At 34.6% G+C, this 72,089-nt stretch overlaps 3 protein-coding genes, 1 long non-coding RNA gene and 1 other non-coding gene across 8 annotated transcripts; 2 read left to right on the top strand and 3 right to left on the bottom strand.

Moving 5' to 3' along the window:
* Positions 1-49,921: 49,921 nt before the first annotated feature.
* LOC139868994 (uncharacterized) lies at positions 49,922-53,153 on the bottom strand. Its single transcript, XM_071857327.1, has 7 exons — positions 52,529-53,153; positions 52,225-52,413; positions 51,702-51,793; positions 51,337-51,396; positions 51,158-51,227; positions 50,489-50,692; positions 49,922-50,326 (listed from the first exon to the last, which is right to left on the bottom strand). The coding sequence occupies exons 1-7, from the start codon at positions 53,072-53,074 to the stop codon at positions 49,922-49,924; spliced, it is 1,566 nt and encodes a 521-aa protein (XP_071713428.1). The 5' UTR covers positions 53,075-53,153.
* A 9,343-nt stretch (positions 53,154-62,496) lies between these two features.
* On the top strand, positions 62,497-63,873 carry LOC139865722 (uncharacterized). The gene is made up of 2 exons (XM_071853801.1): positions 62,497-62,784; positions 63,379-63,873. The coding sequence occupies exons 1-2, from the start codon at positions 62,679-62,681 to the stop codon at positions 63,726-63,728; spliced, it is 456 nt and encodes a 151-aa protein (XP_071709902.1). The 5' UTR covers positions 62,497-62,678; the 3' UTR covers positions 63,729-63,873.
* LOC139865721 (uncharacterized) lies at positions 63,217-68,877 on the bottom strand. Of its 4 annotated transcripts, XM_071853799.1 has the most exons (11): positions 66,295-66,395; positions 66,057-66,211; positions 65,911-65,975; positions 65,442-65,592; positions 65,059-65,164; positions 64,835-64,970; positions 64,682-64,746; positions 64,413-64,577; positions 64,163-64,235; positions 63,998-64,056; positions 63,218-63,655 (listed from the first exon to the last, which is right to left on the bottom strand). In XM_071853799.1, the coding sequence occupies exons 3-10, from the start codon at positions 65,951-65,953 to the stop codon at positions 64,016-64,018; spliced, it is 780 nt and encodes a 259-aa protein (XP_071709900.1). In that variant the 5' UTR covers positions 65,954-65,975; positions 66,057-66,211; positions 66,295-66,395; the 3' UTR covers positions 63,218-63,655; positions 63,998-64,015. The 4 variants fall into 4 exon arrangements, with proteins under 4 accessions (XP_071709899.1, XP_071709900.1, XP_071709898.1 ...); XM_071853798.1 differs by lacking the exon at positions 65,911-65,975 and having other exon boundaries at positions 63,217-63,720; XM_071853797.1 differs by lacking the exon at positions 65,911-65,975.
* On the top strand, positions 63,245-63,345 carry LOC139869664 (U6 spliceosomal RNA). Its single transcript, XR_011766248.1, has one exon. It is a non-coding gene; the product is annotated as a U6 spliceosomal RNA (small nuclear RNA).
* A 163-nt stretch (positions 68,878-69,040) lies between the features above and the next one.
* Positions 69,041-70,522, bottom strand: LOC139865723 (uncharacterized). The gene is made up of 3 exons (XR_011765082.1): positions 70,180-70,522; positions 69,230-69,280; positions 69,041-69,125 (listed from the first exon to the last, which is right to left on the bottom strand). It is a non-coding gene; the product is annotated as an uncharacterized lncRNA (long non-coding RNA).
* Between the last annotated feature and the right edge of the window lie 1,567 nt (positions 70,523-72,089).

Genomic DNA, 72,089 nt, shown 5'->3' with positions numbered 1-72,089 from the left:
ATGATGATGCTCCTGAGCCTCCAGTATCGGCTTTATGCAAAACACATTAAAAACAAAATTTGTGCATCCAAATATGCATTAGTGTTAGCAAAATAACAACTTAAAACAATCACTATAACATGTTAAATCAAAATTAAACTTATACACATTTTCACAATTTTTCACAATTCTACACTTTTCAAATAAGCATATATGAAAATGTATACAAAATTCATAAGCATTTAACTCAAATAACATGTCAAAATAGTCATTACTAATAATTAAACAAGTCTCAAATGGCAAATATATCAAATTAATCAAGTTCATGAATTTTGGACTTAAAAAGTCCACTTTAATCTCTAAAAATCATGTTTAGGATCAATGTTTGGATCATTTAACTATCTAAACATGTTACACTACTCAATTTAGCAATAATTCATGACAAAAATCGGCCATAACTTATTTATATCAAAAAGTCCCAAATTGCTCAAGAACACAAACCCTAGATTTCTAAAAATTTTGAAGTTTTTGGCTTCAAATCATGTTAAATAGCATCAATCTAGGTTATACATGCATAAAATACTAACAATTTAACACTAATTATACTAGAAATTAACAAAATTGCATTAGGTAAAAAATTGAAATTTATCACAAAAACTAGCAAATTTATGAGTTTAGGGGTGTAATTTTTACCATTTTGCTGAAGAATGAGAATCTAGGCATGATTAGAGCAAGAAAAATGATGAATTACGGTGAAAAAGGGCGAATTTTAGAGAGGATTTTGGGGTTGGTTCGTGTAAATGTGTGTGTTTGTGTTGAAGAACAGACTCGCTGTCTGTTTTGATCTAGCCAGAAATTTGCCTCCATGCGATCGCATGGAGGTATAGGGTGATTCCCATGCGATCGCATGGGTACCCGGCTACAGTGTTTTGCCCTTTTTTTTTTAAATAAAACCTTATACTTTATAAAACTTATAATTAATTAAATTTTAAAAATTTGTTTTCCTTTAGGAGCGAGGGTGTTTCGGATCGATGTCCTAGTCTGTCCCTTGACAAAATTTTTAAAATTTATCAAATCAAAGCGCGGTTTTTAAAGTAAAGATTTTTGGGTTTTTTAATGTTTTTGCCTTACTTTAATTCAATAAGATTAAAAATAATGATAATAAAAGTTCTCGTCCCTCCCTCGGGTAAAGCAATTTCGGTTCAACGACCTAGTCTTCAACTCACGACGAATTTTAAAAAACATATTTTTAACTTAGCGAAATAAAGTAAACTTTTGTTTTTAAATTCACACCAAACTTAAATTTAAAATGCATAAAATTAAAAATTCACACCAAACTTAATTAAAAATTTATATTATAAATTCACACCAAACTTATATTATATTTTTGTTTTTATACATACAAACTTATATTAAAAAGATTAATTTTTCAAATATTTACAATTTTAAATATATTAATTTTAAAAAGTTTACAATATTATTTTAATTTTTATATATTAATTTTAAAACATGGTAAAAATAAAATTAAAAATCTTTTTGACTTTTATCCCACTTTAATCAATCAAATATTATCAAAAATATACGCCCCTCTTTTCGGTAAAGTAATTTCGGTTCCATGACCTAATTTAACTCATGACGAATTTTTGAAATATTTTGGGTTGATTGATTAAAGATATTTATACCTTAAGAATAAACGTTAAATTTCGCAGTGATGTAATAAATTTTTGAATGATATCAATAATTTCGGTCGCCAAACCTAATTTTATTCAATACCAATTTAATACTTTATAGCGAACAAATTAGCGTTTATTATCAAAAGGTTACAAATAAAAATAAAAAATAAAAACTGTACAGACTTACCTGTGAGATAGTATTCTTAGTTATATGATCTATCCCATTCATAAGATAGTCGGTTTAATTGGTTTTCCATAGCTACATAGGCGTAACCTCGAGCATTCAGTGTTTTTTCTTCTAAACATATGAACGGTCCATCTCTGCATAAAGTAACAAATTCGGTGTTTGAATAGGTTTGATTATTTGAACATTTACCTCCATGTGACCATTTTCCGCATTTGTGACATCTTTCTAGGTGTCGTTCTCTTCTTTTCGCTGCGGATTTTGATTTTCCTTTACCAAATTGTAACTTATTATCTTCGCATCTGGATTCTTTTCTTACTCCGTCCAATCTTTCTCTGATTACTGATACTATTTCACTCGGAAGTGTGTCATTATTACGTTTAGTGATCAAAGCGTGTAGCATTAGACCATGGTTTAGTTCACAGGCAGTCTTCATTTCGTAAAAACCTAAAAAAAATAAAAATTCAGAATGGAGGGAGAAGACTAGTTCATTAGGGTCTGCTAGGGAAAGACCATTCAGGTTCCATTTTCGAGAACTACACGAAAATAGAAATTCTAACTCTAACAAAAATACATATTATCCTTTAAACACTTGATTCTCCCCACACGTAGTTAGCTGTGGTATCGAAATTGTGATTAACTTCGTTGTCAACTTCCATCGGACTATCTATGTAATGTTTAACTCTGTGACCATTAACTTTAAATTCAATCCCATTTGAATTTATTAACTCTACTGTTCCATATGGGAAAACTCTTTTGACTATGAATGGTCCAGACCATCTTGATTTCAATTTTCCAAGAAATAGCTTGAATCGTGAATTGAAAAGAAGAACTCTGTCTCCTTCTTTGAATTCTTTTGAACTTCTGATTCTTTTATCATGCCACTTCTTCGTTCTTTCCTTATATATCAACGAATTTTCGCATGCTTCATGTCTTAATTCTTCTAATTCATTTAGTTAACTTAACCGTAGATGTCCAGCTTCATGTAAATCAAGATTACATGTCTTCAAAGCCCAAAATGCTTTGTGTTCAATTTCTACTGGAAGATGACATGCTTTTCCATAAACGAGTCTAAAAGGTGTGGTTCCAATTAGAGTTTTGTAGGCTGTTCTAAAAGCCCAGAGTGCATCCTCCAATTTAATGGACCATTTCTTCGGATTTGATCCTACGGTTTTTTCTAGAATACGTTTTAAAGCTCGGTTGGTATTTTCAACTTGTCCACTTGTTTGTGGATGATATGCGGTGGAGATTTTATGAGTTACTCCATATCTTTTGAGAACTTTCTCAAGTTGATTATTACAGAAATGAGTACCCCGATCACTTATTAAAGCTTTCGGTGTTCCAAACCTTGCAAAAAGACGTTTTAAAAAGTTGACTACAACTCGTGCATCGTTAGTTGGAAGAGCTTGTGCTTCCGCCCATTTAGATACATAATCAATGGCTACGAGAATATAGAGATTATTATGAGATTTTGGAAATGGACCCATAAAGTCAATACCCCAAATGTCAAATACTTCACATACTTGAATGACATTTTGTGGCATTTCATCACGTTGACTTATTTTTCCGGCTCTTTGACATGCATCACAGGATTTGCAAAGAATGTGTGCGTCTTTGTAAATTGTAGGCCAATAGAATCCAGCATCATAAACTTTTCTTGCTGTTAGTTGAGGCCCATAATGCCCTCCTGTTGGTCCTGTGTGACAATGGTTTAAAATTTTACTAGATTCATCTCCGAATACACATCGGCGTATTATTTCATCTGGACAACTTTTAAACAGATGTGGATCTTCCCAGAAATAGTGGTTTATATCACTGAAGAATTTCTTTCGTTTTTGGTACGATAATCCTTTTTCAAGGAATCCACATACTAAATAGTTTGCATAGTTTGCAAACCATGGAATTTCATTATAATCTATCTTCAATAGATATTCATCAGGAAAGTTGTCGTGTATGGCCGATTCATTTAGAACTTCTAATTCAAGATTTTCAAGACGAGAAAGATGATCAGCGGCGAGATTTTCTGCTCCTCTTTTATCTCGGATTTCAATATCGAACTCTTGTAAGAGTAAGATCCAACAGATTAATCTTGGTTTGGCATCTTGTTTCGAAAATAGGTTTCTAAGAGCAGAATGGTCGGTATAGACCACCGTTTTTGCTAGAACGAGATATGAACGAAATTTGTCAACAGCAAAGACAATAGCAAGGAGTTCTTTTTCAGTAGTTGTGTAATTCGTTTGTGCTCCTTGTAATGTCTTACTAGCATAATATATAGGTTGAAATCGTTTTTCAATCCTTTGTCTTAAAACGGCTCCCATTGCAAAATCACTTGCATCGCACATTAGTTCAAATGGTAAATTCCAATTTGGTGTTATCATGATCGGCGCATTAGTGAGTTTCTCTTTAAGAATATTAAAAGATTTGATGCATTCATCTGAAAAGATGAATGGAGCATCTTTTTCTAGGAGTTTATTCATAGGAGTGGCAATTTTAGAAAAATCTTTTATGAAACGTCGGTAAAAATCGGCATGCCCTAGAAAACTCCTAACTCCTCTAACATTGGTGGGATGTGGAAGTTTAGCAATTACATCTACTTTAGCTCTATCCACTTCAATTCCTTCTTTTGAAATTTTATGTCCAAGAACGATGCCTTCTTTAACCATGAAATGACATTTCTCCCAATTAAGAACTAGATTTGATTGTTCGCATCTAATCAGCATTCGTTCAAGATTAGCTAGACATGTTTCAAAAGTATCACCGAAGACTGAAAAGTCATCCATGAAAACTTCCATGCATTCTTCTATCATGTCGTGAAAAATCGCCATCATGCACCTTTGAAAGGTTGCAGGGGCGTTGCAAAGTCCAAATGGCATGCGTTTGTAAGCAAAAGTACCATAAGAGCACGTGAATGTGGTTTCCTCTTGGTCTTCGGGTGCTATTGGAATTTGAAAATATCCGGAAAATCCATCAAGAAAACAATAGTAACTGTTTCCGGCTAATCTTTCCAACATTTGATCAATAAAAGGTAAGGGAAAGTGATCTTTTCTGGTGGCGTCATTTAATTTTCTATAATCAATACACACACGCCATCCTGTTACAGTCCTAGTAGGAATAAGCTCATTTTTTTCATTTGTAATGACAATCATGCCACCCTTCTTAGGCACGCATTGAACTGGGCTTACCCATGGACTATTAGAAATTGGATAAATTAAACCTGCATCTAGCAGTTTAATTATTTCTTTTTAACAACATCTTGCATATTCGGATTTAGTCTTCGTTGGCGTTGCACATACGTTTTATGACCTTCTTCCATAAGGATTTTATGTGTGCAATACGAAGGACTTATTCCTTTTATATCATGAATCTTCCATGCAATGGCTGGTTTATGAGCTTTCAACACAGAAATGAGTTGTGATTTCTCATTTTCAGTAAGAGAAGACGATATTATTACAGGTAATTCAGATTCACCATGTAAATAAGCGTATTCCAAATGGTTTGGAAGTGGCTTTAACTCTAATTTCGGAGGTTCTTCTATCGATAATTTATATCGATATCTGTCTTCTTCTTTTAGCATTTGAATTTCTTCTGTTGTTGGTTCATATCCATTAGCTATTAGTGTAGCTAACATTTCAGCTTCATCAATTGGTTCAGTTCCTTCTCCTAAAGAACATTCTCCTGTTCCTTGTAATTCTGGAAATTCTTCTAATAATTCTGCATGTGAATCTATAGTTTGAATATAATAACATGTATCATCTGCAGATTGCGGTTGTTGCATTGCTCTATCAACTGAAAAGGTAACACTCTCATCCTCTATACTTAGGGTCAATTTCTTACCGAACACGTTAATCATTGCTTTAGCCGTGTTTAAGAATGGTCTTCCTAATATGAGAGGAACTTGAGAATCTTCTTCCATGTCCAGAACAACAAAATCTACTGGAAATACTAAAGTACCTACTTTAACTAGCATGTTCTCCATTATCCCTCTAGGATATTTTATTGATCTATCGGCTAGTTGTATACTTATTCTTGTTAGTTTCAATTCTCCAAGGTCTAGTTTAGCGTATAATGAATACGGCATTAAATTTATACTAGCACCTAAGTCTGCCAATGGTTCTATTGAACTAAGACTACCCAGAAAACATGGAATTGTGAAACTTCCTGGATCAGATAGTTTTTCTGGTATCTTATTCAACAGCACTGCTGAACAATTAGCATTCATAGTAATGGCCGAGAGTTCTTCCATTTTCTTTCTATCTGAGATTAGATCTTTCAAGAATTTAGCATATCTAGGCATTCCTGAAATCACATCAATGAAAGGAAGATTTACATTTATCTGTTTAAACATATCCAAGAATTTGGATTGCTCGGCTTCAAGTTTCTCTTTCTTCATTTTACTCGGGTAAGGAAGTGGTGGTTGGTATGGTTTAACATAAGGTTTATCCTTAGCTGTGTTATCTTTATTAACCTTTTCAACTACCGGTTCTTTTTCCTTATCTTGATCAGGTTGTGGCTCTTGTGGAGTAGGAATAGCTTCATCAGAAGTTACAGGTATTTCAGATGGTTTAAGTGTTGTACCACTTCTTGTGGTAATGGCTTTAGCTGTTTCATTCTGGGGGTTAGCATTTGTATCACTAGGTAAACTTCCCGATTTTCTTTCACCTATTAACCTTGCTAGGTTACTTACTTCTTGTTCCAAGTTTTGAATAGAAGCTTGTTGATTTCTAAATGCTTGAGCATTTTGTTCATTAGTTTATTTTTGAGATGTGAAAAACTGCGTTTGAGTTTCAACTAGCTTCGTCATCATATCTTCTAAATTCGGCTTTTTATCATCGGTTTGTGGTGGTTTGTTTTGAAAATTAGGTCTTTGCTGATTGTAAGTATTATTGGATACTTGTTGATTGCTAGGACCTTGTTGGTTGTTGTATGGAATATTTCGATTATAATTCTGGTTTTGATTGTAGATCGGTCTTGGCGGTTGATAATTATTCTGATAATTATTTCCAGGCCTTTGGTTTAGATATGAAACATTCTCTCTTTGTTCCACTGTTAATTCAATACTGAGACAATCTTTTGTCAAATGTGGTCCTCCACACTGCTCACAACTAATTCGTATTGAGTGGATATCTTTAGTCATCTTTTCCATTCGTCTCTCGACAGCATCTATCTTTGCGGAAATGGAATCTAAGTCATGGCTAGAATCGGCTCTAGCTGCTTTAGATGATCTAACGATATCTTTTTCTTGGTGCCACTCATGTGAGTGGGAAGCAGTGTTATCAATAATTTTGTAAACATCAGTTTCGGTTTTCTTCATAATAGAACCACCAGCTGCTATATCGATGTCTTTCCTTGTAGTGATGTCGCATCCTTGGTAGAATATTTGTACTATTTGACAGGTGTCTAAACCATGTTGCGGACATCCTCTTAATAACTTTCCAAATCTTGTCCACGCCTCATATAGAGTTTCATTCGGCTTCTGTGTGAACGTAACAATTTCTCCTTGAAGTCTTACGGCTTTAGATGCCGGAAAGAATTGTTTAAGAAAATTTTCAACTAAAACGTCCCATGTATCAATTGCCCCTTCAGGTAACGATTCCAACCAATCTTTGGCTTCTCCCTTTAAAGTCCAGGTAAATAACATGAGATATATCTGTTCATCCTCCACTTCTCGGGTTTTAAATAGTGTGCAGATCCTATTAAAGGTACGAAGATGTTCATTTGGATCTTCCTTCGGTGCACCACTAAATTGGCATTGATTAGTCACCATGTGTAGAATTTGTCCTTTGATTTCATAATCTGGCGCATTAATGTCAGGATGAGTAATTGCGTGACCTTGGCCAGTGCGTTTAGCTCTCATTCGGTCTGCCATACTTAAAGGTTCCAGATTCTCCATAATTGAATTTGTTGAATCAGAATCACTAGAGGATTCTGATTTAATGGTTCGTTCCTCAACAATCTCTGTTTGAATGATTGGTGGTTCCGGAGGAAAATTTAATGGTTCAGGATCTATGAATCGTCCCTGAATATTCTCCGGATTCTCAATTGTGAGGTTGGGTTCAAAAAATGGATTATCGGAAATTTGAATTGGAGTACTTGGTCGACTGGATGACGATTCTAAAGAAAAATCAACGGCGATAATATTAGCTAGATGTCTTGATCGAGTTACAGGTGGTGAACGTACAAAAGGTGGTGAACGTCTTGCTCGGTGCATTCACTGAATATCCTATTAGTTTTTTAAAAGGAAAGAAAAATTATATAAGTTATCCAATTAATAGACTTTTCTGATTTTGCTCACGTTTCGAATAGCCAAAAGATGCAGCAGAGGGGCAGGATTCATTTGGTCTCAATATAATTGAGGACTGTTTGGCTCCAATAACCCGGTCCACGTACAAATCCAACTATTACTACGAACCAGAAAATTTTGATGTCTATCAATTTAACCACTTAAAATAAATTTTCGTAATTTTAAGAAGTATAGATAAGAAGTAGAAAAAAAAATCTATGTCCTAAAACTAGAATAGCGAGAAATAAGAAAGAAAAAGAGTGCGTCGAAAAAGGTCGAAAAAGAAAAGATCGAAAAAATAAAAGGCGTCGAAAAATAAGAAATAATAAAAAAAATGACTTATAGAACTTAAAAACACTCGACTAACCAAACCTTATTACTATCACTAACTTAAAATTATAATCGCAAATTGAGATTACTAATTGGAATGATAATTGATACATAGGTAAAAGGCGTCTAAAAATATTAAAGCTTACAAGTAAAACTATATCCCAAATGGCAATATCTTAAAAAGGAACTAAAACTTAAAAAGGCGTCACAAAATTCTAAAGCTACTAAATCTTAGTCTAAAAAAAAAGCACTTAAGGGATTTTACGGCAAAGCCAAAAAATTTAGAAATAAAAAAAACTATGGCAAAAACTATGTTTAAAAACTAAATACTAGCGAAAAATACAAATATTACACTAAAACAATTAAAAAGGGACAAAATATAAAAATATACTAAAAGTTGTAAAAAGTACAATTTTTTATAAAAATATTATTTTTATATTATTTATTTAATAAAACTATTAATTTTACAATTTAAATAAACTAATTTAACTAAATATAAAATAAATTAAAAACTAAAATTAAACTAAATAGTAAAATATTAAAACCTAATTAGGGTTTATTAAATAATAATAATAATAATACACCGTAATTAATGCAGTTAGGGTTTCCTGTTGGCGTGTCAGACACTCTCATACGATCGCATGAGTTTATGCCCTCGGGCTCATGCGATCGCATGAGCCAGGATTTTGGGCCAGGTTACGGGCTGCTACAGTAGCAGGCCCGAGAGTTTATTTTTTTTTTATTTTGCTGTGTTTATTTTTTCTGTTTTAAATATTTATATAATATATTTTTATAAATTAAATAAAACTTATATTTTTATAAAATAAATATAAAGAAACTTTTATAGAACTTAAATATTTAACAAACTCTTAAAAATATTTATATTTTTGTTTTTCTTTTTATATTTTCGAATATATTAAAACCTATTTTTACAAAAGCTTATTTTAATAAAAGTAAACTAAAAATAAAAATCTTTTTTTTTATTTAGCGTTGCGCTTCCGGCTTTTAAGCAAGAAAAATCCCCGGCAGCGGCGCCAAAAATACTTGATGTTAAAGCTAAGGGGTATAAAATACTATTAAATTTTACAAGGAAATACTATTAAATACGATACAATTTTACACAAGATATTTATTTATTTAGAGAATGGATATACTTAAACCTTGCTACAACACTTATAGGCAGTGTAACTAATCGTACAGTAGTGTAGTTTTTAGTAAGTCCGGTTCGTTCCACAGGGAAAATCTTTTAATCAAAGCTTAACGCTATATTAGTTTTATTTTATAAAAATACAAATATATATATAAGTAATATTATTATTATAAAGGGGGGTTTTTACCGTTTAATGACCGGTTTGTCGATTTTAAAACTTTAGTCGCAGTTAAAACAAAATGTAAAATATTAAATAAATAAAAGACTTAATTTAAAGAGTAAAGTAAATAACGATAATGAAATTGCGATAAATAAAAGTGATATAAAATGAACTTGCGATAATTAAAAAGTACGATAATTAAAAGTGCAATTAAATACAATAACAAAAAATAAAAGTGCGATAATTAGAAATTAAATATAAAATAAAAGAAATTAAATATGAAATAAAAGAATTATGCTTATTTAAACTTCCGTAATCATGATGTTTGACGTGTTGATTTCAGTTTTATGCCCATGGGTTAATTTTCCTTTGTCCTGGATTATTTAATATGTCCGTCTGGTTTTTGTCCATAACAGTCCATCAGTCATAAATATAAAGTGCGAGTGTCCTCGTCAAATTATCCTTATACCCGAAGTTAAATATTCCAACTAATTGGGGACTTAAACTGTAATAAGATTTTAATACTTTGTTTAATAATTACACCAGGATGTCGACTGAGTGTAACCCAAGGTTTTAATACTTTGTTATCAATTATGCCAAGTGTCCTTGTACATAATTTCACCCCTGTTTTAATAATTCCATAGACTATTAATCCATTCCCGTGTCCGGTTAAATGAACGATTATTCGTACATATAAATACCCCGCCCATCGTGTCCGATCTAGTGTATATGGTTATTTATAGGGACGTCCAATTGTAAATCTTTATATTAAAATTAACAAACTATCATTTAGTTAAACAAATATAAAGCCCATTAATAGCCCATAGTCTAATTTCCACAAGTGTCGTTCTTTTGTTCAAACCCCAATTATGGTACAAAGCCCAATTACCCAATTTTAGTAATTAGCCCAACATCATTATTACTTCGTTTTAAATAAGCATAATAATAACTTAGCTACGAGACATTAAATTAAAAAGGTTGAACATAACTTACAATGATTAAAAATAGCGTAGCGTTACACGGACAGAATTTCGACTTACACCCTTACAACATTCGCTAACACACCCTTATTATTATAAATTAAAATTAAAATTATAATATAAATATAAATATTATACGTTGAATGAGGAGAAGAAAAAGATGTGTTTTTGTGGTGCACCAAAGCTCGATTTTTATAGGCATGTGGGCTGGAACTGTGCACCATGCGATCGCATGGATTTATGCCTTCCAGGCCATGCGATCGCATGGCCAGCTGGGGAGACTCAAAAGTCTTTGTTTTTTTATGCCGACGGTTTTTAAATATAATATAATATATATATTAATTTTAAGAATTAATTATATATTATATTATATTCATGTGCATAGTTGACTTGAAATTTTTAGTCCGTTGCGTCGAGCGTTGAGAGTTGACTCTGGTCCCGGTTCCGGATTTTCGAACGTCCTTGCGTACAATTTAATATCTTGTACTTTGCGTTTTGAATCTTGTACTCTTGTAATTTCGAGACGTTTCTTATCAATAATTGGAACCTCTTTGATTGTAATTTGTTCTTTTGAGCTTTTTGGTCGTTTGCGTCTTTAATTCGTCGAATCTGTCTTTTGTCTTCACCTTTTATTATTTAAACGAATATCACTTGTAAATAGAACAATTGCAACTAAAAGCTTGTCTTTCTTGAGGAATAATGCTATGAAATATATGTTCGTTTTTAGCATTATCAACCACCTCCAAACACAGAAGAATTTGACTTCTTCAACCATGGCGCCGAGAACGTGTGTAAAATAAAAAAAATAGAGAACCCGTTTATACATGTTGTTGCGTCTAGTGAATCGGATGAAGCAAGTGACGAGGAAGATGAAGATGAAGAAGATGAAGAAAAACAAGATTTATTCTGGAATATGCCAACTCTACACAGTCAGCAAGATGAAGAAAACCCAGAATTTACGACCCCAATTCCAACCACGATCAGGTATCTGATTTGGTCAAAGTTCGTCAAATGTTTTCGAACAAGGAAGAATTCCTAAACCAGCTATTTACAAAATGCCTTGAAGAAAACTTTCAAATAAAGCCTGTAAAGTCGGACAAATCTCGGTACACCGCTAAATTTGTGTTGCCAAATTGTGAGTGAAAATGTAGTGCATACAAAATAAGACACACTGAAAACTTGATGGTTAAGAAGTTGCATGACGTACACACATGCTCACGCACACAAATTATGGGAAATAATAAACATGCTACTAAAAAGGTGTTGGGTAGTATTCTTATGGATTCGTTCAAGGCTGCTAATCAAGAGTATAAACCAAAAGATATATGTGATGATGTAGCCAATCGGTTTAGAGTGAGCATATCATATAATCAAGCATGGAGGGACAAGTGTCAAGCAATAGAGATGTTACGTGGCGGTAGTGATGACTCCTTTAGAATGCTTCCAATTTACCTTCATAACCTTAAGATCCACAACCCAGGGACCATCACCAATTTGGTTACCGACAAAGAAAATAAATTTGTGATGTGTTACATGTCCATTGGCGTAGTTGTAAGTAAATATATATTAGCAAAAACCAATTTTAATATGTACACCATACGCAAGGACGCAAGATACATCTTGCGCCTACAAGTACGCAAGGACGCAAGTCACACCTTGCGACTGGCAGTAAAGACGCAAGGACGCAAGCCTTCGCTTGCGCTTCGTAGGCGCAAGACAGAAGAGTGTGTCTTGCGCCTTGCGCCTGGTGTATAAGGCATCATGGATAATATTTGATTTACTGTGAAAATTTCATGCAGATTCGATCATTTGTGCAACATGTCCGCCCGATAATCATCGTCGATGCTGCACATTTAAAGGGTGGGTACCTGGGTACTAATTTAGTTGCTGTTGCGATGGATGGCGATAATGGAATTTTGCCATTGGCTTATGGAATTGGTGAAGGCGAGACAAACAGTGTTTGGTCATGGTTTTTTGGCAACCTAAGAGATCATTTAATGAGTTATGGTATGGTTGATCATATGTCAGAGATTACTTTTATTTCTGATCGTGCTGCTACAATAGCACACGGCATTGCAAATGTGTTTCCGGAAGCGTTTTACGCTCATTGCACACGTCATTTATTCATGAACATCAAAACTAAATCCAACAAGATGAAATTCTTCGAATGGCACTATTGGAAAATGGTTAAGGCTTACCGTGCGTCAAATTTTCAGGATCATCTTGATGTATTTCGAAGGAGATTGAAAGCGTCTTATAAAGTGCTATGTGAGGATGGTATCAATAGATGGTCCAGAAGTCAATCTACTCATATTAGGTATTCATACCTTACAAGCAACAGTGTAGAGTCTATTAACTCTCTATCAAGACATGCTCGTAAACTACCCGTTTGCATGTTGTTCGAATTTTTTCGTTGTTCAATACAGGATTGGTATTTCAAACATCGCAACAAATCAGTTAGTCTTACTTCACCGGTTACTCCATATGTTGAACGTAAACTAGCTAAGAGGATGGACAAATCAAGAAGATGGCGAGCATTTCCATCGACAAATGATCTAATAGAGGTACACGATGGACGAAAAAATGGATTGGTTAATCTACAAGATAAAACTTGTTCATGTGGTCAATGGCAATTATCAGGCATACCCTGCGGTCATGTGATTGCATCAGCACGACTCTTCGGAGTGGAGGATATTAGTTGTTATGTATCACATTGGTTCACCTCTCAAACATACATAAATACGTATTCCGAACACATTCTTCCTCTCCCCCATCGGTCTGAATGGTCGGATCCGGGACCCGGGATTTTGCAAATTGTACACCCCCCCGTTCTAAAGAAAAGACAACCTGGATGTCCTAAAGGTAAAAAACGCATTCCTTCCAAAGGTGAAGAAACTACAAAAAAGTAAGAACTTGTAGTCGTTGCAAAGAACCAGGTCATTCTCGATCAACATGCCCAGCTGCTTATGACCGAACAGGTGAATCAACTTCTCAATGGGCAAGAAACACAACCTCAAAGTCGAAAGAGACAATCGAACCATCTCAAGCTTATCAATCTCAGTTTTATCCAACGTACAATTTAGGTAGTAATTAGTTCCCGGAATACGTTTATTTTCAGGAACAATTTAAGGTGTGATTTCGTCCCTTGTTGTAATATTGTTTAATTTTGGACCTGTTTAATTTTTATTTTATGATGTGATTTCGTTTGTTACTTCATATGTTGTAATACTGAATGCACAAGCTATTGTTACAATAATAATCAAAAAGGTTGAGGTGCAAGTCACACCTTGCACCACCATAAAAACAGGCGCAAGGCCGCAAGATGGACCTTGCTCCTGGTACTAAACAGGACGCAAGGTCGCAAGAAGCACTTCTAACACGAGGCGCAAGGACGCAAGACGTATCTTGCGCCTGATGCTAAACACGAGGTGCAAGGTCGCAAGAAGCACCTTGCGCCCTCGACTATAATGAGACGCAAGGTCGCAAGGTCTAATTAATTACCTTTGCGCCTGCAAAAAACACAGTTTTGGACCTGTTCACAATTTACAACATTTACAGTTTTATCTACAACTTACATAATTAAATACAGTTTTCAAAATAAAACCTCATTTACCAACTTTTTCTTTCTCTTTCGGTGGGGGTTCCTGGGTATCAAAGCGTGCACGAAAGAAGGTCTTGGCCATTCTTAGTCTGTAGTCCTCTGCAACCTTTTTAGGATCTCTAATGTTTGGGATTTCATCCCACCCAAAGATCACCCTCTCCATATGGATGCAGACCCAAACACCACAGTCCCCATTACCACCTCTTTGCACTGGCACAACTGGTGCTGCCTCGGTCATGAACTCTATACTCTCCTTGTTTTCCAAGTATTCAACAATCCGGGAGTCTTGTTTTTGGTTAAAGTAATCAATTGCTCTTAAGTATACAGGCAATTGATCTCCCAGATCTTTGGTGAGCTGGGCAATTTCTTGATCAACATGACCGAGCAAACTATCGTACACCAATATCTTCTGCTCCTCCAAGTTCAACACAATGAGAATAAAGTGTGCAGCATCGTAAAAGTGAAGGGGGATCAAAATCTGCAAAATCATACACAATATTAGCTGAACTGAAGTAGGCGCAAGGACGCAAGACAACACCTTGCGCCTGAAGCAAGGACGCAAGGGCGCAAGAAAAACCTTACGACTAACCTTAAACACAGGCGCAAGGACGCAAGGAACACCTTGCGACCAACCTAAAACACAAGACGCAAGGACGCAAGGAACACCTTGCGCCGGGAGCAAGGACGCAAGGGCGCAAGAAACACATTGCAACCAACCTTAAACACAGGCACAAAGACGCAAGGACTACCTTGCGACCAGCCTAAAACACAAGACGCAAGGACACAAGGAACACCTTGCGCCTGAAATAAATGAGACGCAAGGTCGCAAGACTTAACCTTGCGCCTGTTCCAGAACATCTCAAATTTTAAAATTTAAAGGGGGAATTAAAACAAACCTTATCACAATAGGCCCAAGATGGATATAACTCATCACTACCATCCCCTGGTCCAATCAAATACATATAATCAGGTGGATTCTCCCCTGTGATTGCTACTTCTCCTCTTTTCTCCGCTTCTTTCCGTTTCTCTTCCTCCTTTTGTGTATCATCATAATAGGACTGAAACGCTGCAAGCCTAGAAAGGAAACCCAATGGCATCACAGTCCATCGAGAACTACAAGCAAACGAGTCGGTCGGGATAACAGGAGTGGAATACTGGCTTGCTCGGGGGAGACCCTCTGACGATATCTCAACATAGGTGTAGCCCATCCATCAATATGCTACAATTGTGATAAAATAAATACGTTAGACATTAACTGAAGATTTTCAAGAATGAAAACAAATAAGCAAGAAACTTACTAAGTTTTCCAAGTATCCGGAATATCCAAGACCAAGTAACCTGATCCAAAACTCAGGTGTGAGGTATAAGAATTGTTTGTTCTGAAAAATGAACATGCACCGCGTTTCTTACTTATTATCCACCATACTCTTCGGATCCTTTGAAGGCCCAACGTGCTTTCTACCATCTCTCCAAGCATTTGGTGGTGGTGGTAGTAGAGTTCCTTGATCATTCACTAGCTTGTCTACCATCGACCAAATTTCCTCGTCATTAACCCAATCCTTTTGCGACCTTTTACGCTTTTTCACAATCGGAGCAACAACAGCTTCTTCAACAATAGGGTGAGGTTCTTCTTTTTCTTGTTCTTAAGTATCTAGATTAACAACCTCCTCAGCCTCAGACACCCTCAGCCTTTTCACTTTCCGAGCAACATCATCTGACAGTTGTGATTTAAAGAAGTCAGTCAAGATGGCGCAAGGGCGCAAGATACACCTTGCGACATACACAAGGACGCAAGGTATGACCTTGCGCCACATATGTAAAAAAGGCGCAAGGTCGCAAGATATAACCTTGCGCCTGTTTGGCTAAAGAAGCGCAAGGACGCAAGGTATGACCTTGCGCCTATTTTTTTTTTTTTTTACAAATTCAGCCTGTTTACTTACAAAAATTAATAAAAAAACTGCAAGTATAAGGTAAAAAAACTGTAATTAAAGGCTTACCTTCTTGATTGGTTTTATGTATCCTGGTGTTGTGAAAGGGGAGCTTAGTACACGTGTTGGTCATCGATCTCTCATTCCACGTCTAATCCGTTGAGCTGATTTGTTGTTTTCATTGTCTGAGAAGGATCGACCAAGTAACTCCTCATCTTGATGTTGCTCTTTTTCTGATAATCATTTCTCTTGTTCAGATATACGTTTCTCGTGATCATTTATTTGTTTTCTACACTCTTGCAGCTCTTTTTCTTGCCTATCCATCCGTTTCACCAAAGAATTGTATAATTCCTTTGCATCAGTAGATAAGTTTGTTTGAGACTGAGATTGAGACTGTGATTGAGATTGAGAATGAGATTGAGACTGTTCTCCACCACCATGTTCCCAATCTTGCAGTTCATCTTCAACATGTTCTTCAACTTCCTCATCAACTTCCATCCCATCAAAGTATTGGCAACTTTTTATCCACCATTGACATCCACTCTCAACATCAGTGGGATGCAGAGTACGAAAAGGTCGTTTATTCTTCGGACAATCATCCTGTACAACAGCAACAAAAGTTAAAAACACAGGCGCAAGGACGCAAGGTGAACCTTGCGCCTTCTTTTTAACGAGGCGCAAGGACGTAAGGTGCACCTTGCGCCTCGTTACTGACGACGCAAAACTACTCTTGCGTTTGCCATAAGACGTAAGATGCAGGCGCAAGGGCGCAAGGATAAGTCTTGCGACACATAAATAAACACGCAAGCCTTAATCTTGCGTAGCATCAATAATACAGGCGCAATGTCGCAAGAATGGACCTTGCGCCTTGACTACGCAAGGACGCAAGATTGATCTTGCGCCCATCACAGAAGCCATTTTACCCTAATGTTTAATCTGTATTCTTCCAGCACCAACAAAACTTTTATATTATAAACAATACTTACCATAACGTTTAGTAGATGCAGGTAATCAGTCACTGAAAAAGACTCAGCCGATGAACGTTTTCAAAATAAGGCCCTCGGTACTCCATTTTTGTCTGTCTTGTGGGCAAAACTTTTAATGGTTCGTCGATATGCCTCAAGAATCCAAATCTACAAAATTAAATAAATAAGGACGCATAATAAAATAATATACTATTAAAATGTAGTAATATTATCCAAATCTACCAAACTTTTTTTTTTTACCTTAAATGACCACATAAAACCCGCAAAAGTATAACCCTTTCCGACCTCTAACTGACTTTCCCGAGCTTGAAATCCATCTTTAACTACGGGGTAAGTGGCATCCCAAATACGATTACCCCACGGGTAGTCATTCAATTTAGCAAAGTCTTCGACTAACCATTGGTATTTTTTGCTCACCACATGAATCCCTTGCTTACCCATAAATGCTCTCTCCACAATCAAAATAATGGCTAGTCGCACCACATCTTCATCACTAACCACAAAATCATCATCATTATATAAAAGCTTTTGGATATCGGTAATTGTAATGTTTGCATTATCTTTACGTTTTGGGAAACAACGTCGTCTAATCGGTGGTGTTTCTACATCATAACTTCTTGGAATGTAATGTGCCATGTCCGTGCGACGACTAAACCTAAACCCCGTGATGAGACAAAATTCCCGCCTACTAAATCTAATTTTGAAATTCGAACGGAAACTAAACCATATTTCCTCATCATCAGCTGGGTACTTTTCATCTATTCCTATCGGCCGCTCACTCTTTCTTTGGAGCATTGCATGTACAAGGCCCGGATCATTGCCCGTGTAAGAAAGATCTAGCCAAGGACCAAAACAAGTTCCCCTAAAATTTTTTTGTTGATTTTCAGTCATTAATGCCTTTAGTTGAGGTATAACATTCAACATATTCTTCATCGTCAACTTCGCCTCAACATATCCCAGAAACATACAGTTTTTCAGCAAAAAAGTACAGGCGCAAGGACGCAAGTAATACCTTGCGTCTGGTTTATCACACAGGCGCAAGAACGCAAGACGTGCCTTGCGCCAGCTACTTCGGACAAGCGCAAGGACGCAAGATGTTCCTTGCGCCTATACCAGATTCTAGTTTTATGCCCCTTAAACAATCGTGTTCCAGTTTTTATAATATGTTAGTTCTCAAAGACTCTAACTTTAACAAATCTTGCAACAGTTTAAGTGAGTTTTGCATCACCAAGCTCGTTGAAGCATTACATTGAACACTTGGTGTACAACAAAACTTATAAATCAATTTCGACATAATAAATGAGTAATCGAACGAGAATAGTTAAAAGGATACACTTACCTGTTCTTGTGACATCTTGATGGAGTTTTTTGTCGATTTTTTTTCTCTTCCTTTTTCTCAATACGCCAATCGTGGTGCTGATGGTGATGGTGATGGTGATGGTGGCGGAGAATATGTACTGATGGTGGTGGTGTTAGCGATGGTGGTGGTGATGTAGTGGTGATTCTCAGAAGAAGGGTCGCAAGGGTAGACGGGTCGCAAGGGGGTCGCAAGTGCAAGGTTCTTCGTAATCGTCGTCGGTCGCAAAGAGGTCACAAGATCTCAGTCTTTCGGGGTGTGTGTGTGTATGTGGTGTCTGTTTTCTTTATTTGACCTAATTTATTAACACAAGGACGCAAGGACGCAAGGATCAAGGACGCAAGGTCTCTTGCGCCTTGCGCGGGCAATATGTCAAATTTTTTTTTTTGTTCCAGCTCAGAAAGGGGTAAAAAAATGGGTAAATAGGTGATTGGCCCTTATTGACGTGTATCTTTTTCCTTTTTTTTCTTTTTCTTCTCATTTGCAAATATTGAAAATAAAATATGATTTCACAAAAATACATATTTTTATAAAGGATGCGAACAAAAAACATTATTTCTGAAATGCAAAAAACTACGAGTTTATGTTAAAAGCAATGTTTTTTCAATGCAACATAGTCCTGATTCATTCGTAAGGTTAAAATAGTTATTCAGACAGCTCATTAAGCACAAATAAGAAAACAACAATTTTTATTATCTTCTTACTGTAAATTGAAGCCTGTATGAAGAAGATACAATCAAAATGATAACAGCTCGCTAATTTTGTAATAATCAATGCTTCATATTATCTTCATCTATCAGGCATACTTTTTTTTTTATCAAAGTAATTAAATATCGAAAGTTGATTAAACCAATATAGCTAAGGATATATATATATACTCATATATTTTTAAAACAACTTAATTATATGATGTACCGATATCAACCCATAATAAACAAGTGATGGAAAATCGTGTGTACTTTTAACAATCCAGATTAACGCAGCGGATAATTAAAATAATAATCTTTTATTATTTTATGAACAAAAATTACAAGATTAAATAATCACTGATTTAGTAAAACATGCACACGATAAATCTATCTCAAGGATCCAGTTACACCATAATAATTGTCATGATATAAAATAATAAAAGAGGAGTAAATAATATACCTTTGCGAATTGTTTTCCACGTGAAGGTTGAAACGAACCGCCTTGTTGGAAGAGAAACCTATGACCAAACATATGATCATCTCTTTGGATAGTCCACTACACTTTCAAGCAACGTCAATGGATGCTAGTCCAAACTCAAGTAACAATTAATCAACCTTTGATTAATATAAAAAAAAAACAATAAATTTTATTCCGTATATCGTTTTTGTTTTTGTGGTGTGCGACAACAATTTCTCAACAAAAGGTTGGGATGTTATCTCCCTTTTTCGTGACTTGCTACTTCAAAACCAAAAGACAAAAAACATATGATATATGTACTCCATATATATACTTGATATCAACTTTGTGATACTGATTTCATAAAGAATCGAGAATTAAGATTTTGACTTTTGTTCTTGTATTTTTTTAGTCAACCGACTCATTCCTTCAAAAGAGATCGAAATCTATTTATTTATTTATTTATTTGTTTCACAATGTGTAAAACCAATGTCGGTAGAAAAAAACACGGTAATAATCTTTTCCATTTTTGTTTTCAACCTTGTCCACCAAGTTATTAAAAATATCATTTAATTATAATTAATTAATACATATGAATTAATTATTCATAATTAAAGTTTTTTTTAACTTATTTCGTTACTTGGATAATATATATACTATCATATATATATATATATATATATATATATTTTATTTGACATCTAGGTGTATATATGTGTGACCCCGAAGGCTCAAATGAATTTAGCCATATAGTTATATGTTGTACCTTGCACATTAATCCTACATACTCTCACTTGTGCATGGTACAACACCAACTAACTATATAAACAATGGATACCGTATAGCAACAGGTCATTGTCCCTAAATTCACGTGAGGGTAGTTTCTCAGAACTGTTTATTGTAAGTGTTAAATGTCATTTGTCCCTTTGTTTCAGATACTTTGGTTAAACTTGAGATATGGATCATCAGTCATTCTTGTTTGTTTAACAATTTAATTTCTCGATCTTAGAACTGAATTAGATCATCAGACTAATTAAGTATCATCTTAATTACATATGGGTGTGGCCACACAAATATCTTATTCATTCATCGAGGAGCTCAAAAGTATCTAACTCCAAACATTTTGGAGGAACAAATCCTATATTGCATACACGTGTCTGTCACAAGCTTTACATTATACCCAATAATGACCTTTATTACAGCCTTATTCAGGACATCGTTTAACCATATCAAAGTATAATGTTTCACACATCAAAACTGGAGTGCATCTCAAGTCTAAGGACATAAAGACATAATCACTAAAAGATTCACTACTGACAACGATCCATGTAGTGACATCTCGGATGGGTCATTCCAATATTCATCATCAATGAATACATATGAATTTTGGACTCTGCAAGTTAACTATTTATCATCAATAAATATAACCAAACATTCATATTAATCTTAATTCACGTTATTCCCATAACATGATCGATTATGGAGATTTTGAATAACCAACAATTACTCATGGATTAAACATGCTAATATAGAACACAGTATGTGATGACCCGGAAAATTTTGACTTATTTTGAACCAAATTCTCGATATGATTTAATGTTTCCGATACGATAAGCAAAGTCTGTAAAACTGAATCTCAAAATTTTTGAACTATTCAATTACCCATCGACCGTTCTCGATGATTCGCAAACAATTATATGTAAAAAGATACATATATACACTATAACTTGAAAGCGTAACAAAGTATTAATTGTATGATACTGTGCATAAAACTTATTGGTTTAAATATCTATTTGAATATATATGATAAGTTGGAATTGTAATTGTATGAATAACTTGTGATGTGTATTTAAAACGTGTTTATGAATATTAACTTGGTTATTAAACGTTTTGATTTAAAACAATATTATTAAATATACTTTGATAGATAACGAGACGATGCTTTATAGAAGTAAATGACCAAAACACTCGAATGTATAAGTTATATTTCGAGTGATATAGTTTATGGATAGTTAAGTCTATATTTTGACAAATGTACGAGTCACGAAAGGTAAAGTGCCAGTTTTCTCAGTATACGAAAGGACGTTCGAAAAACCGAAACCGGGGCATAAGTCGAGTGACGACGTACGACTTATCGGAACAAAAATTACAAGTCAACTAGACAAGAGAATATAATATATTATATAATTAATTAATTTAAATTATATATATTATATTTAATTATGTCGACAAGCAAAACAACAAAAAAATTGTGAGCTGGATTTTGGGGCCATGCGATCGCATGGGAAATAGGCATAAAACCCATGCGATCGCATGGGGTCAGATTTCAGGAAAGGTCTATAAATTGAATTCGTTTTTTTTGCTCGATTACACATATATCATCCATCTTACTCTGTATTTATTTATTTAATTATTATTATTATTATTATTATTATTATTATTATTATTATTATTATTATTATTATTATTATTATTATTATTAAGATTAATATTATTATTATTATTATTATTATTAGTATTATTATTAGTATTATTATTATACATAAAATACTACGACGAAGTCATGAGCGTGTCACTTTCAAAATGAGTTTTCAAGCGGGATAGAGCTAAGGAAATTATGGGTTATAGCTATGGAGGTTATGGGTAATGTACATGGGTATTATTGGCAAGTCAAACCTAGTGTTTATCATCTCTGTTGCGTCTACGTACTTCCCTGCAATATTGAATCATGATATTGATACGTGAGCATTCATATTTTATCTTTTATATATTAATTGTGTATCCATGTCTAGTGCTCGAGTATATATATTTATGCATGCTTGTATGCTAAATTTTGTCGTTAAACAGTTTATAATGAATCACGAATTAAATAAATATATTACTAGTAAAAGGTATATGATATACATGTTTTTGAAAAGCTGGCAAAAAATCAATAACTTTTCATTTAGAAATCGCGTAATTTCGATGAACGAATCAAAAGATATGATCAAGTGAATTATGATTGACGTTAATTAGAATTGATTTTGAATCTGTAATTAATATTTAAACAACTTGTTTGTAAGATTAATAAATTGGATTTTTGAATATTACCAACCGAGTAAATGAATTCTTATATAAGGTACGTCTTGTTTTGTTGAACTGTTGTCAAAATTGACTTTTTGAAACGACTTTGGATAACTTTTGTATGTCGATCTCGAGCATTAGGATTGTGATACACTATGACCTGACTTAGCTTGATAGACATTTATTGACCAACATATGTTCTCTAGGTTGAGATCTACGGTTATTTGATAATCCGAGTTTCGGTCACATTTTGGTGAACGACTTTATATGCTGCTAAGGTGAGTTTCATATGCTCCCTTTTTAATTGCTTTTGCAATCTATATTTTTGGGCTGAGAATACATGCACTTTATTTTAAACGCAATGGATACAAGTACATACTAAATTCTACACCGAGTTTGAACCAAAAATCCCTTAGCTTTGGTAACTAGTAACTGCCGGTTATAAGAACTGGTGGGCGCGAGTAGTTATATATGGATCCATAGGGCTTGACATCCCCGTCTGTTCCAGGTATAGAAACCCTAGCCTGAACTATAAAATAGACGTATGCTATTTGAGTTTAATATACGTTGGATTGCGTGTATTTTACATGTTGGTTGCATGTATGTTAAAACAGGGGTACTTATTATATAGACGTTAAAGCTTAGTTACCAAAGTGCTCAATCTTGTAGAATAATTTGATAAACATTTCTGGATGAAACAACTGAAATCTTGTGGTCCACCTTTATATACAGATTATGCAATACATTAAAACTATGAACTCATCAACCTTTGTGTTGACACTTGTTAGCATGTTTATTCTCAGGTTTCCTAGAAGTCTTCCGCTATTTGATTATATGTTAGACAAGCTATGTGCATGGAGTCTTACATGACATATTTTTCAAGGAAACGTTGCATTCACAAAATCATCACCATGTATCTATTTTGACTGCATTGTCAACATAATTATTATTGTAAACCATTATTTACAGTGATTGTCTATATGTAGAAATCATCAGATGTCGAAAACCTTGGATTTAAGTATTCATTTATGGTATACCTTTTTAAAAGAATGCAATGTTTATAAAACGTATCATATAGAGGTCAAATACCTCGCTATGAAATCGATGAATGACGTATTCGTCCATATGGATTTGGAGCGATCGTCACAGTTGGTATCAGAGAGTTAGTCCTAGCGAACCAGGTCTTGCATAAGTGTGTCTAACTGATAGTTGTTAAGATGCATTAGTAAGTCTGGACTTCGACCGTGTCTGCATGTTAAAAGTTTTACTTATTATTTATTGTCGGAAATTACATGCTTATCATTCTTAAAGTCTAGACACGTTTTCCTGCATTTATTGCATAAATAGTGTATAGACAAAAATTCATATCTTAGCGTATCTGTTACTGTAAACTTTTCCTGACACCTTCCGAAAATTTCTCCGTGATTTATGGAATTTGGTATTATATATACATATGTAAATTATGTATTGAAGAATACCAAACTAAATTCTATAATCTAATTCATATCAAAAATCATATCCCTAATTATACAAAATGGATCCCGTATCTAGTTCAAATTCCTTAAACTCCGACAGCTATTCCGATATGGATATTCACCTGAATTCCGAAGACAGTGTAACCGGAATGGATCAACCAATCAGCCATCACCTATTCTGGATGAATTGGGGATGGGTTCGTAGCCTGCTTAGTCATTGGAGACAAGAAGAAGGTGATCCCTTCCATCCACTACATTGCCCTCTTGGCGTAGAACCTGAAGCACTTACAGGTGAACCTATTCGAGACACCATTTTCTCTCTCATTTCCAGAGTATCTCATCACGATTATATATTATCTCAAATTCTAGATCTTATTCGTCCACTCGTCCGAACCGACAATCACCCCGGTGTAATAGAAGAAGTCAACGAGCTTCGCCCTCGGGTAGTGGCTTTGGAGAATGTGGTACAAAGGTTACAAGCACCAGCAGCAGCACCGACAGCAACACCAATAGTACCATCACCACCACCACCAACAACATCCACATCCCACACCTCAACATCACAATCTGTACCTCGAACATCAACGTCATACGCACCATAGATACCAAGGAATGCCAACAACAACAAACGATGAAGTATTGATTCATAACTTCATCGAAGAAATATTTTGCAGAGAATATGTAGTTTCTAAAAGTTTTAGAGATTATATATTCTAGTCCTAGTCGAAAATCAAATGAGATTAATATTATGTTAACTCATTAAATCCATGATTACATCTAAGGAAAATATATATGTAGGTATATTTTCATAAAGATTGTAATTAAGAAAATTCTTTTGTACAAACTGTTAATGGTGAGAATATTTTAACGGGTAGGTAATACCCGAGAGATATATAAATTCACAATTAATATGTTACATTCTTCGATTCTGATTCAACAAATCATCAACTATACTCACTACATTCACAACAATAAATATTCTTTTATAAAAATCAAAGCAACCATCCTCATCCAAATTTGATTATATATTTTGATTTTGAGAAATCAAAATCCAAGTCAAGATTTAACAAAAGACATCATTCTTAGATTCCTACATCTTTCGAAGCTATACTTTGACTTTAAAACTGTGCTAGAACATCATAGAACCCAGAAAAGTATTTGTATCATTCAAATTCCTAGAACATCATATGAATATTAACGATTACAATCTATGTTCAAATCCCTCAAAATTCCTGAAGACACTTCAAATAATGAATCATCGAGATGATGATCCAACCACATGTTACCGCAGTCTTGTACCTGAAAAACCCTCGAAATCAAAGTCATAGTTTAACACGTATCAGTGTCAGACCCTTTGGCATTTATTAGCTAAATAACTTTTCAATCCCTTTTCAAAATAGACAGTTTTGTCACCACTCCAGCAAAATCACCTTCAATAATTCATTCAAATAAGCCTTGTTATAACGATTACCCCTTCATCATTGTTATCGGGGAACCTTTCATATTCCACCACATTAGCAGTAAACTTATCAACAACTTCATTGATCATTAAGCCTCTTCGAAAAATCACGATAATTATTCATTGAAACTCTATCAAGTACCCATATACAACTTGTAACAACAACTGTCATACCAACTACTGGAAATTAGCAAATCAGTATTTTGAATTTCGTAGCAAATTTTCACCAACAGTTATATATATACATATAACTTTTATCTTCAAGACTTACAGACTTCGAATGTGAAGTTTCTGAAAAGCACCCTAAACTACGAACTAGTTCTCGAAATCTTAAAAAAATGCTGATGAAGCAGCAAAAACTGTAAACGACTTTAACAGTCGAAATTTTGATGATAAAGAGTAGTGTGTTGGAAAAGCACAGAAAAAGAGAAAATTTGGTACTGGAAAACAAATTGAGCAAACCATGAAGGAGGCTGTGGACAAATCACAAAGACTAAACCTGCCTTCAAAGAATCCAAATGATTCAGTGTCTGCTGAAGTCATTAACGAATACCTTGCTCCTGACTCTAAACTTTTACGAACAAAATCTTCTTCATCATCTTTCGATATTAGAAGTTCTAAGATATCCTCATATCTTTCATTATAAATATCTTCGATGTTTCTGAAGATATCTTCATTACTATTGTTATCCAAAATCATTTACTTCTTCGTGCTATCTGTGTAAAATTATAAAAGAAACTATTTTAGTTTTTAAATTCTGAAACCTTCGAGTTTAAAATATGAATGTTTCTGAAGTAGTGTTGGAAACTGAAGCATGAGTTAGTATAATATAATGACACTTGATCAACGTGATTATATTACAGTAAGTCATACTGAGTTTCTAATGGAACGTGATAAAGGTTCACAGATCACACCCTCATCATGAACCATGTTACATAACTCTTTCATTCTATATAATCTCTAAATATATCAAGAAAATATTTTCTTGATGATTCGGTCTTTTCCGGATATTCTGGTAATTTGACAAATCAAATCATGCTATTACCTTTCCTTTCTGCTTTGTATATTATGATCATTCAAAACTTCATACCTACGAATTCTGGACCATTATTCGCTTGACTTGAAGTCGGGAAGAGAAAACAAAAGCATGAAGCTCTGAAATATAATGGAAAATATAAAGCCCGATAACAACCCCGAAATTTACAAACCGTGTATATCGATGCGTATAGCAATATAAAGAAACGGGAGAATGAAAAACACTATAACCCCAAGGTAATAGTAGAAGAAAATAACTTCCTCTGGTGGCAGATGAAAAAGAAGAATGAAGGATACGGTAGCCAGGAAAATATCAATAATCAGAACTGGATTAAGCATTTTCACAATCTATTGGGATGTATGAAATAAAGAAGAAGATTATAGGAGTGGTTAAAATAAATGAAACGGAAGAGGTCAATTTATAGCGAAATATCAGACATAGCAATCGAGGCAGATTACGCATTTAATCAAAGGAAATCTTAATTTTCTTAAATTCCGAAGAATCAAATCTTATTTAGATTATGAAGATTTTCTATTCCTTAAATTTCGGAAATCAATCGTTACTACGTCATGAGTTAAAAAAAATCTCTATTCTCCATTTCACTCTATTACGATAACTTCCCTCATACGCTTCGAGTAATCGGATTATTTTATCCATATTATTCAACGGTGATAAAATTCTATTTATCAACTCATATTCGTCATGAAAACATTTTTATTGTTAGCCATGACGACCTCACTCAAATTTCGGGATGAAATTTCTTTAACGGGTAGGTACTGTGATGACCCGGAAAATTTCGACTTATTTTGAACCAAATTCTCGATATGCTTTAATGTTTCCGACACGATAAGCAAAGTCTGTAAAACTGAATCTCAAAATTTTTGAACTATTCAATTACCCATCGACCGTTCTCGATGATTCGCGAACAATTATATGTAAAAAGATAATATATACACTATAACTTGAAAGCGTAACAAAGTATTAATTGTATGATACTGTGCATAAAACTTATTGTTTTAAATATCTATTTGAATATATATGATAAGTTGGAATTGTAATTGTATGAATAACTTGCGATGTGTATTTAAAACGTGTTTATGAATATTAACTTGGTTATTAAACGTTTTGATTTAAAACAATATTATAAAATATACTTTGAAAGATAACGAGATGATTCTTTATAGAAGTAAATGACCAAAACACTCAAATGTATAAGTTATATTTCGAGTGATATAGTTTATGGATAGTTAAGTCTATATTTTGACAAATGTACGAGTCACGAAAGGTAAAGTGCCAGTTTTCTCAGTGTACGAAAGGACGTTCGAAAAATCGGAACCGGGACATAAGTATAGTGACGACGTACGACTTATCGGAACAAAAATTACAAGTCAACTAGACAAGAGAATATAATATATTATATAATTAATTAATTTAAATTATATATATTATATTTAATTATGTCGACAAGCAAAACAACAACAAAATTGTGAGCTGGATTTTGGGGCCATGCGATCGCATGGGAAATAGGCATAAAACCCATGCGATCGCATGAGGTCAGATTTCAGGAAAGGTCTATAAATTGAATTCGTTTTTTTGCTCGATTACACATATATCATCCATCTTACTATGTATTTATTTATTTAATTATTATTATTATTATTATTATTATTATTATTATTATTATTATTATTATTATTATTATTATTAAGATTAATATTATTATTATTATTAGTATTATTATTAGTATTATTATTATACATAAAATACTACGACGAAGTCATGAGCGTGTCACTTTCAAAATGAGTTTTCAAGCGGGATAAAGCTAAGGAAATTATGGGTTATAGCTATGGAGGTTATGGGTAATGTACGTGGGTATTATTGGCAAGTCAAACCTAGTGTTTATCATCTCTGTTGCGTCTACGTACTTCCCTGCAATATTGAATCACGATATTGATATGTGAGCATTCATATTTTATCTTTTATATATTAATTGTGTATCCATGTCTAGTGCTCGAGTATATATATTTATGCATGCTTGTATGCTAAATTTCGTCGTTAAACAGTTTATAATGAATCACGAATTAAATACATATATTACTAGTAAAAGGTATATGATATACATGTTTTTAGAAAGCTGGCGAAAAAACAATAACTTTTCATTTAGAAATAGCGTAATTTCGATGAACGAATCAAAAGATATGATCAAGTGAATTATGATTGACGTTAATTAGAATTGCTTTTGAATCTGTAATTAATATTTAAACAACTTGTTTGTAAGATTGATAAATTGGATTTTTGAATATTACCAACCGAGTAAATGAATTCTTATATAAGGTACGTCTTGTTTTGTTGAACTGTTGTCAAAATTGACTTTTTGAAACGACTTTGGATAACTTTTGTATGTCGATCTCGAGCATTAGGATTGTGATACACTATGACCTGACTTAGCTTGATAGACATTTATTGACCAACATATGTTCTCTAGGTTGAGATCTACGGTTATTTGATAATCCGAGTTTCGGTCACATTTTGGTGAATGACTTTATATGCTGCTAAGGTGAGTTTCATATGCTCCCTTTTTAATTGCTTTTGCAATCTATATTTTTGGGCTGAGAATACATGCACTTTATTTTAAACGCAATGGATACAAGTACATACTAAATTCTACACCGAGTTTGAACCAAAAATCCCTTAGCTTTGGTAACTAGTAACTGCCGGTTATAAGAACTGGTGGGCGCGAGTAGTTATATATGGATCCATAGGGCTTGACATCCCCGTCTGTTCCAGGTATAGAAACCCTAGCCTGAACTTTAAAACAGACGTATACTATTTGAGTTTAATATACGTTGGATTGCGTGTATTGTACATGTTGGTTGCATGTATGTTAAAACAGAGGTACTTATTATATAGAAGTTAAAGCTTAGTTACCAAAGTGCTCAATCTTGTAGAATAATTTGATAAACGTTTCTGGATGAAACAACTGAAATCTTGTTGTCCACCTTTATATACAGATTATGCGATACATTAAAACTATGAACTCGTCAAACTTTGTGTTGACACTTGTTAGCATGTTTATTCTCAGGTTTCCTAGAAGTCTTCCGCTGTTTGATTATATGTTAGACAAGCTATGTGCATGGAGTCTTACATGACATATTTTTCAAGGAAACGTTGCATTCACAAAATCATCACCATATATCTATTTTGACTGCATTGTCAACAGAATTATTATTGTAAACCATTATTTACGGTGATTGTCTATATGTAGAAATCATCAGATGTCGAAAACCTTGGATTTAAATATTCATTTATGGTATACCTTTTTTAAAAGAATGCAATGTTTATAAAACGTATCATATAGAGGTCAAATACCTCGCTATGAAATCGATGAATGACGTATTCGTTCATATGGATTTAGAGCGATCGTCACACAGTAATATCAATGAAAATGATCATACCAACTCTATATCAATTCATTAAGGTAAAACTGCTTAATGTTCCAAAATATCCAAATACTAAAATAAAAATGAAAAATATTAGTGGCTAACGAAGTCCAATATTACTAGCATGATCATCATGCTTGTTGTGCATCATGGGCTTCGTGAACGGGTCAACCACATTATCATTTGTATGAACCTTAAGAATACTAATCTCATTCTTCTTAATGACTACATGAATGTAGTCAAACTTTTGAAGAATATGTCGGATCTTTTTATGTACATGTGATTCTTTCGCACGTATGATAACATGCGAACTATCACAAACTATCACCGTACATTATGATTTAACGCTGAGAACTACTTCGAGTTCGTCAATAATCTTCCTAATCCTTTCAGCTTTCTGAGCATCTTCTCAGATAGCGATGTATTCTGCTTTTGTTGTAGATTGTTCAACAGTGCTTGACTTTGAGCTCTTCCAATCAACTGCCTCGCCCATCATGACAAAGACACAACCTGACTGGGATCAAGAATCATCTCGATCAATTTGGAAACTAGCTTATGTATAATATTTAATACTCAACTCTTTTAACAAATCGCCATAAACCAAGAACATATCATTAGTATTCTACAAATACTCAAGAATATTCTTAACATCAATCCAATGTTGTTCACATGAGTTCTGCTGACAATGATTCGCCAAACTCAAAGCTAACACAACATCGTGTCAAGTACATAACATGGCATACATTATGGATCCTATAGCCGAAGCATACGGGATACCTTTCATTCGTCTTATCTCATTCACGTGTGATAGGACTTTGAGTCTTGCTCAAGATTACACCCTTTTGCACGGGAAATGCTCCGCGCTTAGATTTCTGCATGCTAAATCTACGCAAGATTTTTTTAATGTATGTACTTTGACTCAAAACAATAAGCCTCTTTGATCTGTTTCTATAGATCCCGATTCCAAGAATATAAGTAGCTTCTCCAAGACCCTTCATGGAAAAACATTTTCCAAGCCAAGACTTGACATCTTGCAAAGTTGGAATGTCATTTCCAATAAGTAGTATGTCATCAACATACAAGATCAAGAAGACTACTTTACTCCCACTAGCTCTAATGTAAACACAGGGCTCATCTCCGTTTTGAGAAAAATCAAACTCTTTAATTTTCTCATCAAACTTGAGATTCCAGCTCCTAGATGCTTGCTTCAATCCATAAATGGATTTTAGAAGCTTGCATACTTTATTAGGATGCTTAGGATTCACAAACCCTTCCGGCTGAACCATATATACGTCCTCGCTTAGGTCGCCATTTAGGAAAGCGGTTTTGACATCCATTTGCCATATTTCATAATCATGAAAAGCAACTATGGCAATAAGTATCCTAATTGATTTAATGCTCGAGACTGGTGAAAACATTTCCTCATAATCAATTCCTTGAGTTTGAGTATAACCTTTTGCCACCAACCAAGCCTTAAAAGTGTTTACATTACCGTCTATGTCAGCCTTCTTCTTGAAGACCCATTTACACCCCATTGTCTTACAATTGAATGGAAGATCAATCAAGTCCCATACTTAATTATATTTCATGGACTGCATCTCTGCCTTCATAGCATCTCGCCATTTGCCAGATTCTGGATCTGATATGTATAGTGACCTGAACTTTTCCATGTTTATATATATTAATTGAGATTGATATTTACATGATTAAATGTTTCCAACATGTTAAGCAATCAAACTTGTTAAGACTTGATTAATTGAAATATGTTTCATATAGACAATTGACCACCCAAGTTGACCGGCGATTCACGAACGTTAAAACTTGTAAAAATGATATGACGATATATATATGGATATACATATGGTTAACATGAGATTATGATAAGTAAGTATCTCCATAAGTATATTAACAATGAGTTATATACATATAAACAAGACTACTAACTTAAGGATTTCGAAACGAAACATATATGTAACGATTATCGTTGTAACGATATTTAAATGTATATATATCATATTAAGATATATTAATATATCATAATATCATGAAAATATAATAATTTAACATCTCATTAGATATAATAAACAATGGGTTAACAACATTAATTGAGATCGTTAACTTAAAGGTTTCAAAACAACACTTACATGTAACGACTAACGATGACTTAACGACTCAGTTAAAATGTATATACATGTAGTGTATTTAGATGTATTAAAATACTTTTGGAAGACTTCAAGACATATATCAAAACACTCATACTTAACGAAAATGGTTACAGTTACTTTCCCATTCTTTTCTTTCATCAAGAATTCTAGTCGTATTCTTACCCGTATTATACACAGCTTCAAAACGTACTTACTATGGGTATATACCAATAGGAACTAGCATGGGATTCCACTCTTGATTATGTCATGTATGACTAATCAATTTTAACTTCTACCATGAGCTAGTCAACTAACTAGAACTCCTTTTAACCCCACTCACCACTCACCAATTACCACTCATCATTCACTCCATTTCACTTCCAATTCTCTTTCTAATTCTCTCTCAACACACACACACACTATTATGAACGTATTTTCCAGTGGTTAATCATCATCTTCATCAAAAATCACTTCAAGAATCAAGCTATAATCATCATAGGAAGAACACTTCAAGAACACTTCAAAAATCCCTTCAAGTTTACTAATTTACTTCCAAGCTTTCTAATCCATTCCAAGTAATCATCTAAGTTCAAGAAACCTTTGTTATATACAGTAGGTTATCCTTCTTATTCAAGGTAATATTCATATTCAAACTTTGATTCAATTTCTATAACTATAAACTATCTTAATTCGAGTAAAAATCTTACTTGAACTTGTTTTTGTGTCATGATCCTACTTCAAGAACTTTCAAGCCATCCAAGATCCTTTGAAGCTAGATCATTTCTTGTCACTTACAGTAGGTTTACCTACTAAACTTGAGGTAGTAATTATGTTCATAACATCATTCGATTCATATATATAAAACTATCTTATTCGAAGGTTTAAACTCGTAATCACTAGAACATAGTTTAGTTAATTCTAAACTTGTTCGCAAACAAAAGTTAATCCTTCTAACTTGACTTTTAAAATTAACTAAACACATGTTCTATATCTATACGATATGCTAACTTAATGATTTAAAACCTGGAAACACGAAAAACACCGTAAAACTAGATTTACGCCGTCGTAGTAACACCACGGGCTGTTTTGGGTTAGTTAATTAAAAACTATGATAAACTTTGATTTAAAAGTTGTTATTCTGAGAAAATAATTTTTATTATGAACATGAAACTATATCCAAAAATTATGGTTAAACTCAAAGTGGAAGTATGTTTTCTAAAATGGTCATCTAGACGTCGTTCTTTCGACTGAAATGACTACCTTTACAAAAACGACTTGTAACTTATTTTTCCGACGATAAACCTATACTTTTTTCTGTTTAGATTCATAAAATAGAGTTCAATATGAAACCATAGCAATTTGATTCACTCAAAACGGATTTAAAATGAAGAAGTTATGGGTAAAACAAGATTGGATAATTTTTCTCATTTTAGCTACGTGAAAATTGGTAACAAATCTATTCCAACCATAACTTAATCAACTTGTATTGTATATTATGTAATCTTGAGATACCATAGACACGTATACAATGTTTCGACCTATCATGTCGACATATCTATATATATTTCGGAACAACCATAGACACTCTATATGTGAATGTTGGAGTTAGCTATACAGGGTTGAGGTTGATTCCAAAATATATATAGTTTGAGTTGTGATCAATACTGAGATACGTATACACTGGGTCGTGGATTGATTCAAGATAATATTTATCGATTTATTTCTGTACATCTAACTGTGGACAACTAGTTGTAGGTTACTAACGAGGACAGCTGACTTAATAAACTTAAAACATCAAAATATATTAAAAGTGTTGTAAATATATTTTGAACATACTTTAATATATATGTATATATTGTTATAGGTTCGTGAATCAACAGTGGCCAAGTCTTACTTCTCGACGAAGTAAAAATCTGTGAAAGTGAGTTATAGTCCCACTTTTAAAATCTAATATTTTTGGGATGAGAATACGTGCAGGTTTTATAAATGATTTACAAAATAGACACAAGTACGTGAAACTACATTCTATGGTTGAATTATCGAAATCGAATATGCCCCTTTTTATTAAGTCTGGTAATCTAAGAATTAGGGAACAGACACCCTAATTGACGCGAATCCTAAAGATAGATCTATTGGGCCTAACAAACCTCATCCAAAGTACCGGATGCTTTAGTACTTCGAAATTTATATCATATCCGAAGGGTGTCCCGGAATGATGGGGATATTCTTATATATGCATCTTGTTAATGTCGGTTACCAGGTGTTCACCATATGAATGATTTTTATCTCTATGTATGGGATGTGTATTGAAATATGAAATCTTGTGGTCTATTGTTACGATTTGATATATATAGGTTAAACCTATAACTCACCAACATTTTTGTTGACGTTTAAAGCATGTTTATTCTCAGGTGAATATTAAGAGCTTCCGCTGTCGCATACTTAAATAAGGACGAGATTTGGAGTCCATGCTTGTATGATATTGTGTAAAAACTGCATTCAAGAAACTTATTTTGTTGTAACATATTTGTATTGTAAACCATTATGTAATGGTCGTGTGTAAACAGGATATTTTAGATTATCATTATTTGATAATCTACGTAAAGCTTTTTAAACCTTTATTGATAAAATAAAGGTTATGGTTTGTTTTAAAATGAATGCAGTCTTTGAAAAACGTCTCATATAGAGGTCAAAACCTCGCAACGAAATCAATTAATATGGAACGTTTTTAATCAATAAGAACGGGACATTTCAGTTGGTATCCGAGCGTTGGTCTTAGAGAACCAGAATTTTGCATTAGTATGTCTTATCGAGTTTGTTAGGATGCATTAGTGAGTCTGGACTTCGACCGTGTTTACTTGAAAAATGATTGCTTAACAAATTTTGTTGGAAACTATATATTTTTAACATGTGAATATTATGTAATATATTAATCTCTTAACGCGTTTGATATTATGTGATAGATGTCTACCTCTAGAACAAGTCCCATTGACTCACCTAATAATAATGAAGAGTCAAATGTAAATTGGAATGATTCGTGGACTGATTCACAAGTTCCCGAAGAGGAACCGGAAGAAGAGTCGGAACCAGAAGAAGAATCGGAACCGGAAGAAGAATCGGAACCGGATGAAGAAATAGATCCGGTGGGGGAAATAATAAAATGGTTAAGTAAAAGAAAATCCTCAACCAACCGACCAAGGTTAATTATGGTCAATGGTGTTTCCGCTAAGGAAGCAAAATATTGGGAGGATTACCAATTCTCCGATGAATCGGATTCTGACGAGAATTCCGATGATGTTATAGAAATTACCCCAACTGAATTTAAAAAGGCAAAAGAAAATAATAAGGGAAAGGGCATAAAAAGAGAGAAATCTAATTCCAACCCCGATGAACTTTATATGTATCGTCAACCCCCGAAGTCCTTAAGTTGTAACAATGACCCGGGAACCTCTAAACCACCAGGTTTTTCTAAACCAATGTGGAAAACGACGGCTCGTATTAGGGGAACATCATATATCCCTAGAAACTTGGCAAAACGAACCAAAACCGAAGAAGAAGAAACAAGCGAGTCGGAATAAGATAGTTGTATTCGTGTGGTGTAATATATGTAATATAGTGTGCTTATGCTTTATGATATATGTAAAAATTGATTGTATTAATAAGTATTTTTTTTTTATGAATCTAACTCTTGTCTATTTTACAGTATAAAAACACAAAATGGATAGACAACCCAATATTTTAAGAGACCTACCCGGAGACATGATTGATGAAATCTTGTCTAGAGTCGGTCAGAATTCTTCGGCACAACTATTTAAGGCGAGATCAGTTTGTAAGACATTCGAAGAACGTTCCAAGAATGCCTTGGTTTATAAAAGGCTTTCGTTCGAAAGATGGGGGATATCACATTGGGAAATCCATAAGTTACGATGTGTTTACTTTGACGCATATATTGCGGGGAACCCAAATGCTAATTTACGCAATGGGTTAAGAAATTATTTTGACTCAATATATCCGAATATTGGACTTCATGATTTAGAAAAAGCAGCTAACATGCAACATAAAGAAGCATGTTATGCTTACGGATTAGTAATGTTCGCTTCTCACCAAAGTGAGAACAAGAACATCGGGCTACAACTATTAAACAAAACGTTCCCACAAGTGACGGAGTCGGTAATTGGGGTAAGAAATGAGGTTTTTAGATTGTTACGGGACTGTTGGACATTACGTAACCCTCGTCCCTTTGACGACGTTACAACACGCTGTCTTATCAACGGCCATAACGGTTATGTTCCACAAGACCAAGGATGGGAAGTAGTCCTAGTAAAACCAGAATGCATGACTTGTTTCTGGACGTATGAATTACGTGTCTTTATTGCCTTTGCTGAACAACTTGTGTACTAGCTAGAATTATCTTCACAACTATCTTGTATCAAAGTTATTGTGTGCTATATTTCATGCTTTATGTAAAATAAGCGGTATTGTAAGTTTGTAAAATATTGTATAAAAGTTTGAACGCGAAATATTATTATAATCAGTTTTTCATATAGAATTGTAGTAGTTGAATTGTATATTAGCTACTAAGTATGAACTTAACGGGTAGGTACTACCCGAATTTAAACTTATAAAACGCTAATATGAAGAAAAAGCTTTTATAAATGAGTTCATATTATGCTACGAAATACTATTAACTACTCTTAATATTCTGTATGATTAACTTGTTCCATTTGACTATTTTGAAGGAAATGGCACCGACTACTCGACACACTGTGAATATGAATGAAGAGGAATTCCGTACTTTTCTAGCTTCAAACATAGCCGCAGTACAGGCTGCGCTACATACCAACAATAACCTTGGATCTAGCAGTACAGGAAATCGTGTAGGATGCACCTACAAAGAATTCACTGCCTGCAAACCTTTGGAATTTGATGGAACCGAAGGACCGATCGGATTGAAACGGTGGACCGAGAAGGTCGAATCGGTGTTTGCCATAAGTAAGTGTACTGAAGAGGACAAAGTGAAGTACGCTACGCATACCTTCACAGGTTCTGCGTTAACATGGTGGAATACCTATCTAGAGCAAGTGGGACAAGACGATGCGTACGCACTACCGTGGTCAGTATTCAAGCACTTGATGAACGAGAAGTACCGTCCCAGAACCGAGGTCAATAAGCTCAAGACAGAACTTAGAGGGTTACGAACCCAAGTATTTGATATTACCACGTACGAAAGACGATTCACAGAATTGTGCCTATTGTGTCCGGGAGCATTCGAAGATGAGGAAGAGAAGATCGATGCATTTGTGAAAGGATTACCGGAAAGAATCCAAGAAGATATAAGTTCACACGAGCCCGCCTCCATACAACAGGCATGTAGAATGGCTCACAAACTAGTGAACCAAATTGAAGAAAGAATTAAAGAACAGACTGCTGAAGAGGCCAATGTGAAGCAAGTCAAAAGAAAGTGGGAGGAAAACGGTGATAAGAATCACCAATACAACAACAACAGCAATTACAACAATAATCGCAACAATTATCCCAACAATCGCAACATCAATCGCAACTACAACAAATGGCCCAACAACAACAACAACAACAACAGCAACTACAACAATCATTCCAACAACAATAATAACCGCAACAACAACAACAATCAGAAGCAGCTATGCCAAAGGTGTGAAAAGTATCACTCGGGGTTCTGCACCAAATTTTGTAGCAAGTGTAAAAGAAATGGTCATAGCGCGGCGAAGTGTGAGGTCTACGGACCAGGGGTTAATAGAACGAAAGGAACAAATGGTGTCGGAACGAGTAATGGCGGAGCAAGTAGTGTCGGAGCAAGTTATGCCAATGTAGTTTGTTATAAATGTGGAAAACCGGGCCACATTATTAGAAATTGCCCGAACCAGGAGAACACGAATGGATAAGGCCGTGGAAGAGTTTTCAATATTAATGCGGCAGAGGCACAGGAAGACCCGGAGCTTGTTACGGCTACGTTTCTTATTGACAATAAATCTGCTTACGTTTTATTTGATTCGGGTGCGGATAGAAGCTATATGAGTAGAGATTTTTGTGCTAAATTAAGTTATCCATTGACGCCTTTGGATAGTAAATTTTTACTCGAATTAGCAAATGGTAAATTAATTTCAGCAGATAATATATGTCGGAATCGAGAAATTAAACTAGTTAGCGAAACATTTAAGATTGATTTGATACCAGTAGAGTTAGGGAGTTTTGATGTGATAATCGGTATGGACTGGTTGAAAGAAGTGAAAGCAGAGATCGTTTGTTACAAAAATGCAATTCGCATTATACGAGAAAAAGGAAAACCCTTAATGGTGTACGGAGAAAAGGGCAACACGAAGCTACATCTTATTAGTAATTTGAAGGCACAAAAACTAATAAGAAAAGGTTGCTATGCTGTTCTAGCACACGTCGAGAAAGTACAAACTGAAGAAAAGAGCATCAATGATGTTCCCATTGCAAAAGAATTTCCCGATGTATTTCCGAAAGAATTACCGGGATTACCCCCACATCGATCCGTTGAATTTCAAATAGATCTTGTACCAGGAGCTGCACCAATAGCTCGTGCTCCTTACAGACTCGCACCCAGCGAGATGAAAGAACTGCAAAGCCAATTACAAGAACTTTTAGAGCATGGTTTCATTCGACCAAGCACATCACCGTGGGGAGCTCCTGTTTTGTTTGTCAAGAAGAAAGATGGTACATTCAGGTTGTGTATCAACTACCGAGAGTTGAACAAACTTACCATCAAGAACCGCTACCCACTACCGAGAATCGACGACTTATTTGATCAACTACAAGGCTCGTCTGTTTATTCAAAGATTGACTTACGTTCCGGGTATCATCAAATGCGGGTGAAAGAAAATGATATTCCAAAGACTGCTTTCAGAACACGTTACGGTCATTACGAGTTTATGGTCATGCCATTTGGTTTAACTAATGCACCAGCTGTGTTCATGGACCTTATGAACCGAGTGTGTGGACCATACCTTGACAAGTTTGTCATTGTTTTCATTGATGACATACTTATTTACTCAAAGAATGACCAAGAACACGGTGAACATTTGAGAAAGGTGTTAGAAGTATTGAGGAAGGAAGAATTGTACGCTAAGTTTTCAAAGTGTGCATTTTGGTTGGAAGAAGTTCAATTCCTCGGTCACATAGTGAACAAAGAAGGTATTAAGGTGGATCCGGCAAAGATAGAAACTGTTGAAAAGTGGGAAACCCCGAAAACTCCGAAACACATACGCCAGTTTTTAGGACTAGCGGGTTACTACAGAAGGTTCATCCAAGACTTTTCCAGAATAGCAAAACCCTTGACTGCATTAACGCATAAAGGGAAGAAATTTGAATGGAATGATGAACAAGAGAAAGCATTTCAGTTATTGAAGAAAAAGCTAACTACGGCACCTATATTGTCATTGCCTGAAGGGAATGATGATTTTGTGATTTATTGTGATACATCAAAGCAAGGTCTCGGTTGTGTATTAATGCAACGAACGAAGGTGATTGCTTATGCGTCTAGACAATTGAAGATTCACGAACAAAATTATACGACGCATGATTTGGAATTAGGCGCGGTTGTTTTTGCATTAAAGACTTGGAGGCACTACTTATATGGGGTCAAAAGTATTATATATACCGACCACAAAAGTCTTCAACACATATTTAATCAGAAACAACTGAATATGAGGCAGCGTAGGTGGATTGAATTGTTGAATGATTACGACTTTGAGATTCGTTACCACCCGGGAAAGGCAAATGTGGTAGCCGATGCCTTGAGCAGGAAGGACAGAGAACCCATTCGAGTAAAATCTATGAATATAATGATTCATAATAACCTTACTACTCAAATAAAGGAGGCGCAACAAGGAGTTTTAAAAGAGGAAAATTTAAAGGATGAAATACCCAAGGGATCAGAGAAGCATCTTAATATTCGGGAAGACGGAACCCGGTATAGGGCTGAAAGGATTTGGGTACCAAAATTTGGAGATATGAGAGAAATGGTACTTAGAGAAGCTCATAAAACCAGATACTCAATACATCCTGGAACGGGGAAGATGTACAAGGATCTCAAGAAACATTTTTGGTGGCCGGGTATGAAAGCTGATGTTGCTAAATATGTAGGAGAATGTTTGACGTGTTCTAAGGTCAAAGCTGAGCATCAGAAACCATCAGGTCTACTTCAACAACCCGAAATCCCAGAATGGAAATGGGAAAACATTACCATGGATTTCATCACTAAATTGCCAAGGACTGCAAGTGGTTTTGATACTATTTGGGTAATAGTTGATCGTCTCACCAAATCAGCACACTTCCTGCCAATAAAAGAAGATGACAAGATGGAGAAGTTAGCACGACTGTATTTGAAGGAAGTCGTCTCCAGACATGGAATACCAATCTCTATTATCTCTGATAGGGATGGTAGATTTACTTCAAGATTCTGGCAGACATTACAGCAAGCATTAGGAACTCGTCTAGACATGAGTACTGCCTATCATCCACAAACTGATGGGCAGAGCGAAAGGACGATACAAACGCTTGAAGACATGCTACGAGCATGTGTTATTGATTTCGGAAACAGTTGGGATCGACATCTACCGTTAGCAGAATTTTCCTACAACAACAGCTACCATTCAAGCATTGAGATGGCGCCGTTTGAAGCACTTTATGGTAGAAAGTGCAGGTCTCCGATTTGTTGGAGTGAAGTGGGGGATAGATAGATTACGGGTCTGGAGATTATACAAGAAACTACCGAGAAGATCATCCAAATTCAACAACGGTTGAAAACCGCCCAAAGTCGACAAAAGAGCTACGCTGACATTAAAAGAAAAGATATAGAATTTGAAATTGGAGAGATGGTCATGCTTAAAGTTGCACCTTGGAAAGGCGTTGTTCGATTTGGTAAACGAGGGAAATTAAATCCAAGGTATATTGGACCATTCAAGATTATTGATCGTGTCGGACCAGTAGCTTACCGAATTGAGTTACCTCAACAACTCGCGGCTGTACATAACACTTTCCACGTCTCGAATTTGAAGAAATGTTTTGCTAAAGAAGATCTCACTATTCCGTTAGATGAAATCCAAATCAACGAAAAACTCCACTTCATCGAAGAACCCGTCAAAATAATGGATCGTGAGGTTAAAAGACTTAAGCAAAACAAGATACCAATTGTTAAGGTTCGATGGAATGCTCGTAGAGGACCTGAGTTCACCTGGGAGCGTGAAGATCAGATGAAGAAGAAATACCCGCATCTATTTCCAGAAGATTCGTCAACACCTTCAACAGCTTAAAATTTCGGGACGAAATTTATTTAACGGGTAGGTACTATAGTGACCCGAACTTTTCCATGTTTATATATATTAATTGAGATTGATATTTACATGATTAAATGTTTCCAACATGTTAAGCAATCAAACTTGTTAAGACTTGATTAATTGAAATATGTTTCATATAGACAATTGACCACCCAAGTTGACCGGCGATTCACGAACGTTAAAACTTGTAAAAACGACATGACGATATATATATGGATATACATATGGTTAACATGAGATTATGATAAGTAATTATCTCCATAAGTATATTAACAATGAGTTATATACATATAAACAAGACTACTAACTTAAGGATTTCGAAACGAGACATATATGTAACGATTATCGTTGTAACGACATTTAAATGTATATATATCATATTAAGATATATTAATATATCATAATATCATGAAAATATAATAATTTAACATCTCATTAGATATAATAAACAATGGGTTAACAACATTAATTGAGATCGTTAACTTAAAGGTTTCAAAACAACACTTACATGTAACGACTAACGATGACTTAACGACTCAGTTAAAATGTATATACATGTAGTGTATTTAGATGTATTAAAATATTTTTAGAAGACTTCAAGACATATATCAAAACACTCATACTTAACGAAAATGGTTACAGTTACTTTCCCATTCTTTTCTTTCATCGAGAATTCTAGTCGTATTCTTACCCGTATTATACACAGCTTCAAAACGTACTTACTATGGGTATATACCAATAGGAACTAGCATGGGATTCCACTCTTGATTATGTCATGTATGACTAATCAATTTTAACTTCTACCATGAGCTAGTCAACTAACTAGAACTCCTTTTAACCCCACTCACCACTCACCAATTACCACTCATCATTCACTCCATTTCACTTCCAATTCTCTTTCTAATTCTCTCTCAACACACACACACTATTATGAACGTATTTTTCCAGTAGTTAATCATCATCTTCATCAAAAATCACTTCAATAATCAAGCTATAATCATCATAGGAAGAACACTTCAAGAACACTTCAAAAATCCCTTCAAGTTTACTAATTTACTTCCAAGCTTTCTAATCCATTCCAAGTAATCATCTAAGATCAAGAAACCTTTGTTATATACAGTAGGTTATCCTTCTTATTCAAGGTAATATTCATATTCAAACTTTGATTCAATTTCTATAACTATAAACTATCTTAATTCGAGTAAAAATCTTACTTGAACTTGTTTTTGTGTCATGATACTACTTCAAGAACTTTCAAGCCATCCAAGATCCTTTGAAGCTAGATCATTTCTTGTCACTTCCAGTAGGTTTACCTACTAAACTTGAGGTAGTAATGATGTTCATAACATCATTCGATTCATATATATAAAACTGTCTTATTCGAAGGTTTAAACTCGTAATCACTAGAACATAGTTTAGTTAATTCTAAACTTGTTCGCAAACAAAAGTTAATCCTTCTAACTTGACTTTTAAAATTAAATAAACACATTTTCTATATCTATATGATATGCTAACTTAATGATTTAAAACCTGGAAACACGAAAAACACCGTAAAACTAGATTTACGCCGTCGTAGTAACACCGCGGGCTGTTTTGAGTTTGTTAATTAAAAACTATGATAAACTTTGATTTAAAAGTTGTTATTCTGAGAAAATGATTTTTATTATGAACATGAAACTATATCCAAAAATTATGGTTAAACTCAAAGTGGAAGTATGTTTTCTAAAATGGTCATCTAGACGTCGTTCTTTCGACTGAAATGACTACCTTTACAAAAACGACTTGTAACTTATTTTTTCTACTATAAACCTATACTTTTTTCTGTTTAGATTCATAAAATAGAGTTCAATATGAAACCATAGCAATTTGATTCACTCAAAACGGATTTAAAATGAAGAAGTTATGGGTAAAACAAGATTGGATAATTTTTCTCATTTTAGCTACGTGAAAATTGGTAACAAATCTATTCCAACCATAACTTAATCAACTTGTATTGTATATTATGTAATCTTGAGATACCATAGACACGTATACAATGTTTCGACCTATCATGTCGACACATCTATATATATTTCGGAACAACCATAGACACTCTATATGTGAATGTTGGAGTTAGCTATACAGGGTTGAGGTTGATTCCAAAATATATATAGTTTGAGTTGTGATCAATACTGAGATACGTATACACTGGGTCGTGGATTGATTCAAGATAATATTTATCGATTTATTTCTGTACATCTAACTGTGGACAACTAGTTGTAGGTTACTAACGAGGACAGCTGACTTAATAAACTTAAAACATCAAAATATATTAAAAGTGTTGTAAATATATTTTGAACATACTTTAATATATATGTATATATTATTATAGGTTCGTGAATCAACAGTGGCCAAGTCTTACTTCTCGACGAAGTAAAAATCTGTGAAAGTGAGTTATAGTCCCACTTTTAAAATCTAATATTTTTGGGATGAGAATACGTGCAGGTTTTATAAATGATTTACAAAATAGACACAAGTACGTGAAACTACATTCTATGGTTGAATTATCGAAATCGAATATGCCCCTTTTTATTAAGTCTGGTAATCTAAGAATTAGGGAACAGACACCCTAATTGACGCGAATCCTAAAGATAGATCTATTGGGCCTAACAAACCCCATCCAAAGTACCGGATGCTTTAGTACTTCGAAATTTATATCATATCCGAAGGGTGTCCCGGAATGATGGGGATATTCTTATATATGCATCTTGTTAATGTCGGTTACCAGGTGTTCACCATATGAATGATTTTTATCTCTATGTATGGGATGTGTATTGAAATATGAAATCTTGTGGTCTATTGTTACGATTTGATATATATAGGTTAAACCTATAACTCACCAACATTTTTGTTGACGTTTAAAGCATGTTTATTCTCAGGTGAATATTAAGAGCTTCCGCTGTCGCATACTTAAATAAGGACGAGATTTGGAGTCCATGCTTGTATGATATTGTGTAAAAACTGCATTCAAGAAACTTATTTTGTTGTAACATATTTGTATTGTAAACCATTATGTAATGGTCGTGTGTAAACAGGATATTTTAGATTATCATTATTTGATAATCTACGTAAAGCTTTTTAAACCTTTATTGATAAAATAAAGGTTATGGTTTGTTTTAAAATGAATGCAGTCTTTGAAAAACGTCTCATATAGAGGTCAAAACCTCGCAACGAAATCAATTAATATGGAACGTTTTTAATCAATAAGAACGGGACATTTCAATATGGCCTCAAGGTAACTAGAGGGTTCATCATAATCCCCTAGATGAGAGTTATCTGAATTAATCAGAAGATATAACCTCTCGAGTTGATGAGGAGCTCTACTAGATCTACGAAGTACAGGTGCAACACGTTCTAGCTCACCAACAGTGTGTTCAGATTCAACGTGCGGTTGGCTAGTGCCTTCAGAAGGTATGTTACTTTGTGATTCTTGAATTTCTTCAAGATCTACTTTACTCCCACTGATTTCTTGTAAGAGAAGATCTCCTTCCAAGAATTTAGCAAACTGAGCAGTAAACACTTTGTTTTCAGCTTGGTAGTAAAAGTAGTAACCCATTGTTTCCTTTGGGTATCCCACAAAGTGACATTTGATACTTCTGGGTTCTTATTTGTTTGAAGTGTCATGCTTCACATATGCTTCACAATCCCAGACTTTCAAGTAAGACAACTTGGGATTGCTCCCGTGCTATAGCTAAAATGGTGTCTTTTGTACCCTCTTGGTTGGAACCATATTGAGTATGCCTGCAGCAAACTCTAATGCATATCCCAAAAAGACAGTGGTAGAGTAGTCAGAATCATCATAGATCTAACCATATCAAGTAGTGTTCGATTCCTCCACCCAGACACACCATTGTGTGATGGTGTGTAAGATAGAGTGGATTGTGAGACAATCCCACAATTCAGGTGGTCTAAAAAACTCTTGACTCATATACTCACTTCCTCCATCAGAGCGAAGTGCTTTAATGGTCTTTCCAAGGTGACTATATACTTCATTTTTGAATACTTTTGAACGTTTCAAAAACTTCATGTTTATGTTTCAGCAAGTAAACATAACCAAATGTGCTATAACCATCAGTGAATGTAATGAAGTAAGATTCATCATTCTAGACATTGCTCTAAAAGGGCCACATACATCAGTATGTATTAGTCCTAAAAGATCTTTAGCTCTTTCACCTAAATCAGAGAAATGAGCCTTTCTCATCTTTTCATATAAATATGACTCGCATATATCAAATGACTCACAGCCAGTTGATTCCAAAAGTCCATTAGATTGGAGTTTCGAAGTGCGTTGTTTGTTTATATGACTAAGACAACAATGTTATTGATAGGTCTTATTCAAGTCTTGCGTGAATCGTTTGGCGGTACAAGTATACACAGAATTCTCATTTGAAATCACACCATGCATATCAATTTCAAAAATACCATCACATGGATAGGTACTAAATAAAAATATTATCCTTAGAAACTGAAACACAAAAGTGCGTAAATGCAAGTTCAAAACCAGCATCTTTCAAACTATGTAGCTCGTAATATTATGAGCGTAGAGACATTGTTTCAACAAAACAATAAGACCACTTGGAAGAGTAAGCTTATAGGAATCAATATCTTCAGCAGAAGCTCAATCCCCATTGCCAACTCCCAAATCCAGTGTGTCTTTTCTTCAGTTTAATACTTCTTCTCATTCCCTTCTTATTGTTACAGATGTGAAGGTCACAACCGGTAACAAAAGTCCAGGAATCACTAGAAGAAATTATATAACTGTATATGAATATACTTGATTGCTAGTCTCACCAGCCGTGCCATTTCTTAGCTTAGATTGGTAGATAGGATAATTCCTTCTCCAATGGTCAACTTTTCCAAAATGCAAACATTCGGTGTCTTTTGATGGGTTTTCTTTCTTGGAAGGTGGAATATTCTTTCTAGCAAATGATTTGCCATTTTCCTTCCACAAAGTATTTGGCTTAATCTTTTTCACCCTACTATCCTTTTTTCCCTGCTCATCGAACAACATCCGATAAGAATTTTACTAAATAACATCAACTGTCTCAGCAAGAGGATTGAGTAAGGGTTCTTTAATTTTCTTCAACTTCCCTTAATATTTGAGAACAGTTCTCTGGTTGCGGTGCTAGTCCAGGAAGTTCGAACAATTGAGTTTATCATTCTCCAACAAAGAAGGAAATTTGTTTTGGTTTACGTTTTGATCGTTTTACATCTACAACATAATTAAGATTCAATTTAGTATTTTTGATATTGAGCTTTAATAAATTAACTACCCAAGTTTTTGATTATTTTTAAAAAACAATTAATTTACGAAAGCCTAAGATCCACATAGAGGTTCCATAGCCACATCTGTTGATCAGCTAGCAGTTATGGAGTCTATTGGTAGGTAGCGGGTACCAATTGCATTACAAGTGCAACTCTTAGATCTTTATGGGACCTAGAGATATATGTAGTCAACAAACCACTATTATCTATCGGCATGTTTGTCCCATCCTTGCCTCGAACTCAGGTCTCACCATGAATACGATTAAGTCATCCAATTTGGAAACAGTGGAAATTTACGCTAGTCTCACTAGATCGAAAAATCCACCTCGTGGCTATAATTCAGCCTAGTCTCACTAGATCAAAAAAATAACGAGGAGTGTTTGCAAGCTCATTGGATGGCATGACTTAAATTTGACGGGTATTTGAAAAACGTTTGTGTTAACGAATAATGCATGCACACAAGATTCGTTACACCTTTGTTAAAAAAACATTTTAACAATTATATATGACGATCGTGTTTTATGCGTGTAGTATGTTATTTACTTTTAAGTATAAAAATAACAAATACACAAAAGTGTATCATTTTAAAACAATTTTAAAAGATGTCGCCCATATATATTATTTGAGTTTCAAAATCTTTTAACTTTAAACTCGCTAGAGTTTAACCTTTTAAAATCATCAATTTTAATCTTTGAAACTCGTCTCTAGTTTTATTTAATGTTTTCATCAAAAATATATATAATTTGAGTCTCAATATTATTCAACTTTAAACTCGTTAGAGTTTAACTTTCTAAAATCATCAATTTTAATATTTGAAACTCGTTACCTGTTTTATTTAATGTTCCATCATAAACATTTTAGCATATATTATAATCAACAATTAAATATAAATGCGGTAAAATAAAACACAACCATGCATCACACACATACATAGCCTAGCCCAAAAATCCTATGCTTAATCCCATGAGCCGACATGAGATCAAGAGGTCAAATTAAGGACAATCAAAGCTCCCACTTGATTCAAAAACCAAGTGAAAACTTGCCGAACACCATCGTTGTTAACTTGATCCAATTGCCATCTTCTAATCCAAATTACGCGTTGCATCTTTATCTTCAATTTTCATCTTGTTACATTTATTTAAAATTGAAAATACGACTAGTCTAGTACATTTACAAATTAAAATAAACCTAAATACAATACTATGAAATTGAAAATAAATAAAATACAACTTTGGCTTCTATTGCCTCCAAATAAATCAAAAACAACATTGCATAAAATTAACGTAACTAACAATCATACATTGGTCGGGGCATTATGGTCTATGTATGCAATCACAATTTAATAACAACATTATTAAACCTATATATGGCTTGTCCATGGTTACAATGCATGTGTATAACCATGGAACAAAATAAATAGTCAATAACCAACAATTATCCAAGCCATAACTATTAAATTCAAAATTTAAACAGTGAATTTCTTCAGATCTTATTTGTGCGTCATGAGGTAATCAACAAAGTCGACTTTCAAAACCATAAAGGTTTTGACTTTTACCAATTCACCACAAAGCTAGATCTAAGAAAATCACGCGACAATTAAGACGGTGTAAAAGCGGCTCTGATACCACTGATGGAAAATCGTGTGTACTTTTAACAATTCAGATTAACGCAGCGGATAATTAAAATAATAATCTTTTATTATTTTATGAACAAAAATTACAAGATTAAATAACCACTTATTTAGTAAAACATGCACATGATAAATCTATCTCAAGGATCCAGTTACACCATAATAATTGTCATGATATAAAATAATAAAAGAGGAGTAAATAATATACCTTTGCGAATTGTTTTCCACGTGAAGGTTGAAGCGAACCGCCTTGTTGGAAGAGAAACCTATGACCAAACATATGATCATCTCTTTGGATAGTCCACTACACTTTCAAGCAACGTCAATGGATGCTAGTCCAAACTCAAGTAACAATTAATCAACCTTTGATTAATATAAAAAAAACAATAAATTTTATTCCGTATATCGTTTTTGTTTTTGTGGTGTGCGACAACAATTTCTCAACAAAAGGTTGGGATGTTATCTCCCTTTTTCGTGACTTGCTACTTCAAAACCAAAAGACCAAAAATATATGATATATGCACTCCATATATATACTTGATATCAACTTTGTGATACTGATTTCATAAAGAATCGAGAATTAAGATTTTGACTTTTGTTCTTGTATTTTTTTTAGTCAACCGACTCATTCCTTCAAAAGAGATCGAAATCTATTTATTTATTTATTTATTTGTTTCACAATGTGTAAAACCAATGTCGGTAGAAAAAAAACACGGTAATAATCTTTTCCATTTTTGTTTTCAACCTTGTCCACCAAGTTATTACAAATATCATTTAATTATAATTAATTAATACATATGAATTAATTATTCATAATTAAATTTTTTTTTAACTTATTTCATTACTTGGATAATATATATACTATCATATATATATTTTATTTGACGTCTAGGTGTATATATGTGTGACCCCGAAGGCTCAAATGAATTTAGTCATATAGTTATATGTTGTACCTTGCACATTAATCCTATAACAAGTCAGGCTATGTCACTCTAACTTGACCATCCTGCCATATTGCCACCTCTAGAAAGAACAATGGTCTAATCCAACTTTCAAGACCTCCTCCAAAGAGACTCGGGCAATGACAGAGGGTCCAATCTTTTATGTCCAAAATGACCCACTATTGCAAAGATGCAACATTTATTCTGTATTTTCACATGATTGTTTAAAAGTAACTGTTGCCCATTATTATTTATCATATTCATAATGATGGAATGATCAAACAACTATTATAATCACATCACTACCTTAAACACCTATTGGTTCAATCAATCGTCATCAATCATGTTGCGAGGGCATAAGAACATAACTATGAAAACTGTCGGGAAATATAGCAGACGCAGGAGCTGAAGACATGCTGGTTCTTGAATCAGATTTCCTAAGCTGCGCATGAGATTCTGCTTCATGCTGGAACAATTTTACGAGCTCTTGTAACTCAAGTTTTCGGACCTCAACTTCCTCTTCCGTTGCAGGATTTTTCAGTCCAAGATAGAGTAAGCCAATGAAAATCAACACGATGCCTAAAAGGGCAAGAACACATGAAAATAAAAGAAACGCGTATGGTGAATTTTCCGATCCAGGGATTCCGTCCAAGTTTATCCCAAAGAGACCGGTGATGATAGAAAGAACAAGACCACAGCCACCAAAAACTCCTAGATTGTGCGTCACACGCAGACTTTTATCCTGTAAATTGTCACACAAGTGGAGACATCATCAGAGGCCTGCCCCGCCCATTTTGTCACCTCAAAATCTCTAGTATGGGATAAGAGATGGTATATTATCTAAAGAAACAAGATGAAGTAACTTACACCAGATTATATAGATGAAAAAAAGAGAAAATCATACTTGTAACCAGGCGCGAACACTACTTTGCATGACATCTTGTACTGTAAACAAACGCCCACGTACCGCTTCTTGCTCCTCAATCATTTGCCGAGTACTCTTAGTTATACCTTCAAGCAGACGTTTTGCTGCATTACCTCTCAAATGTTGGAGGAGCTCAAACACAATCTCTTCCCTAGCATGCAGAGACCACTTTACTCTTATAACCTTCAGAAGAAAAAGAAAAAAAAAAAAAAGCTATTCACGTTGATGATGGGTCGTAAATTTTAAGAATCGGGAACATAGACCGTTCTTTGTTTATTATATGCTTATGAGAGAAATGGCCTACAGACAATTAAATTATAGATGTATAAAGTTAAGGCTTAAGTGCATGGAAATGTAATAATATATGCTCCAACAGTCATAGTATGCAACAAAGTATGCGGGGTTGCAAGGTGTGTAATGAACTTCCATATTATTGCTATGGTATATATTTTGGTGATGTGTCAACTTGTAATGATGTCACAAGTCACCTCATACAACCGACACACAAGTGATATTACAATCAATGAACAAGTTTGTTACACAAAATGGAAACTTGAATAGTTTGATACACACTATGAATGTCAAGAGCAAAAATAATACATTTCCATGTACTAAAGCCTAAATTAAACTTGGATTACATTAGTATACCTGTGCAGATAGCCTTCGGATTTCTTGGTTTAATATTATGCTGAATAGATGCAGATCCTCTAGGTTTCTCCTATTAAATATATAAAAAGCTACGGACTTTAGAACTTGAGTAACACAATGTCATATTGACCACATTGCTTTTCAACCGCCATAAATGATTTGGATGAACTTTTAGTAACCTGTTCATAAACTTCAGCTCAACTTCATCTGCTGCTCCAAAGATGTATTTTCTAAATAATCTACCATAGATAAATAGAAAAAAGAGGAAGATTAAGAATACAATAACTTATATAATAAACTACAATAAACACGAACTAAGAGGGAATAAATGACTTGTCCAGATTTCTATTTTGCTAACTGAACTTTACATATTATACCAGATCATCCAACTTTTAAAATATGTCAAAATATTATTCAACTGCATAATCATATTAGGGAGTAAAAGACTGTTGATCATCGCAATTTGCCTTATTAAGGTTACATTACCTAATAAAGTTCATAATAAACTTTTTGCAAGTGAACAGCAAGAAAAGAGATTTTTCACCTATCATCCCAACGGGCAAGGCGACATGTTAGGAGTGCTATAAGCTCATGAATAGTTTGCGGCAAATTACCACCTCCTGCAGCAAGCAGCTCCTGTTGAAGAAGTCCATAGGTATGAACTCAATATGATGTAGATGTGGAAATTCGACCCATTCAATTATTAATCGGTCAATTCAAGTCATGTATTATCTATAAAATGTCAAAAAGTAACATACTAGCTTGAAAGTAAATGGTTTGAACTGGTCAAAAGCCTCCCAAAAATCACTTTCTTTAAAAAATTAGATCTCTATTGAAATAATCTAAGCTTCCTAGACATAACTGACACTAATTACTTATGAAAACAAGTTCGTTAAATTCAGACGATAAATGTTTGGGACTTTGGGTCGACCAAAGCCAACTCAACAGTCAACCTATATCAAAGAGTTGTCTGCTTTGACCTTTGACCTGTTACCCAACCCGCCCATCCGACTGGCCCAATTTACATTCCCTTTTAAAACTGTAATCAGATTGTTACGCGGATAAACCTGCACTTCTGAAACACCAAGGACGTTGATGTTTGTTGCATATCCTTTCACATGAAGTGTAGTAACTAAATAGTTCTGAGCATGCCATGATCTTAGTACTACAGGAATGTCATCTTCTTCAACATATGGATCACCTGCTGACTGTCCCAATAGTTCAAATAACAGTCCACCAGCAACCCTAACAGGAACCTGTGTAATAAAGACCACCAAAAACCATGAGACTATATCATTAAAACACACAAAAAAAAACATGCCAAATTAGGTTTCGGCTATACTTTCGTGCTATTAACTTTGGAGCTATTACCTCATATAGAAGGTGCTTCATACGCTCGCTTATAAGTTTGCTTTCATCTCGTAAAGCAATACTGATAGCCGGGTGAAGCCATTTCGAGTTACACAACCAAGAATTAACTGAAGTATGTCCCACATCAACATGACACCACCATGTAGGACCCACGGGCCGTTCTCGGTAAGGCACGGCAATATCTGCAACCGTGAGTTCATTATCATCGATATCAAATTCCGTATGTTGAGTTTCCCAGCAACCATCTACACTTACTGTGTCAGTAAGTTGATTAATTCTAGTCCAACCAATTGGTATCCAATAAATTCCAGTTGACAGATTGTCATTAACACTGCCTAAATGATGATTAGGATTAACACCTTCATCTATAAATTTTTCGGTTTGTCCACTTTTAGATCCTTGTTTCTTCGACTCATTTATATCTTGTGGTCTATACTTTCTGCGAAAACGTTTAGCTTCGAAAGCACAAATTAGGCCATCAGTCCACAGGGGACAACCCACAAGGGTATCCTTACCGGTTTGATGTTTCTGATTATTATATTTCATTTTTTTAATTAAAGCACATACATCACCAGCAGCTATGCAATCATTGCAGTTTTAGAATCAGAAATTGAAGAACTTCCCCCTCCTACAGAAGATGGATTAATCTGTTAATTCTGCCATTTTTATAAAGTTTTCATCCTTAATCCCACAAGGACTGTAGTTGAGACTTAAAACAATTCATCAAAAAATATTGACTGAGGTATTTCAATTCAGAAGCAATAAGCATTTATAAACTGCAAAAAACTTGCCATATTTTCGGGGTAAAACAATAGACTCTTTCTACCTCATATTTAAAATGAATTCCAGAAACATTTGAAGAATTTCTATAACTTCATACCAAAACAAATAAATCAACATTCAATCTGATACATGATCTGTATCAATAAACACAAAGCATATCAAACAATAACCGATTATAACTTTAAGTAAAAATTTGAAGAGATCAACTCGAAGTCAATATTCAACTACAGGCTTACTACATACATGACATGAGAATTATAGAAAAACAATATCTACCAGTTTTGACAGAGATGAATGTACTATCAATTCGAAAATCACCAATTCGCATAATCAACTTCCTAAAAATCCACTCCGACCTTACTACCTACATATTATGGTACTGATGATTTTAGAAATTATTATATGTTGAGTACTTGGGTAGAGTTTTGAAGTTCAGAATCCAAAACAATTGCTTACATCTAATCATATTAAACATGCAGCATGATGATTTTGAAGTGATAACGATTTTAGAATCGTGAAATCAACTTTCTAACCTGGACTGACTACTTACATATCACACACATAGCAAGCTAATTGTAGCAATATATTACAGAGTATCAATTCGAACACCAAACATACTACTCACATATTATGTTGATAATTCAAGCAAAGACGTTAACGATTTGAGAACAAATGCGTTCTAGTATCAATATCAATTTGAAGTTTATTATTCATAAAATCGACTTCCTAAAACTCAACTCCTAACTTCTGCGTACAATCACACATACATAACAATAACAATAACAATAACAATAAGACCCTCTTTAACCCTGGCGTGTTGGGTCATGTGTTGGCCAACACGCCTATAACCATGGTGTGCTGGTTCATGTGCTCAAGGCGTGCTTCAAGTGAGCACCGAAATTTTTCCCCATTTTTTAATTAGTTTTTATCCCCCTTTTCACCCAACTTCCAATCAGATTTTAACACATCACTCAACACGCCACTTAACACTCCACCCCATTACACACTGGTATGGCAGCACGCTCATCAAGCACCCCACCCCACCCAGCAACACGCCCATCATCCCCTTCAGGGATAAAGATGGTCTAACAATAACGATATACATAACTCTATAAAAATAATAACTAAGCAAATACGTTTCGATTTCAGAATAGGTTTACAGGTAATTCAACTCCAATTCTCCTAACTGATTAGTACAATTGTAGCGAAAAATGTTGGTTCGAAATTGGCTAAATCAACTTCAAACTAAGTATGTACGTAATAATTAACATGATGATATAATTGAGTAAAATGTTACCTATTTGAGAATTAGAGCTCGAGAGCTCGAGAGAGCTCGAGAGAGAGAGAGAGAGAGAGAGAGAGCGAGCGAGCGTGTAATTTTGAACGCTTATGTGAAGTTTACAGAAAGTGGCAAGCGACTCTGATCATGGGTCACCGATACTCGGTGGTTGCTAGAAAGTCCCTCACACTATTGCTAGTTTACAAAACAAGTCCATCAGATACAAAGGCCCTTTCATTAAATTTATTTGTTTATGGTATATTACTATATTTGGATTGGATGACCTAAACAAAACTTACCATTTACGGAGTATTTATATTTATATAGCTTATAAATGACAAAAATTTGTCATTAGTCTTTCAACTTTGTACCAAACGTCGTAGGTGATCTTAAATTATTTTTGACTTTGTTGACTTCGAACTAACGAGATATCTCATGGATGACCTTGGGTATAACAAAAGTTAAATTTTTGTCCATCAAGTTAAAACACATACACAACACGTGAGGTACTTTAGTCCATCTACATTAAAATATCTCCCTAATTAGGACACGTGAACATTATGGACCCAAATTAGATTTAATTTGGGAGATTTTTCAACGTAGATGGACTAAAATACTCTCACGTGTTGTGCATGTGTTTTAACTTAACGAGCAAAAGTTAACTTTCGTTATCAAGGTCGTTCGTGAAATATCTTAATATTTCGAGGTCATCGAAGTCAAAATAAAGTTTAACATCACCTAACAACATTTGGTACAAAATTGAAGGACAAACAAAATTTTTTTACCCTCATCAAAAACATAAGTAGCTACTATAAGTTTCTAAAAATCATGTCATCATGTGGAGTGGAGTTAAGAATGTTGTTTTTAAAAAAAATAAAATAAAATAAAAATAAAAGAAAATTGAAGACACTTCTTTCAATAAACTTAAAGACGCTACAAGCCTACAACAAGTCTTAAAATTAATGAAAGAAAATTTTGACATTGACTTTCATTCTCAAGATTATAAACATGTATGACATGTCCTCGGATTGAAAACAGTTCGTGTGATGGATCACTTTCATATCTTATGGGATTGACCATTCTATAAAGATATGTTCATAATATCGGATCAATGTTTTCAACCAATACCCAAAAAACCAAACTAGTACATTAACAAATCATGATGATGAAACAATTTTTTAAAGGCAAACTCACACACTCTATTGAAATTCAAACTCTCGATTGAAGGGGGTTCCTTAAAACCGCTAGCCCAATGGTCCTATAACGCAGAATCAATTAGTTACTTAAAAAGTTAATTACAAGTGAGAATAATGAGTAAAGTTTGGAGCAATATCTATATCTATATCTTATGGTGTTAAAAAGGAATCTATAATGGTCCATTTCAAAGAGTTGGGGGCATCTTTTTATTCTTTTTATTCCTTAACACTAACGCTGTGTTCTCAAGTTTTTTTTTAAGCGGAAAGGAGTGAGGTTGAAAGGGATTGAGAGTATATGAATGGAAAGGATAGTATTATAAAATAATTTTTGTGTATTCTTGAGTTGGAGTGAAAGTAAAAGAAAAAATAGAGAAATAACTTTTTTATATAGAGTATTAATTATATTTTTTTTAAAAGCACACAGAGTTTTATTTATTATTTATTGAATTTAAATCTTAACGATGAATTGATCTTTGATATCTAAACTGAATTATAATTATAATATATATATAATTTAAATATAATGATAAATGTGACTAAGGATTGGTACATATATATAACCTGCAAATTTTTATTAGTAAAAAAACCAATGGTGGATGGCTAGATGCTGTGAAGAGTCGTAGCAGTAGAAAAGATAAATATAAATAGAACCAAATAGGGTTATTAGGTGCTCCGTATATAATTGTAAGTATATAAAAATTACAATCCGTTCAAATCACCTCAAAATTGAGGTGATAGTAATTATGGAAAAAAAGCCTATATGATTTCCCCTCTAACCCTCTCCTCTCCTTTCCTATCTATTATGAAAAAAACTCAAGAATGCTTGATTAGTGTTTTATCCTTCTTTCCCCTTTCCTTTCTTTGTTAAAAAAAAACTCGAGAACGTAGTGTAAGGAAACAAGGTTCTAAAATAAGTGGTTTATAGTTTTATATAAGATACTGTTAGAGTATGGAGACATTTATACAAAACGAGAGAAAAAAAAAAAAAACTGTTTCAACACTTGCACGGATTTTGCAGATTTCGGTAAGCGTGAAACAGAGAAAAACAGATCAAAAACAGAGCAAATTGATTGTGCGCGGTGATGGTGCGCGGCGCGCTCCCTGCGCGCACTAGAGAAGTTTTGATCAGAAGGCTTGCTCGAAGTTTGGGAGTGTGCATGGCGCGCACGTTTAAGTGTGCACGGCGCGCACGATGTCTGGCAGCAAGTGGGCAACTTGCACACATGGGATCCGATCTTGATTGATTCTCCTTTCACTTTAGGTGCTTAGTGGGCTGCTTTACACCACTAATTGTGGCTGTGATCATGTCATTAGTGGGTGTAAAGCATGGCTAGTTGGTTTATCTTTCATGATTACTAGCACACTTGAAGATCAAGTTGTAGTTTGGTTGGTTTCTTGTTTGCTCTATATATAGAGCTCATTCATAGTCATTGTAACACACCACTCTCAAATATTCAGTAAATAAACGATCTCTAGTTGGTCCGTGGACTAAAGCAATCACAACGATTGCATATAACCACGTTATATCTTGTGTCGATTTACTTCTTCGCATTTATTATCTTTCGTTCATTAAGTGGGTTGAGTGATCTTGATAGTATCACTACTCGGCTAGTAATCTTGTAGAATTACTAGCGTTGTTTGGGTCCTAATATCCTAACAACTGGTATCTAGAGCACAAGGTTTCGTTAAGGGAACGATGGCGGAAGATGGAAAGTTTAGAATCGACCGATTCGATGGAAGAGACTTTGGCTTTTGGAAGATGCAAATTGAAGATTACTTGTATCAAAAGAAGCTACACCAACCCTTGTTAGAGACCAAGCCCGAAAGCATGGACGATGCCGATTGGACGCTTTTGGATCGTCAAGCTTTGGGTGCTATTCGTCTTTCACTTGCTAAGAACGTTGCATACAACGTTGTGAATGAGAAGACGACGTTTGCTTGCTTGAAAGCACTCTCTAACATGTATGAGAAACCTACAGCTGCAAATAAGGTATTTCTCATGCGTCAATTGTTTAATACTAAAATGAAGGAAGGTACGAGTGCAACGGATCATATCAATGAATTTAATAATATCGTTTCAAGACTTGAATCGGTAGAGATTAAGTTTGATGATGAACTAAAAGCACTTATCTTGCTTTCATCATTACCGGAAAGTTGGTCGGGTACGGTTACCGCGGTTAGTAGCTCTACGGGAACTACTAAGCTAGCGTTTGAAGCTATAAGGGATTTGATTCTTGGTGAAGATACTCGTAGAAGAAACTCGGGAGAATCGACATCCGGTTCTTTGTTAAGTACCGACAACCGTGGTAGAAAATTTGAACGCAGTGAGAAGAAGGGTAGGAAGAAGTCTAAGAAGAGGCATCCATCGAAAGATAGAAGTGAAGTTACTTGTTGGGGTTGCAATCAAAAAGGGCACTTTCAAAGGAATTGCAAAAATGGTTCCACGAAAGGTGTAAACTTGGCCGAAGGGGAAAGTGATGATGCACTTTTGTGTAGTGTTGAAAATTCTATGGAGTCTTGGATCTTGGATTCGGGAGCTTCGTTTCATGCTACTCATATCAAAAGCATGATGAAGAATTTTCGTTCATATCAAGGCAAGGTGAGATTGGCGGACAACAAGCAACTCAACATAGAGGGCATTGGAGATGTTGTTTTGAAGACTACTCTTGGTTCTAATTGGACTTTGAAGAACGTAAGGTACATTCCTAAATTGAAAAGGAAACTTATTTCGGTTGGTCAATTAGATGATGAAGGTAACGCGGTTACTTTTGAAAACCGCCAATGGAAGGTGGTTAAGGGTAGTAGTATTGTGGCTCGTGGACATAAAAGGGGAACACTTTATATGGTTGAAGTGTTTGATGAAGACACGGTGGTTGCTACGGTTAATGTTGAGTCCGAATCAACTCTATGGCATCGAAGACTCGGGCATATGAGTGAGAAGGGTATGAAGATGCTTGTTTCGAGTGGGAGAATTCCGGATTTGAAGAAGGTAGAACTTGGGTTTTGCGAACCATGTGTTTATGGGAAGCAAAAGAAGGTGACTTTTGGGAAATCAGGGAATGCACCTAAGTTAGAGAAATTGGAGCTCGTTCATACGGATGTGTTTGGTCCAACTAATGTAGAATCACATGGAGGTTCTCGTTATTATGTCACCTTCATTGACGACTCCACTCGGAAGGTATGGGTTTATTTTCTTAAATCTAAATCCGATGTATTTAATACTTTTGTGAAGTGGAAAGCTATGGTAGAAAATGAGACTAACTTGAAGGTTAAGTGCTTAAAGTCGGATAATGGAGGAGAATATGGTAGTCTTGAGTTTAAAGACCATTGTGCAAAGCTCGGTATTAGAATGTTGAAAACGGTACCGGAGACACCGCAACACAATGGGGTCGCCGAACGTATGAATCGTACGTTAAATGAAAGGGCTAAGAGTATGAGACTACATACCGGTTTGCCTAAAATGTTTTGGGCGGATGCGGTTAACACGGCGGCTTATTTGATAAATAGGGGACCCTCAACACCGTTGGGTTTCCGAATTCCCGAGGAAGAATGGCAAGGCAAGAAGGTGAGTTATGGTCACCTTAGGATCTTTGGGTGTAATGCATATGTGAAGACCAAAGATGCGGATAAAGACAAGCTTGAAGCTAAGTCAAAGAAGTGTATTTTCATAGGGTACGGGTCAGATGAAATGGGCTATCGTTGTTGGGACAACGAAGCTAGAAAAGTAATTCGTTCGCGAGATGTTACTTTTGATGAAGATTCGGTCTATGGCAAACCGGAAACGGGGAGTCCTAAACCGAGTCAAGTTACTTTTGACGATGTTTCTATTGATGATCTTGCAGGTTCTAGTGGGAGTACGGGAAACAATGATTTGCCGAATGACGGTGAGGTGTCGGGAAATGCTAATGATGGGGATGATTCGGAAAGCGGTGATGATTCCGAACATAGTACGAGTTCTAGTGATGAGGAGGTTACAAATGAAACCGGTCCAACCATTTCGGTTAATCCTACACTAAGACGCTCGACTAGAGTGCCCAAACCTAATCCTAGGTATTCTCCATCAGCAAACTACTTGCTCTATACCGAGAATGGTGAACCCGAAAGTTACTTTGAGGCAAGAAAAACAAAAGAATCCATACAATGGGAACTTGCCATGAAAGAAGAGATGGGATCACTTGAGAAGAACAAGACTTGGTCACTAGTGAAGTTACCTCATGATAAAAGGGCATTGCAAAGCAAATGGGTATATAGAATCAAGAATGAGATGGATGGCAAGAAAAGGTACAAGGCTCGTTTGGTAGTCAAAGGCTTTCAACAAAAGGAAGGGGTTGACTACAAAGAGATATTTTCACCGGTAGTTAAAATGACTACTATCCGTTTGGTACTTTCTATGGTTGCATCCGAAGACTTACATCTAGAGCAACTAGATGTGAAGACTGCATTCTTGCATGGTGATCTTGTTGAAGAGATCTACATGAGGCAACCCGAGGGCTTTGAGGTAAAGGGTAAAGAGAAGTGGGTTTGTAAGCTAAAGAAAAGTTTGTATGGATTGAAGCAAGCACCTCGGCAATGGTACTTGAAGTTTGATGATTTTATGAAGAAGATTGGTTTCTTAAGATGTGAAGCGGATCACTGTTGCTACTTGAAGAAATCCAAGTCTTCTTATATAATCTTATTGTTGTATGTTGATGACATGTTACTTGCAGGTTCAAACATGTCCGAAATTAACAAGTTGAAGGGATTACTTTCCCGAGAATTCGAGATAAAAGATCTTGGCGGTGCTAAGCAAATACTTGGCATGAGTATTGTGCGTGATCGTGTGAAGGGTACTCTATACTTGTCTCAATCCAAATATATTGAGAAAGTAATAGAGAGGTTCAACATGGAAGATTCAAAGGCTCGTTCTATGCCTTTGGGAAGCACCTTAAAGTTATCGAAAAGTCAATCACCAAAGACGGAAAGAGACAAGAAGGATATGGAAAAGGTTCCATATGCATCAGCCGTGGATAGTATTATGTATGCCATGGTTTGTACAAGACCCGATATTGCTCAAGCAGTGGGAGTTGTAAGTCGTTATATGTCTAATCCGGGAAAAGAGCATTGGGAAGCGGTCAAATGGTTGCTTCGTTATTTGAAAGGTACTTCTAATATGGGATTGTGTTTCTCCAAAAACAATCTCATACTTAGAGGTTATGCGGATGCTAATTTGGGTGGATGTGATGATTCGGGGAAAAGCACTACGGGTTATGTTTTCACAATGGGGAAGACGGCGATTAGTTGGTTATCTCGATTGCAAAAGAGTGTTGCTTTGTCAACCACCGAAGCCGAATACATGGCTATTGCTGAAGCTTCTAAAGAGCTAGTGTGGTTGAAGAACTTCTTAGGCGAGTTGGGTAAAAGACAAGACTATTGCGTCTTGTATTGTGATAATCAAAGTGCGGTTCATCTTGGGAAGAATCCGGTGTTTCATAGTCGAACGAAACACATCAAGATAAGGTATCATTTTATTCGACAACATATAAATGATGGCACTTTATTCTTGGAGAAAATCCTTGGTACGAAGAATCCTGCCGATATGTTTACTAAGGTGGTTACAACGGAGAAATTGAGGTTTTGCATTACCTCAATTGGTCTTCTCATGAATTGATGAGAGAAGACCCCAACTAGAGATGTGAATGGTGTTACAAGTTTAACAAGTAGTATTGAAGACCTTTTATCGAAAGTCTACTCATCCGAAGTATGTGTTGAGCGTGCGTGTCCCAAATGGTATTTGGCGGTAATCGAAGGTGGTTTAATGTTCTTGGTTAATTCATTGATATGATTGGAGTTTTGTTCAAAGTCTCCAAGTGGGAGATTTGTTAGAGTATGGAGACATTTATACAAAACGAGAGAAAGAAAAAAAAACTGTTTCAACACTTGCACGGATTTTGCAGATTTCGGTAAGCGTGAAACAGAGAAAAACAGATCAAAAACAGAGCAAATTGATTGTGCGCGGTGATGGTGCGCGGCGCGCTCCCTGCGCGCACTAGAGAAGTTTTGATCAGAAGGCTTGCTCGAAGTTTGGGAGTGTGCACGGCGCGCACGTTTAAGTGTGCACGGCGCGCACGATGTCTGGCAGCAAGTGGGCAACTTGCACACATGGGATCCGATCTTGATTGATTCTCCTTTCACTTTAGGTGCTTAGTGGGTTGCTTTACACCACTAATTGTGGCTGTGATCATGTCATTAGTGGGTGTAAAGCATGGCTAGTTGGTTTATCTTTCATGATTACTAGCACACTTGAAGATCAAGTTGTAGTTTGGTTGGTTTCTTGTTTGCTCTATATATAGAGCTCATTCATAGTCATTGTAACACACCACTCTCAAATATTCAGTAAATAAACGATCTCTAGTTGGTCCGTGGACTAAAGCAATCACAACGATTGCATATAACCACGTTATATCTTGTGTCGATTTACTTTTTCGCATTTATTATCTTTCGTTCATTAAGTGGGTTGAGTGATCTTGATAGTATCACTACTCGGCTAGTAATCTTGTAGAATTACTAGCGTTGTTTGGGTCCTAATATCCTAACAGATACTAATACTAATAGTAACAACAATAAAGTGCTTTATTCTCTGTTTTTAGATTATTCGTTACACGACTTTCATTTGCATATCGGGAATCAATTACCTTTAGAGCGGATGATAAATAAGTTTCTTTGTCAAACAATGTGAGTACACCGAGTGTGCCAAAAGATGCTCAAGAAAACGTAGATAAATCGTTTAAGATGACCTTTTTGCTAGCAATAAAAGGATCAGCTTTAAGATGATTGAAATATATGCTATTTATAAAAGAGAAAGAACACGGTAGGTAAAAATATACGATTATATAAAGGCGAAAAACTAGCTAACATGGGTGTTAAGGAGCTAATTTTACTGTTATTGGTTCTCCACTGCTTGTGTTCTCCTGCATCATTTGTTCCAGATGGCATTCCAGATGGCAAGAATTTTGTTTCAGGTTCTCTCTGTATATATATATGTATATGTGTGTGTATGTGTGTGTGCTTGCCTAGGCATGTATCTTTTGGGGAAGCTATGTTAAGAAATATGTTGACTTTCGAGGTCAAACAAGTATATATAAGGATTCAAATTATGAAGGATTCATTAGGTTAATACTAAGAAAATTTTACTTTTAGTATTCAGCATGAAGTTTAATATTATCTTTCTTTGTTTGTTTTATATAAATATTGAATCTTTTAACTTGTCCATTTGACCTGAACAAAGTCCTGTTTTCTGCAACATGAGTGTTTTAAATGGGTACTTAAAACCTACTAGAGATGGAAACTTGAATAAGTATATTTTCGAGTTAATTATAAATTTTAAAAACATTGAAATCAGAAGTTGAAACAGCGCCTGATGATTACAACATCAAGAAGTTATCTTTATAATCAAAACAGCAAACGATAGTGACACACATGGTCCCTTCTGGACATCCGATAAAATTGGAACGATACTGAGAAGATTAACATGGCCCTGAGCAATCATAACATGCACAAATCAAGAAATGGTTTTAAAAAATCAATAACTAAAAAGGGTGTTATACTTTTTGCAGAAAGTACACATAAGAAGATGGAAGGTAATCAAATAGACAAAAGCAATTGTACAATTGATGGTAGTAGCGTAATAGTAAACCAAAGCAAGTATATATCTGCTCTTGCGGGGGGTAAACATGGTGGACGGTCAGTAGGAAACGGCGGAAATGGCGGCGGAAATGAAGGTCAGACCACCTCTTCTCCACAAAACGGCGGCAACGGGGAGATCCCTGTATATGCAGCCGGTGGTGCATCAGGTCAGCGTAGAAACGAAAAAGGTGATGCTGCAATTTGTTCCTATAAAGAGGGGTTTGCAGAGCTCATGGTTACAACATTAGTATCTCTTTTGTTGCATTATATTCCTATGTAGAATGCAGGAGTTAACATGACATAAAATTATTAAGATGCACTATTAGTAGAGTATAGTTTGTACACAAGTATAACAATTTGTATAGTAACAGTTAATATGTGGCGTATGTGTGAATCGATATGTATAACGTTGATATCTTTTGTCAAACAATTTCGAATTCAAATTCGAATATTGCTAAAAAGATGCCACGTATAATGCAAAACAAAATGATAGACTGCTTTTCCATTCGGATATACTGGTATTAAAAGTCTATCATGATACCACCTTACCTTGTCTGATAAAACTGCTTATGCAAGTTCAGTTACTTTTCCAATAGCAACCGTTTTTCCTGCAGCAAGACCAAAACATTATATTGAATTTATATTAACTTATAGGGTTTAAAGATAATAATACTACATAAAAATTAGTCAAGAAAATTTGTAACAGCTGTTAACCTTCGGAACGAAGAGCGAACCGCCCAAGCTGTTGAAAATCAGAAAACTTCTCTACGCATATCTTATTTGTCACCTGAGAAAAAAATAACAAACTTAATTGACATAATAATGTCAGAAAAAGAGAACCCGATGAAGAATTTATTGGCTTAAATTTGATCAAAAATCAAAATTCAAGGGAAAACCTGAAATAAGAAAGCAACAGAACGTAATAACATGCTAAAGAAAACTAGATATTTATTAAAAAACCAACCTGAATACGGCATATGACAATAGCACCATTCTTCACGAAAAAAGCTTTCTTTTTCATTGGTTCCCGAGTCTTCGAATCAATCTGCTGCATCAGCTCAAGAATCTCACAAACTTCAACCACAGAGTGAATATGCAATACAGCATTGTACCCAGTTGTAAAGATAGCCTAACATACCAGTAACAAAAATTAATATAACAAACTCAAGAATAAATAATAAAAAAACATGGAGCAAAGTTTAATGAAATTAAATTATATTTAAGTCTGCATACGTTATCCGGCAAATCAAGAATACGCAACTCAGCAACGAACTCATTAACTGCAGCTATAGGTTTTTCTGCATAAAACAACGAAAAATAAACCCCGTATAAGTTTAATGTACTAAAGTTTAGTGATTAAAAGAAAACAAAAAGAAGATAGCATACCAAGGCTAGAAAGAACAAATCCCGATAGGATATCGTCATCTTCAATCCCAGAGACTCGGACTCGTAGATTCTCACCAGGCCCTGCACTCCTAACTTTATCTCCATCAATAAAAATGGCAACAACTTTAACTTGAACCTGCATTAATTTATAGCAATAAAATGTTCACAAACATTTATTAGGTATTAAATATTTAGTAGAATAAGCATATCACTAATTAAAGGACCTTATTTGGCATAATGAGCAAGCTATCGCCCTCTCGCACACTACCGGACTCTACTTTTCCCATGACAACAGTCCCCAGGTCTTCGGATTTGTCGATAATAGGCATTCTGGAAGTTAAAAGGGTATAAAACTATAAAAGATTAAAATGACTAAGATATTAATTTATTCTCTCAAATAACTTGACCATCTCAATTTACCCATCATTAATATTCTTAAGCATGACACGAATACAACCAACCCACTCAAATGTGAATTTGTCAACTTTTAGCTGAAAGAAACCAGCCAGACATCATTTGTCATGTCTCGATTTGTAATTTAAACGAGTGTCGATGAAGTCCCGCAAAGAAACTAACAGATAAATGATTAGCCAACAAATGATAATACCTGAATGGACCGTTTGGATCAGGTAATGGAACATTAATCACGTCAAGTGCTTCAAATAGACATTGACCATCCCACCACGGGCACACATTCTTTTCAACTCTTGTTTGCATATTCGTACCATCAAGTCCAGATACTGGCAGAAACTGAATATCTGCAAATGAGTAATATTTTTAAAGCAGGGACCATATTTAGATGTAAAAACACATTTAAGCAAGGACCGTTTTAATGGAAACATTTTCTTCCAACTGCAAGTAAATTCAAAAATCAGTTTTTGAAATATCAAAAACTGTGAATACACAGTATATTATTCTTTAATGTCTTTCGTATAAAGGTAGAAAAACTACAACGACAACGCATATCAGAGTTAGTTATAACTGACAAAATAACAATTTACTATTCATTGTAGACGGTGAGCATAAACATCTAAAGATGAACCTACAGCATATAGTAGATGAATATATTTGTTTACCTTTCTTTACATTGTAGCCCGAGGACTTAAGAAACGGTACCATTTGGGATTCAATTTCATCTTACCTATTAAATTATGTAGCAATTAAGAAAAGAAAACAATTTGATAAATATCAAGCAATCATTGCCAAAAGAAAAAACAAGCACCTCTGCTTTGACCAATTAACAGTCGGGTCATCCATTTTATTGACAACAACAAGCAACTTAGAAACATCCAATGTCTTTGAGAGTTGAACATGTTCACGAGTTTGTCCACCGTTCTCATACCCAATTTCAAATTCCCCTTTTCGAGCAGAAATAACCTACGAAAGAGAATTCACTAAGAAACATGTTCTGATACTATAGTTGAAAGACAACAAAAATTGGTGGAAGCAGATGTTTTTACCGGTACACCTAGCCAGCTATAAAAGCACCACTAATCATATTAGGTACATAATTTTTGTGACCCTGAAAACATCAGAAATGAATCATGAATGGCTCTTTTACACAAAATAAACTTTATAATATAAACTTTATAATATTATAAATTATAATATATATATATAGAGGGCAGGAAGATTTCGATACAAGGCTTCCAGGATCAACTCATCGTGCCAGGGTCCCCCTCGAACGAGAGCTGGGTCCACTCATCGCTGCTCAAGACCGAGGGGTGCGCCACGTCGCAGCGTGTGCTCTACTGCGCCGTCCACCACATCGGGGCTATAGCCTAGCTCTGATACCACTTGTAAGGATCGTATAGCCCAAACACAATATACTGCAATATAAGCCCAAGAGTCCATCCTTTTCTAAAACCAATTGGTGATAGAGGGACTTTCCCTTAAACTTATATACATACATTTGTTTTATCCCATGACCGATGTGAGACTTTGGTTTGCACCCTTACAATATATATATATATATATATATATATATATATATATATATATATATATATATATATATATATATATATATATATATATATATATATATATATATAGTGGTAGGATCAAGAGGGAAGTAACCAATCGGGGGGAAGCGGGGGGAAGCAAAAACTTTTTTTTTTCGTTTTTTGAAAAAACTTTGTTCACGAACATTATAGATGTGATGAAAATAAGAACATTTAGTAGAGACACTTTGTGATAAATGTTTTTATTTTGGTGGGAAAACGCTCGAAGAAGTAATATATAACAATTATCGTGTTTTTCGAGCGTATGTTGAAGTTTTAGCTATTGGGGTTTAGATATTAGAGTTTAGATATTAGGGTTTATAGGGTTTAGATATTAGGGTTTAGAAATTTAGAGTTTAGGGTTTAGATTTAGGGTTTAGATTTAGGATTTAGATTGAGTTTTTAACACGAACGGTTTAGAGTTTAGGGTTTAGGGTTTAGGGTTTGGTGTTTTGGGTTTGGTGTTTTGGGTTTATGGAATAAACCCAAAACACCCATAAACCCAAAACACCAAACCCAAAACCCTAAACCCTAAACTCTAAATCAGGCTAAATTTTACTTCACAAAACATGAAAAAAAAACGTTCATATTATTCACGAACAATATTATCTTGAATGTTATTTTTGTCGATCGTTTTCCCTCTTAAATAATAGCATTCATCACGAAGTGTCTCTTCTAAATGTTCATATTTTCGTGTGATCTTGATGCCGGGAAAAAAAATTCCAAAAAAAACGAAAAATTTTTTTTTTTGCTTCCCCCCGATTGGTTACTTCACCATTGATCATGCCCACATATATATATATATATATATATATATATATATATATATATATATATATATATATATATATATATATAGTGGATTGGTCCACTATATAGGGGCACGATCCATGAATAAGCTTAAAAGGAGTACAAACGGGATAAGCAAAATAAAATTTTTTTTTTTTTGAATTTTTTTTTACATTCATAAATCTGCATTAAAATGCACCTCTAATCAATTTTTTTCATAAAAAAAAAAAGTTCAAAATCTTTCAAAAATCGATGATGAATGGTAAAATTAACCATTCATCGGGTTAATTTATCATTCATCTTGTTTACGATGAATGATAAAATTAATCAATGCTAAAAAAAACCAGATGAATGGTTAAATTAACCATTCATCTGTTTTTTTATCATTCATCATAAACAGATGAATGGTTAAATTAACCATTCATCTGCTTTTTTTAGCATTGATTAATTTTATCATTCATCGCGAACAAAAATGAATGATAATTAACGAGATGAATGGTTAATTTTACCATTCATCATCAATTTTTACCATTCATCATCGATGTTTACCATTCATCATCGATTTTCGAACGATTTTGTTAAAAAACTTTTTAAAATTTTTTCGTTTTCTTCTATTTGCATATTAAAGGATCGTTTTTTTAAAAAATTTTTTTTTGAAATTTTACTTATCCAGTTTGTGCCCCATTTAGTGCTTATCCATGGATTGGTCCAATATATATATATATATATATATATATATATATATATATATATATATATATAATGTAAAGTAACTATAAAGCCCAGTTTGGCTCACGAAATCCGGAATCCAATGGGAGCCGGCTGTATTGGAATTGAATTTAGACACGTGGCGTGTCTAAATTTAATTCCAATTCCGCCAGAATCTTATTGAATTATGTGAGCCAAACGGGGTCCAAGTATTGTCGGGCATTCTACACAAATTTCAATTACGAGAAAAGGAAGATACCGGTGCATCTAGTATGGTAAATCGAGTAGTGTCTGTTTCAAAATGAGCTATGCCAACTTGAACAGTTTTCCTCTATAATAATGAGCAATAAACATTAGCAGATAAAAAAGTGACATTTAAAAAAAAAAAAAACAAATCGATGCAAGAAACAGATATATACCTTTAGCCTCTCCTCTTCATTTGTATTCGTAATATATGCCATGTACCAACTCTCATCAACTTGGCCACTAAGATATAGTATCTTGCCTACAATTGTACTCTTCCCAGCATCTTCAGTCCATATATATTACTAGTAAATAAAAAAAAAGTTTCAAAAAAAGTTACTATGATAAGGCACCCTAATGCAGCATGATCTATAACAAGAACAGATTTGAATATAATGCTCTATAAACAATCTATACATGATTAGAAAAAGGATGTTGATATGTTCACATACCGACATGACATTGACCAATGAATACAACATTTAAGTGTCTCTTCTTATTACCCTGCACCTCCTCATTATATTCTGAAGCAGACGTCACTTCGTTCCCTATAAACATTATAACTCATCAACATATAACATTAAAATTTTTTGAAAGTTTCCGAAAAACTGAAACTCTTTGTGAGAATAAAAAACAATCAATATAAGTATACCAACTGAGTCAAGCTGCAATGGACGGATGTCCTCCTCAATATTATCTAAAACTGATACATAAAACAAGTTCAACAAAGCACTTCAATTACTACATACATATATACATACAGTATCCACAAATATAGCATCAAACATGATTTCGTTAAAAAATAAATTACAGTAAAGTTGTACAACAATTAGCACGAAATGTTTTGATTCACATTGAATGAGGCTTACCCATTCGAGCAAGATGAAGAGGACAATTATCGACTTTACTATATTTGACGACACGTATATATACACAAGGTTGCAAAATTCGCTATTCGGGAATTAATCGGTCGGGATTTTGGAAGGATTAATCGTCAATTCGGGGATTAATCGGAGATTAATCGGATTGTACTATATACATTTAAATAGTAAATTTTAAAAATTATATGTGTAACTATAGAAAAAACCATAAATATAAAGATAATTTTTGACATAAGTGTCTAAAAATTTTCATTTTGCTTCAAAACTATAAAATTCTAGTTTAAATCCATGTTAAATGTTAACAATTTTTTTACTTTGACTGACTTTGATTACCAAATTCAATTTTGATCCATCAATTGACGTTGACAGTTTAATTAAACGGATTTTTGTAATTCGGAACGGATTGCTCCTAAAAATGATTAATCGGGGATTAACCGGCGAGTAATCGAGTTTTTTACAACACTGTATATACACCTGAAACTGAAAAAAAAAAAATAGATTTAAAAATTAGTACTAGATATGTTGATATTGAAATTGATAAATATCGAGACTAAAAGAAAATAATTCGCCTGCGTGTGCTTGGTTGAAACGTACCAAATTGAAATACGAGATGTTCGTGTTTAATGTTGTAATTAATATTTAGTTAATATTTATCGTGAAATTGCTAAACAAGTTATACTTGTTGGAGATCAAGTTAAACTTGTAAAATAAAAAAACTTACGAACGAAACTTGGCACTGCTCTAGTTTTATGAATTGTGCAATCGTTCAACGGAAGTATGAAACTGTGAAACACCTCAATCATGTTCAATGCAGGGGTCTTTCCTTTGTTTGTTCACATGATAGGATCTTTAGATCAAGGAACAAGAATCGATGACGAATTTGGATCAGATAAGTGATGAACAATGAAGAACATGTGATAAACAAGATGAACAATCAAGAACTCAAACAATAACAGCTGATATAATCAAGATTACATGTATAAAATTGATAAACGATTACAATAAACAAATACACGAATCTAGACTAATCACTTTGTCATTTTCATGGTGTTTGGAGCATCAAATCACCATGGAACCTCTCCACCATGAAGGTGAATAGGTGGAGCTCACCTTTCACTCTCTATATGTGCTCACACTAACTTTGGAGGTGCTCGAATGACAAATGAACCAAGAAACTCTTTATATAGGCATCTGTCAGCTCGAGTCCCATATATTTAAACGTTTAGTCACATATGCTCATGTGACGTGAGTTTACTTGTTCAATACAATCCTAGGTGTACAATATAATAATAAACGTTATTCGCCCAGCAACGGCCATACAAATATGCATCAACAAATTCCACCTTAGACGTTGCTGGCGAATTATTGTAAACACCTCTTGCAATCTTCAGCCAATCACTGCAGTAGTACCATAATCTTTATGAATCACAAGCTCCATCAAAAGTCTTCCAGAATACGTAAAAACTCAAACTTCGAACATCAATGTTTCCGCTCATTGAAGTCGAAATGCTAATAGTCATCCTGTAGTTTCTTCAAACTTCACTCGTATGTGTTACCCATAGTACTAAAGCAACCAGATTCCCCCTAAGACTGAACTCGATCAAATTCCTGATGTTCTAGTCTTCATACAAACCAATAAGCTCGGTATCGTCAACTGTAAAACTTCCCCCTCTTCTAATAGCTGCATCCTAATAAACTTTGTAAAGCACGTGTCGTCCTTATGACTCAAACATTATAGGCATATAATAGAGGCATCCATCCCACAACTAACGATCCCAAACATATCAATAAGTACTCCAATTAATCACAAAGAATGACAAATGTATGATCCTGTGATTGCGTAAAAATAACCCACAACAAATTCCCTCTAAAATGCAGAATCAACAAAATGCGGAAGATAAAATATAACGTCATTGGCCCATAATAGTCGTATGCTCCCGACTACCCCACAATAACATCTCAAAAACAAGTGTTTCCGTACTCACTTACTAAATAAGTCTAACAGACAAAGGAGGTTATCCACTAAACTTTATAAATCAATGCTTCAGTGAATAGTAAATTTCTCTCACATCTCAATCTCATCTCAAACATATCTCGATCACATCTCAATCACACATCAATCGGTATATCTGACTTTGTTAGTTGATAAACACATAAGCACATGGGTTGAATCTTTAAAAATAAAGGACGGTTGAGAAGATATAATCACTAACAAGCTTCAAGGACCATGGTTGAAAAATTCACAAAACTTTAGGGATCAAGAGTGTAAAGTTTGAAACTTCAGGGACCAAAAGCGTAAATTTTCTAAAGTTCAGGGGCGAAAAATTAAATTTTTAGAAAGTTGAGCGACCAAACGTGAAAATTTTGAAAAAGTTTCAAAAATTTTGCACTAGAAGTCCCTGGGGTTTAACTGCTGTTAAATATTTAACTGATAAGGACTAATAACGTTAAGTATTTAACATTGAAGTTTAACAGCCGTTAAGTGTGACATGGGTATGGATCTTGGGTCAATGAATCCGCATCACATGGTTAAGTGATGTTATACGGCTGAAATTTTAAAATAAAAGGAATCTTTCAGTTTCTAGAAGGTAGGGGACAAGGAGACAAGAAGAATAAAGCACATGGGACCCA

The sequence above is a fragment of the Rutidosis leptorrhynchoides genome, chromosome 9, assembly GCF_046630445.1.
Source record: "Rutidosis leptorrhynchoides isolate AG116_Rl617_1_P2 chromosome 9, CSIRO_AGI_Rlap_v1, whole genome shotgun sequence".
Classification (NCBI taxonomy): Eukaryota; Viridiplantae; Streptophyta; class Magnoliopsida; order Asterales; family Asteraceae; genus Rutidosis; species Rutidosis leptorrhynchoides.
The sequence above is the reverse complement of the archived record's forward strand: the minus strand, read 5'-3'. Positions and strand labels throughout refer to the sequence as shown.

Coding starts and splice junctions, on each gene's coding strand:
- LOC139865722 (XM_071853801.1), top strand. CDS start 62,679: ATGGGTGTTAAGGAGCTAATTTTACTGTTATTGGTTCTCCACTGCTTG. Junction 62,785..63,378: donor TGGCAAGAATTTTGTTTCAG/GTTCTCTCTGTA, acceptor TACTTTTTGCAG/AAAGTACACATAAGAAGATG.
- LOC139868994 (XM_071857327.1), bottom strand. CDS start 53,074: ATGAAATATAATAATCAGAAACATCAAACCGGTAAGGATACCCTTGTG. Junction 51,397..51,701: donor CTTGCCCGTTGGGATGATAG/GTGAAAAATCTC, acceptor TATCTATGGTAG/ATTATTTAGAAAATACATCT. Junction 50,693..51,157: donor TCCGAAGGCTATCTGCACAG/GTATACTAATGT, acceptor TTTCTTCTGAAG/GTTATAAGAGTAAAGTGGTC.
- LOC139865721 (XM_071853798.1), bottom strand. CDS start 66,174: ATGAGAACGGTGGACAAACTCGTGAACATGTTCAACTCTCAAAGACAT. Junction 65,593..66,056: donor GTTAATTGGTCAAAGCAGAG/GTGCTTGTTTTT, acceptor ACTCATTTGCAG/ATATTCAGTTTCTGCCAGTA. Junction 64,578..64,681: donor TTCTTGATTTGCCGGATAAC/GTATGCAGACTT, acceptor CTGGTATGTTAG/GCTATCTTTACAACTGGGTA.